This window comes from Eulemur rufifrons, chromosome 5 (genome assembly GCF_041146395.1).
Source record: "Eulemur rufifrons isolate Redbay chromosome 5, OSU_ERuf_1, whole genome shotgun sequence".
Lineage (NCBI taxonomy): Eukaryota > Metazoa > Chordata > Mammalia > Primates > Lemuridae > Eulemur > Eulemur rufifrons.
Window position 1 is genome coordinate 50,077,023 of NC_090987.1, and position 72,089 is coordinate 50,149,111.

The window sequence follows — 72,089 nt, forward strand, 5'->3', positions numbered from 1 at the left end:
TGGACCAAATCCGCTGAGCAACAGTAAGTCACATGTAAATAGTGGATTTTATAAAGCCTTAAGTGTTTATTTGTTTTTGTTTATTGTTTTGTGGGGTTTTTTTTTTTTGGTGTTTTTTTTTTCATCTTATTATGGGGGATACAGAATTTCAGGATACATACGTTGCTCATGTACTGCCTGTCCCCCCAAGTCAGAGCTCCAGGCGTGTCCGTTCCCCAGACAGTGCGCGTTGCACCCATCATGTAGGTATATATCCATCCCTTCCCCACCGCCCCCTCCCCAAGTCAGCAGCTTCTAGTGTGACCATTTCCCAAACGGTGCGCAATGCACTCATTGTGTAGGCATACCCCCATCCCCTCCCCCGCCCCCCACCTCAGTCTGATATCCAGTTGGTATCGTTCCCAGATGTGTATTTAGGTGATGATCAGGGAAACCAATTTTCTGGTGAGTACATGTGATGCTTGTTTTTCCATTCTTGGGATACTTCACTTAATATGATGGGTTCTAACTCTCTCCAGGAGAACCATAGAGATGTCGTATCTTCGTTATTTCTTATAGCTGAGTAATATTCCATGGTATACGTATACCACAGCTGACTAATCCAATCATGTATTGATGGGCATTTGGGTTGTTTCTACTGTTTTTGTTTTTTTTAAGAGACAGGATCTCATTCTGTCGCCCAGGCTGGAGTGCAGCGATCATAGCTCACAGCAACCTCAAACTCCTGCGCTCAAGCAATTCTCTTGCTTTAGCCTCCCAAGTAGCTGGGACCACAGGTTTTTGCCACCAGTCCTGGCTAATTTTTTAAAGTTTTTTGTAGAGATGTGGGTTTGTTATTGCCTAGGCTGATTTTGAACTCCTGGCCTCAAGTAATCCTCCAGCCACGGCCTCCCGAAGTGCTGGGATTACAGGCCTGAGCCTTTTAGAGATTTTTAAGAGCATTTGTAAATATCCCAATAGCCCTGATAACCCTTTGGAAGTATCTATTGCTGAAAGAGCGTTTTCTCTCAGTAGGGAGGGGCCTGCACACTTCCTTCCCCAGGGGTTAGCTGAGAATCTACAGCCTGCAGGCTCTAGCCCTACATTTGCCTGGTGGATTAGAGAATTACAAGGGACTTTAGAATTACAAACAAAACAACCCACAAACATCCTTAAGAATTCCTACATTTCTTCTTATTTAAAAACAGGAAGAGGGCCAAGCGTGGTGGCTCAAGCCTATAATCCTAGCACTCTGGGAGGCCGAGGCAGGAGGATTGTTTGAGCTCAGGAGTTCAAGACCAGCCTGAGCAAAGTGAGACCCCATCTCTACTAAAAATAGAAAGAAATTAGCTGGACAACTAAAATATATATATAGAAAAAATTAGGTGGGCATGGTGGCACATGCCTCTAGTCCCAGCTACTCGGAAGGCTGAGGCCGAAGGATCACTTGAGCCCAGGAGTTTGAGGTTGCAGTGAGTTAGGCTGACGCCACAGCACTCTAATCTGGGCAACAGAGTGAGACTCTGCCTCAAAAAAAAAAAAAAAAAAAAAAAAAACCAAGAAGAGTTGAGAGGTCTTTGGAGGTAATTGCTTTTCTTTCCCCATTCTTCTATCCCTTTGCAAGGATCCCCCCAGCAAAGCAGGGAGGGAGGAGGGGAGAGCGGAGGAAGAAGGCTTCCTCTCACACCTTCCATTCCCAGCACATCTTCCCACCCACACCGGCAAGGTGAGAGGCTGAGAAACTGTAGCTCACTTTATTCCTAGTTGTGAAACCAAATCAGCTAACTCAGCTGACTTATGCAAGGGGAAAGAGACAAGAATGGGAATACAGACTCTGAACCAGAATGCCAGCCTGCCACAGGCAGCTGGCCACTCAGGGGAGACAGAGTGGTTTTCCTGCCCCTACTGGCGGTAGGGCCCTTCCTGGCCCCCTCACCCTGCATCCTGCAGGCTGGGGCTCTACCTGCTCCATGCCCTTACAGAGCCAGCTATGTGGAGCCCACAGGTCGAGAATCCAGACCAATTAGGGGTGCTTAGCCTGTGCCTCAGTCTCCCCTTTCGCTCCTTCTTCTCTGGGGTGGGTTGGCTGGGGTAAGGGGAGGCCCAGAGTCGAGAGTATAGAACCCACCAGGGACAAGAGTGAGTTCTAGATCAGAAGTTCACAAACTATGATTGTCCTTGTTGCACCCCTGTGGCAGGCAGAATGATGTGCCCCCTCCCCCTAAGATTTCCACATCCTCACCTGCGAATATGTTATCTTATACGGCAAAAGGGACTTTGCAGATGTGATTAAGTGAAGGAGCTTGAAATTGGGAAATTATCCTGCATTCCCCCAGTGTGCCTGATACAGTCACAGCGCATTGTAAAGAGGGAGGTGGGAGGGGCAGAGTCAGAGAAGGAGATGCGACTGTGGTATGTCAACTTAAAAATCACAAGATCTATAAATTGGAAGGAGACTATTTCTTATAAAGGGTTATAGCCTGCAAGGTGGCCACTCTGACAGGCCGAGAAGCAGAGCCTCCAGCCAAAGACTAGAGACAGGCACATCGAAGGAGGAGGGGTTGGGGCAGGGATTTAAACTGGACAGGTTGGCCGAGTATACATACTCAACAGGTTATAGGAGGAGCTATGAATATTCATGAAGGGGGTCCAAATGCATGCACATTAAACAAACATGCATGTTACATACGAACAATGTTCAATTTGGGGTAGAGACTTGGTATTTAAATGTATTACAATTAGGCCCTGGAAGTGAAAAGTCCTTTTCAGGACACAAAGGCACTCGAGTATGCAACTTCTGTAAAACTGGCCAGAACTAGTCCATGGGCCGTGGTCTTCTAATCAGGAGAAAGTTACTGAGATCAGCCTCTTGTCCAATCAAAGCTGTAGTTATGGTTTGTGGAACAGGAGGGTGGGGGTCAGTGTCTGGCGGTGAAGTTGCCAATTGTTTTAATATTGTTTATTTCAAGGCCGTGCTTGTCTAGCCACTAAAGAAAAAAGAAAAACCTAGTGACAGTTACAACATCGTTTATTCTTTAAATGTAGGGGCTGGGCGCAGTGGCTCATACCTGTATTCCTAGCACTCTGGGAGGCCGAGGTGGGAGGATTGCTTGAGGACAGGAGTTCGAGACCAGCCTGAGCAAGAGCGAGACCCCATCTCTACTAAAAACAGAACAAATTAGCTGGGTGTGGTGGTGCATGCCCGTAGTCCCAACTATTCAGAAGGCTGAGGCAGGAGGACTGCTTGAGCCCAAGAGTTTGAGGTTGCTGTGAGCTAGGCTGATGCCCTGGCATGCTAGCCCGGGCAACAGAGTGAGACTCTATCTCAAAAAAATAAAATAATGTAAAAAATTGAAAAAAAAAACACAACAAGACATAAAATTTCCATCTGTAAAATTAGATGGTTAAAGAATTACTGTTAATTTTTAGAACTGTGATATTGGTCTAATAGCAGTGTTTTAAAGAGTTCTTATCTTTTAGAGATACATATCAGAATTATAGATAAAATAGTATCAGGGATTTGCTTATCTGGCATGACCTTAGGTCCTGTTTATAATTTGGCATCTTATTGTCACAGAGAGTCAGTTCTGTCAGTCTTATAATCTCTATTTTAACATTAATAGTGGTAAGTTGTTCTGTTTAAACCACAAAAGGGAGGGGGTATAAGGAGGTGTGTCTGACCTCCTGTCCCATCATGGCTGGGAACTCAGTTTTTCAGGTTTCTCTGGGGTCTTCGCCAAGAGGGGGTCCATTCAGTTGGTTGGGGACTTAGAATTTTATTTGTAGTTTGCAGGTAGAAGAGTTGGGACAAAGAGCCACAAAAAGGATGGAGGAAGGTATTGATTTGAAGATGCTAAAGCTGCTGGTCTTGAGACAGAGGGAGGGGCCACAGCCAGGGACTGCAGGTGGCCTGTTGAAGCTGGAAAGGCAAGAAGCGCATTCTCCCCAGAGCCTCCAGAAGGAGAATGGCCCTACTGACACCCTGATTTTATGACTGTGGCCCCTAGAATTGTAAGGTAATAAATTTGTGTTGTTTTAAGCCACTAAACTTGTGATAATTGGCAGCAGCAGGAAACTGATGAAACCCCTTGGCTACGGCTGGCTGAGAGTCCCCACCCACATCTGATTGAAGGTCAGGTGGATGAGCACATTTAACTAAGAAGCTCTATGGCAGTGGTCCCCAAACTTTTTGGCACCAGGAATCATTTTCATGGAAGACAATTTTTTTCACGGACTGGGGAGGGGTGAGGGGGATGGTTTCGGGATGATTCAAGCGCATTACATTTATTGTGCACTTTATTTCTATTATTATTATTACATTGTATTATATAATGAAATAATTCTACAACTCACCATAGGTCGGGGACTCCTGCTCTATGGCACCGTAAGACCCTCCCAGTCACAACGATCATAAAGGCTTCTGGTAAAATAAAATAGCCACTGCAGTGACCCCAGATTCCCAAACGGCCAGCTACAGGTCTGGAAGCCCTTGATATTCTCCTGAAGGTTCCATTTGACCTTCTGGGGACTGTCAAAGAGGATCTTTAATTTACATAAAAAATAACTGTATTTTTTTCCTTATTACCAAAGTAATACAAACAAAGACATCAGAAAATGCAGATGAGCAAAAAGAAACATCATTAACAATAAACCACACTCCATCTCACTGAGACAACCACTGCTAACACCATGCTTATCTTTCTAGACCTTTTAAAATAACTGTATACACAATTTTAAAAGTTAATCATTCTCAAAATATATACAGTACTTTAAAATTTTTACATATCATGAATATTTTCCATATCAACAATCTTCACGTGCAACACTAGTTCTCGAAGTCTGATCTGGGGACCCAGGGTGAGGGAGGGGTCTCAATATATTTGTAGGGGGTTCAAAATTATTTTTATGTTAATTCTAAGATATTATTTGCCCCTTTCACTCTCATTCTCTCACAAATATACAGCAAAATTTCCTAGAGGCTAGATAATATATGATATTGCAATGGTTTAAATACAGAAGCAGAAATAAAAATTGAGCTGACTTTTACTAAGTTTGACATTAAAGAAAACAGCAAAAGTCTAAAACCATTCCACTCTTCTCACTGTTTTGAAATACAGACTTATTTTTCATAAAATGTTATTTATGTTACCATATGATGGGTTTATTGTTATTTTTAATGAAATGAATACTTTTAAAATTTCTCAGTTTTAATTTCAAAAGTATTAATAGATGTATAATAGCACACCTAAAAAAAACTTCTTTGGAGCCCTCCATAATTTTCAAGAGTGTAAAAGGATCCTGAGAACAAAAAGTTTCAGAACCTCTGATCTACAATATCATTTTTTAATGGCCGAATCAGTCAATTGATATGCAGTTCTCTAATTCGTTTAACCAGTAAGTAATACGAAGAATAAGATCCTTATCCTTAAAGTTAAATTTGTGTACACGCTTAATTATTTCTTTAGCATAATTTCCAAGTTTGATTTTTAAAACCTGTACTTACTTATTGTACAAAAATGGACTAATAATAATCTGATCCACCCCTCAGCCAATCAGCTATTTCCATTCTTCTGTTTCCTTACAATCAACAAATGGCAGTGGAAGGCATTTAAGACACTGGCCTCAGGCTCTGACACTAGGTCATCATGTCCAAGGGGAAAGTGCCCTGTGGACCATCTTCCAGTGGGCTCCAACTTAATCACCCTGGAATCTTATTTCAAAAGCAAACAACGGCCAATAGTTAGCATGTAGGTAAAGAAAACTGAGAATTGCGCTCCATTGGCTGGATGAACCCCATTTTTCTAAAATATAGACTAAAACTAGTGCCCGAGTGGGACATGCTACCACATGCTACAGGCCTCGCCTACGTAGGCTTAGGCTTCGGGGTGGTGGCCCAAAGCCACTGGTCCCACCGTCCATCTCCCCAGGCCGTGACCCTCTGGGCAGGCTCCACGCGCCCCCTCCTCTCCATTTCCAATGCTAAGCACGCGGCCAGGCACTCACTAAGGACTCAGCAAACTTTAATTAATTGCTGAACAAGTTTGGAAGTCTCTACCCTTGGAGATCCTTATTCAGTAGGTCTGGGGCTGATCCCAGACAGCTGCATTTTTAATAAATCCTGCCTCTGAACAAGGGTCAAGGGCCAGCTCCCCTTCGGTAACGGGCTAGCCCGCCCAGCCGTCCTGCGTGCCTCAGTCTTGCATCCCTCGAACCGGCCAGTAAGAGCTCCCGCACCGGGCTGCTGCAAGCATCCCTGAGCCGATTTTTACCATACCGCACGTCCTCGGCTCAGTGACTGGCTCGGGACCAGCCTCTAACCCTGCGTAGCTGTTCTTAGCACTGCAACGTAGGGACCCAGAGCACGCGTCTCACCCGGACAGTCTGCTAGAGCCTCAGGCTGGCAGCCCAAGCGGTCGGAGCCGCAGGAGCCCAAGAGCGCAGAAGCAAATCGCCCCGGGGAGCCCGAGCCCGCCGGTGCGTACGCCTGCGGCTGGCGCGCAGTTGCGGGGGGGCGTGGCCTGCGGGGGAAAGGGGTCGGATGGGCGTGGCTCTGTGCGTGGGCGTGGCCGAGCGGGGCTTGCGTGCTGACAGCGGCGCTGGGGAGTGAGAGACGCCTCCTGGCAGGAGCTGGCGGCGGCTGGGCAGGAGCGAGGGCGGAGGGAACGGGGGGAGCGAGGAGCCTGGAGGAGGGTGTCGGAGGGGCCTGTCTCTTTAAGGTGCCCGATACTCGCGGGCACTGCGCGGAGGGAACGGCGGGAGGCGCGGCCTGGCCTGGCTCTCACAGCCGCCGCGCACGCCCCGGGCTCGGCCGACCCGCCGGGGACGAGGGGCAGCGGCCTCGCGGCACCGCGGCGCACGGTGAGCGGGAGCGGCCGGGAAAGGGTGCAGCCTCCGTGGCCCGGGAGGCGCCGGGCGCCGAGCTCGGGCCTCTGGGGGCCGGGAGAAGTCTGGGCCGGGCTAAGCGGCGGACAGAGTGGTGGTGCCCGGTGGTCTGTCCCCGGCGCGGGCGCGCAGGCCGGGTCCCCGCAAGCGGGCGGCATCTCTGCGGCCCCCTGGTTCCCAACCGCCGCTGCTGCCGGCCCTCGTCAAGCCTCATTCTCCGCGGCCCACGCCCGCCGAGCGGGGGTGATGGGTGCCCGGCCCCTGGCTCGGTGCAGCTGTGCGGAGGTTGCCGTTTCTGCTCTGCCCCGGGCGCTGTCAGTGCGCTCTCCCTTAGGGACCACAGGTCGCCTGTCTGGTCAGGATGTATGAAAAGCAATTTTGATGCGTTATTGTGTCGAGTTCCTTAGGAAGAAGCAAGCAGCCCTGATTTGGACATGGCCTTAGTTACTTGAATACTTTTTCCAGTAAGATTTTAGGAGTAAGATGAATTTGTTAAACACTTCAAAAGACGACCCTAGAAGACGGGGGCGAGGGGCGGGGAGAGGGCAGGGAATCCCCGTTTTAGTGGTTGTAGTATGAAAACTAGTTCCCGAAAAATTAGTTTTCAAATGCCTTCTTTGGCCTCCGCAAATATGCACTGGTGGCTCCAGAAATCATCCGTCTTGGTATGTGGTGTTAAATAAATTAGAAAATTGGGTTACTAACGGCCTTTAGGGAATGCTTTGTGGGCCTCGGTAACCATCGTCAGGGCTTTCTCTTTCAAAATCGAGTCACACTGGGTACAAAGCCCTTCATTCGTTTCACCCTCTTACTGCTTTTCCTTTGTTGTACTTTGCAAAACTTAGAATAAAAGTTTAGAGTGATCATAAAGGCCCCGCAAACCCACTTACATCATTAGTCATTTATTTTAATTGATTCTATTTGGGCGGGGAGTGTTTTAACTCCATGATCGTCTCTTTTTTAAAGCATATGACCATTTTGGCTGTTTAACCCCGGTCAGAGTTTGTTGGGCTGGCTTTTTTTTTTCTTTTTGAACTATAATATATCTTCATAATAACTTCGAAGAATCTTCCTTACTAGTATAATTTAAAGCGTATCTTCACAGTTTAGTAAATTACCTAGAGTTTTTATTTTTTTTTTATTATTTTTTCTCCCCCGTCAATGTCAAGATACCTAGAGTTTTTAATGCAATTAATAATTTACTGTCTCCTTTTTTATTTGCTCAGTTATCTAAAGAGTGACTCTGTAGACTCTCTTTGAACTGTTTTATTTTGCCTAGATAATAACTAGAACAATTTCCATTTAGAATTTGTTTTGATTTTAAGAATTAAAATATTAAATGTTTTTAAATTATAATACAATATTAACAGTTTTTATATTGGCTTAAAGTTAAATAATGGACCTAAAACTAAAGTTGAATAGTAGCAATGCAGTACTGAAACTAATTATTTGCTTGATATACTTCAGGTTTCTGAGGATTTAGATATATTCACTTTAACTTTCACAGTCACGGTTTCTGGGTAGTCCGAGGAATTTTAGTATTCTAGGTCCTTGAAGACATTACTGGCTTCAGTACTAATGGCTATGAAGACATGATTATATAAAATTATTTTCTGAATGCTTAAGCTTTCGTTGAGACTGATCTTTGAATGATTGCTCAAAAGTCTTTTGAAACAGTGAGTCTTGGGTTTTGTTTTTCTTTTTGTTGTTGTATTTGTTCTTACCCTAGCACTTGCCTTTGAATTAAGGCTGTGTTTTTTCTTTTTCTTTTTGTTTGTTTAGCTTCCTGGCAGTTACTGATTGTCTCTGAAGAAACATGAAGTCACACTATGTTGTTATGCTTACACTAGTCATCCTGATGTTCCTGACCTGGCTCCCTGTGTCACTGAGCTGTAACAAAGCACTCTGTGCTAGTGATGTGAGCAAATGCCTCATTCAGGTAGGAATAATAGTACTTTTATTAATATTAAGATATATTATAGAGCCCATATATAGTGTGTATATACAGAGATAGAGTGTATGTGGTATAGTGTAAGGCCTGAGGTACTGAATCGTGTCACAAGGGTCTAGATTTTTACCCTCACAGTTATCTGGCATACAAGCAAGGTCAGATTCAAGTTCAATACCAGGTATAATACCCTGCTTTATAAACATGCCATTACAAGGTGATGAGCACTCTATTCAGATGAATGAAGGAGTTCCATTATATAATCTAGTAACATAGCAAGATGCTCAAGGACTGTATTTAGAAAAAAATTTTTCTAAATTTGATTAGCATTTAGCTGATCAAATAATAGACAAATTGTACCCTAAGTATAATGTATTAGTTATCTATTGCTGTGTAACAAATTACCCCAAAATGTAGCAACTTAATGCAATAAACATATTATCTTAGGCAGTTTCTGAGCGTCTGGAATCTGGGAGCAGTTTAGCTGGGTCTCTCACAAGGTTACAGGCAAGTTGTTGGCTGGGATTGAAGAATCTGCTTCCAAGGGACTTGAAAATTATCTCTCTTCAATCATCAAGGCAAGACTTTTAATGTAGCTACCACTCTTATTTTTATGAGGAGAAAAGTGAGGCTAAATTGGCTAAATTCATATAGCTAGTAAGTGGTAGTAGAACTTGGTCTCTGTTTGACTCCAAAGCCTATGGCCTTTCCACTAAACATACTGGAAATGACTCTTCAAAAAGTTATGATGATTACTGATAAACTTCATGTCTTACATAGCTGTTCTCTCTTTTCCCATCCTATTAGATCCTCAGCAACCTTTTGCCTTTTGTGTGTCTGGCTTTATTAGCAGTTATTGTATGTGGGCAAAGAAATTAGCATTCTAAAGTATGAGTCAGCTAACTCAACTGTAATCCTCACTTGAGAGTACTTGTGTATATGTACTAGAGTGATAATTATTTGTATAGATCAGAGGCATTTTGTGCTTATTTCCGACATTTTGGTTCTCATTAATAGGTGAAATTCTAGTTGCCCCCATTTCATACTCTGATGACCCTTACTTTGCCTTTCAAACAAAAACGTTTAGCTAGAGAAGTTTGTTGTTTTTTTTAAACTTTTTTTGCTGTGGACATTTTTAAGTATAAATAGAGTATAATGAACTACCCATTACCAATTATAGCAGTCACTAACTCATGGCTACCCTGTTTCATCTGTACTTTTCTACACCATCCCCCCCAGCTCAGTTTCAAGTTCAAGCCAATCCCTGATACTATTTTATCTATAATTCTGATATGTATCTCTAAAAGATAAGAACTCTTTAAAACACTGCTATTAGACCAATATCACAGTTCTAAAAATTAACAGTAATTCTTTAACCATCTAATTTTACAGATGGAAATTTTATGTCTTTTTTTTTTTTTTTTCAATTTTTTACATTATTTTATTTTTTTGAGATAGAGTCTCACTCTGTTGCCCGGGCTAGAGTGCTGGGGCATCAGCCTAGCTCACAGCAACCTCAAACTCCTGGGCTCAAGCAATCCTCCTGCCTCAGCCTTCTGAATAGTTGGGACTACAGGCATGTGCCACCACACCCAGCTAATTTTTTCTGTTTTTAGTAGAGATGGGGTCTCGCGCTTGCTCAGGCTGGTCTCAAACTCCTGTCCTCAAGCAATCCTCCCACCTCGGCCTCCCAGAGTGCTAGAAATACAGGCATGAGCCACTGCGCCCAGCCCACATGGAAATTTTGATATGGCATGTCTGCTTAGGCTTGGGCTCACTGGAAATTTTTATCATCTACACATGAAGTCCAGCTTTGTGCTGTGGTCAGATGGAGAATCTATGCTACCTCCCAGGTTGTTTCAGTGTAGCTTCATTATTCATTATTAAAAATAAAGTCTCATAATATTTGCTATATTCGTGTTTAGGTGGAAATTCTTTTAAATACCAAAATACTATAACTTTCGTTAGTTCAAATTATTAAAAATTGTACTTTATTTAAAGTACCTTGCTTTGTAAGGAAGTGTTTAAAAGAGAAAGCAGCCTTTTTTTAATATTGGTAAACACTCCCAGAGGTTTTCTCTGTGTGTTTTGACTTTTTAATTTAAAAAATGTTAAGACTTACAAAATACTTCTGGAAAAGCAAATGGAGCTTCAACTAACTCAGATGGTGATTCTAGTAAATGAAATAAGCTAAGACTTGTATTTTTGGCCACTAATTCATGGGAGCTGACATTTCTGAGATTCCTGTTGTTCCTTCAGAGCCAGGAAACAACAAACTTTTTTCTGGAGTAGTAGATACAACTCTTCTGGTGCATAGTGGCAGAGTACTTGGGGTTAAAAATACTGAGGGTTCAAATATTGAGGATTTTCTTGTTGATTTGTTCACAAACACTTATTGGACATTGAAGTGAAATGAGATTAGTTCTCCCATTTACCTGGTTTTGTGGACTCTCCAGAGCTCTGGCAGCTTACTTCGCATTCTGAGCTTTGGTTTCTGTGTATTCCTCTTACTATGGCTGTGAACAAACCACCCCCAAAATCAGTGATTGGAAACAACCTTTATTTTGCTCATGAATCTGAATTCTGAGCAGCGCTCAGTGGGATAGCTCATCTCTGTTTCACCAGGCATTAGCAGGGGCAGCTACAAGGCTGGGGACTGGAATTACTGAAACAGCGCTACAAATAGAACCTTCTGTGATGGTGGAAAAGTTTCCATCTGCCCTGTCCAATACAGTATTGATAGAAGCCACACATGGCTGTTGAGCACTTGAAGTGTGACTAGTACGATTGAAAATATGATCTTAAAATTTTATTCAATTTTAATTTAAGTTTAAATAGGTACATGTGATTGGTGGCTACTGTATTGGACATCAAAAAACTGAAGGCTCACTGATAAGGCTAACACCTGGGCTAGGAATATTCTTTGGGTATACCTCACCTGCACCTCTCTTCCCCTTCCTGCTCTCTCTATCCCCTTCTCCTCCTTTCCTTTCACTGTGTGTGTGTGTGTGTGTGTGTGTGTGTCTGTCTGTATCTGTCTGTCTTTCTCTCTCTCTAATCTCTCTATATGAGCTCTCCAGCAGGACCACCTGGATTTAAGTGGGGAGAACATAGGCCCCACCTCTACATGGAGGAATGACAATGTCATGTTGTAAGGAGAGCATGTGGATGAGGGATAATGATGCAGCCATCTATGGAAAATACAGTCTCCCACATCTTAACTGTGAAACGAATTGGCTGGCTAGGTGAACTCAAACTTTCCTTCTAGTTACGTGTAGTTTTTTTTGTTTTTTGTTTTTCATAGAGATGGAATTTTGCTGTTGTCCAGTGTTGAACTCCTGCCCTTAAGCAATCCTCCCACCTTGGCCTCCCAAAGTGCTATGATTATACATGTGAGCCACCATGACTGGCTGTTATATGTAGTTTTAAGGAAAGAAACCAACTATTATGTGTCAGATATTCTGTTTTTAATCAGAGTAATAAATTGTTAAATTCTTAGAAGGATACATAGTGAAAAAATAAATCTCTTGACCTAATTCTCCCTACCCCTCTTTCTGTTACCCTAGGAGAACCACTTTTAATCCATTAACTGCTTCTATTTTTACTTCTGTTAGTAATTTTTAGCCATATGACTAAATAATATGATTATGCTACTATTTCTTGATTTATCAAGTTTTGATATTATATATCTGAAATTGCCTTTCTGGTCTAATAGATAATATATCTCACTTACCATCCTCTCCTCCCCCACCTGCCACAGTTGTATTACTGTTGGTTATCTCTTCAATTTCTTCAATATATTTAAGTCTTTCTGTTCCATGCTATTAACTAGAGACACTATCCCTTGATTCCTGATGTAAGAGGAGAATATTAATAGCCTCACTCTTTCCTTTTTAAATTTTATTTGTTTTCTTTTTTTAGCAACAGGGCAGAGTATAATTAAGTTCTAAGAAGAACAGTACATTTCTTTAAGGAACGTAAAAAAGGGAGGGTTTACTGGGACTCCGAACAGTCTTGGGAGATCATATGAATCTACCATTGATTGCCACACTTAACAGAAAGGAAAGAAATCAGTTTTCCTTGCATCTGTGAATACGGCCCTCAGAATTTTCTACTTTTGGCATGACTTCTGCTGGGTTGCATCAAAATCTGTGGGGAAAAGGGTGTTACTTGTACTTTTACTTTTGTATTGTCAAAGTTGATAATATCTATATTCTGCAAGGCAACATAGTGTAATGATTGAGAGCATGAACTCTGAATTTGAATCCAGTTCTGCCACTACCAGCTGTATGACTTGGACCAGTTAGTTAATCTCTCAATGCCTCAGTTTCCCCATCTATAAGATAGAGATGATAACCATGCTTACCATGTGTAGTTATTGTGAGGATTAGGTGTAAAATACTTAGAGCAGTGTCTGGCACATAAGTGCTGTATTGGTAATAACTAACCTTATTTCTCTGTTTTGTAACTATTTGAGTCTTCCATGCTTTATTTAAAGGTATATTCTAAAGTTGACTATCAATAAACCATGTTTATAATTATTGTTGACCATGTAGTCACATAGGGTACTATGATTACATTTCCTTTCTTGAATGATTTTTTTTTTTAGTTTCTAATCATCTTTCTTTATCTTACATCATCAGTCATTAACACCTTGTGTTAAGTTCTTAATCTGTTTTTTCCTCCCAAATGAGCCTTCTTTCGCAATGCTCCCAGACTTAACTGATTGCAGTGTAGGTATGATGCAAGCTGTGACATTGTGACTTACCTTTGTTACATTCCTGAGTTGGTTCCACTGTTTCTGGGATTATCCATCTTGTTCTTTTTAAAGTTTATTCCTTCATTTTGTTGTAACATGCCCTCAAGTAACCTCCTGAGAAAGACTGTATGGGAAGTAAACTTTCTGGGTCCTGCATGTCTTAAAAATTTTTCTGTTTTCATCTTACTCACTGACTGATGGTTTGCTTGAATATAGAATTCTAGTTAAATTCTTTTCCCTCAGAACTTTGAAGACATTTCCCTGTTATATACTAGCATTCTACATTGCTGGTAAGAAGTCTGATGCCAGTCTGCTTCTTGTTGTCTATAGATGATATTGTTATTTATTTCTTCTCTCTGGAAACTTAGTATCATCTCATTATCCTTGTTATTGTGAAATTTAAAACTATTGAATGTAGGTCTGAGTCTTTTCGTTTATTGTGTTTGGTACTTTGTAAGTCTTTTGAGGGGTCAATTTTGAGCTGAAGACTAGAAAATTCCCTATTTTTGTTTTGCCATAAATCCCTTGACATACTTTTTCTCTCTATATATATATGTATCTATCCCTTGACCTAATATATATATGATTACGTATGTATATCGTGTATATAAAATGTCTTCCTTCCTTTCTTTCTGAAACTCTGATTATTATAAGTCTAAGATAGATCCTCTATATGTTATATCTTTTTTAAAAAAGTTTTATTAAGATATAATCCACATACTATAACATTCAGCCATTTAAATGTACAATTCAGTGGTTTTGATATATTCTGCAGTCCCCAACCCTGGGGCCACAGAGTTCCGGCTCCCACTCCCCACCCCCAGTCCATGGAAAAATTGTATTCCATGAAACCGGTCCCTGGTGCCGAAAAGGTTGGGAACTGCTAGGTATATTGACAGATTGTGCAACCATCCCCACAATCTAATTATAGAGTATTTTCATTACCTCAGATAGAATCCCCTGTCCTTTAGTCCCTCCCCCAACCCCTAGGCAACCACTAATATACTTTCTGTCTGTCTGTATGCCTGTTTGGACTTTTAATATGAATGGAATCATACAATGTATTGCTTTTTGTGTCTGGCTTCTTTCATTGAGCATAATCTTTTCATAGTTCATCTGTGTTGTAGCGTGTATCAGTACTTCTTTTTATTTATCTTTATTTTTATTTAGAGATGGGGTCTTGCTCTGTTGCCCAGGCTGTAGTGCAGTGGCACAATCATAGCTCACTGCATCCTCAAACTTCTGGGCTCAAGCAATCCTTCTGCCTTAGCCTCCCGAATAGCTAAGACTATAGGCACGTGCCACCATGCCTGGCTAATTATTAAAATTTTTTGTAGAGACAGAGTCTCAACTACATTGCCCAGGCTGGTCTCGAACTCCTGGTTTCAAGCAATCCTTCCACCTTGGCCTTCCACAGTGCTAGGATTATAGGCGTGAGCCACTGCACCCAACTCTTATTAGAAGTTTTATTGCTAGTGGAGGAGATATGTGCCCCCCCCAACTTTGTTATCTGGATCATCTCTTTCCTTTAAGATCTTTTTTCTTTTAGTTTATATCTCTTTTATAGGCTTTCATCAAATGTGTAGTATTCCCAGTTGTTCAGAATGAGGCAATAAAAACTTGGTTGGGAGATCCATGTATTTGGACAGGACTTACAGACTGTACTCAGAGCAGAAAACAGAGTTCAGTATCAAGGGCTTCACGTGGGGCATAGCAAAGTGAATAATAAGCTACTCATTTTCCTGAAGAGAATTTTTAGTTTGTTTGTTTGTTTTGATTGGCTAGTTTTCTTGTTGTGATTGTTAGTAGATGGTTAGAAGATGTCTGGTTCTTATCTTTTTGCTGTAGTGTGGGAGTAGCCTAACTGGTCTGATAGAAACTTGAACTTCAACTCCCTCTTTTTAGCCCTGTTCTGTTCAGTTGAAGAATGGATTGACTATTAGTTTTTACCGTGCCAACAATTGTTAACTGGGGTCTTTGGACCTCCTAAGGGCTTCAGGAGATCCCCGGGGTTATATTCAAAATTGTGTAGGTACAGTTTTCTGGGAAAAGGTCCATAGCTTTCAAGAGGTTCTCGATCTCAGAGCAGTTGATGGCCCTGAAAGGGTTAAAAGTTGCTGTGGCTTTGCTTTCCATTGCAGCCTGCTGAGTTATTGAAATTCCACTTTCATATTCAACAGAATACAAGGCACAGTGACATTTTAGATAAAAAGGATAGCTCTTCTTGCAGATAGTTCTTGCAGAAGAACATGTACGGTAATGAATGTAAGGTGGGAGGGAAGTACTTTGAGAAAGACAAAGATGCAATGCCATAGAAGTTTTCAAAAAGATACTACTTCCTTCTTAGAGGAAATTTAGATATTTTTGTTGTTAATTTGGTTTAGTTTGAACAATGTCTGTAGTGTTGAAATGATGTACTGTGAGGATGAGTTAGAACATTTATTTATGTTGAGCCCTCTGCACTTTTGAAATAACTAAGTATAAAAATTTTCCCTGGAAGCTCATGGTTATGTAAATATTTTTTAGCAGCTTGGTTGCAGGACAGTGCAGTCATTCCTGCCACCCCTGCAAGTTGCTGTGCGTAAGGGTGATCCCTATATAAATATTTATTTTGTGTTTCTAACAGGAAAGAAATCTAATTTTAAACATCAAGAAAGTAAAATTGTCATCTTGATGTAATTCCTTGCTTCATATAATGAGTGGTTTCACTGTCCCTTTTCAGGGAAAAAAATTTGGTAATAGAGGATTTTGCTTTTAACAAGATCTTTACTATTTAAAATTTGGATCAGTATTATGCTCTACTCCAGAATTCTCAAGGCCTATTTTGTATTAAGACTGGGAAAACCTTGTATTGACTTGTGAGTACTTTTGGCTAGTATTTATGATCATTTTTAGGATGATATAAACATCATATTTCATGAAAGTATTCAAACTTAGGTTCAGAGAAAATTTTATGGCTAATTTTAGCACTTGTTATCTGAAGATTTATTTAGCACTTTTATTGCTGAATTGATAGTCTTTGTTTATTCTATAAATCAATTTAGTTATTAAATCTTAAATTTTCTGAAATAAGTTAGAATTTCAAAATAATTTATTTCTTATTAATAATTCTAGATTTTTACACTATATTTTGTCTTAAGTTAAAAATATAAATCGTTCAGGTAACTTCAAGGCTTCCTTTTTTTTTTTTTTTTTTTGAGACAGGGTCTCACTCTGTCACCCAGGCTAGAGTGCAGTGGCATCATCATAGCTTACTGTGGCCTCAAATTCCTGGGCTGGGCTAAGGCACTCCTTCTGCCTGAGCCTCCCACGTAGCTGGGACTACAGGTGCACACCACCATGCCCAGCTGATTTTTCTATTTTTTTGTGGAGATGGGTCTCAATATGTTGCTCAGGCTGGTCTTAAACTCCTGGCCTCAAGCCATCCTCCCGCCTTGGCCTCCCAAGGTGCTAGGATTACAGGTGTGAGCCACCGTGCCCAGCCAAGGCTTTCTTAATTACAGTAAACTACAAAATTAACTTTCCCTTCCTTTTTCTGTAATGAATGCAAATCAGATTCCACTTTGGGTTCTTGCTAGAGTAATCTTGATTTGTTACTATACCTATAATATTTTGGCTTACAATATAAAATGTTTTTTCTCTTCTGAACATTATTTTATTTTCCTATATTGTCTTTTTGGTTTTTTTTTTTTTTTTTTCTCTTCATCCTACTTCCCTGCTTTTAAAAGTTGTGGCTCTAACCCATTTTTGTCTTGTTTTGGTACATTTGACACCTCATGGAATTCTTTGAGATTAATGTCCAAATTTGTAATGAGTTAGGCCTGATGTAATTTAAAGTAAGAATAAGTCATTGTTTCCCTCCAACTGTTTAATGCAGTTGTAATAGCTGCTAAAATGTGTAAGTGGAGATTAAAGTTTATTTTCACTGGCTGTTTCACTTGTTGAATTATTGTATTAAAACAAAGATGAGGAGGCCAGGCACGGTGGCTCACGCCTATAATCCTAGCGCTCTAGGAAGCTGAAGTGGGAGGATTGCTTGAGCTCAGGAGTTTGAGGTTGCAGTGAGCTATGATAATGCCCTTGCCCTCTAGCCAGGGCACAGAATGAGACCCTGTCTCAAAAAAAAAAAAAAAAAGAAGAAGAAGATTTTATTGGGACATTGGAAATTTTCAATCATACATAAAGTAGGGAGAATAGTAAAATAACCCCCCATTTGCCCATCACTCAGTTTCAACAGTGATCACCATATATGGCCAGTCTCCTCTGTACTTACCCTCAACTCACCCAGGTGGATTATTTTAAAGAAATCCATTGGGGCACTTTTAGAGTAAGCAAGATTAACATCAGTAAGTTTTTGTTACCAGTTTAAGAAATGGGTGCCATTTGATATATTTTGGTAGTTCATGTACATACAGGAATTTGTATGCTGATTTATTTAGCCAAAAGGATAAATTCTGTTTTTAGTATTGAGTCACTCAAGTTTGTGTTATTTTCAGGGCAAAAGTTTGTGTCGTGGGCTATACCATCTGGGTGGGTACACGCCGTGATATTTGCACAACTACAGAAATGCCTTACAGTGCTCTCAGAACATATCCCCATAGTTAAGCAATGCATGACTGTATATAGAATAAGACTTTCGGCCGGGTGTGGTGGCTCACGCCTGTAATCCTAGCACTCTGGGAGGCCGAGGTGGGCGGATCGTTTGAGCTCAGGAGTTTGAGACCAGCCTGAGCAAGAGTGAGACCCCATCTCTACTAAAAATAGAAAGAAATTATATGGACAGCTAAAAATATATATAGAAAAAAATTAGCCGGGTATGGTGGTGCATGCCTGTAGTCCCAGCTACTCGGGAGGCTGAGACAGGAGGATCCCTTGAGCTCAGGAGTTTGAGGTTGCTGTGAGCTAGGCTGACGCCACGGCACTCACTCTAGCCTGGGCAACAGAGTGAGACTCTGTCTCAAAAGAAAAAAAAAAAAAAAAAAAAAAGACTTTCCATTAAAGTTGATTGAATAGTTGTATAAAATTCTCTGTCCTCTGGCATTCAAAAATTTGAAATTCTCTGCTGTATTCAAGGTTTTTCCTAATACACATGTACTAAAATACATTTCAGTAATTAGACTCTTCCTTCAAACTTTTCATCCTGCCAGATTTTCATTTCATATAAGCTTTTTAGACAGCTTGCCAAATTCTTTCTAGATACTCATGCTGGTCAATAGGGGATAGTCCAGATGTGTAAATTTCAGTTTTCCGTTTAGTATAAAACTTTGATTTTTTCCACCATAAAATTATTGAACAATGTGCTTACAAGACTTTAAGAACATCTAGCATAGTACTTCACACACAGAACGTGTATCTTATTCCATATTACCCTGGCTCTAACATGCAAGAGCAGGTGGTGGTAGAAAAAGCCTGAGTCAGAAAACCTGGTGTCAAAGCTGTGTTGTGTGAACTCAAGAGGAATTACTAAACCATTCATTCTCAACCTTTCTTCTCACAGTAGGGAACAACCACACTTTCTCTGCAACTTGCAGACTAGGGAAGCAGGGGATACAGTTCTTAACTGGCTGAAGCAACGAAAGAATTAAGTATTGCATTCCAAGTCATTGGTTTTGCAACTCCTAGCCAGTGATACCTATTTTACCTTTACAAACAATGATTAAGCTTGGGCAATAGCATTTCTAATTGTATTCAGGTACTGAGAGTGAAAGATATAATAATGCCTTTGATTAACAACCTTAAGGATTATCTAAGCTTAATTATGGGCTTATTCCCTCTAAGAAAGAATAATAACTATAATTATTTAAATGTTAAATTAATGAAAAATATTTTAAAAACAAATATCTAACCAAAACAGTAGTCACAGACCAGCCACTTACTAATTGAATGATGTGTAAATTTCAATAATTTCATTTTAAAAGTGAGGATAATAACCACCTTGATAGGGGCTTTATGGGATTCAAGATAATGCATATAAAACACTTAGCACAGTGCCTATTAGTGTTAAGTAGAACCTACTTAAGAATTTTGGGGAAATAAGTAATTGGAAGCATTGAGTTTGTCTTCATTTTGGATTTCTGTGAACTTGGTGTTTGGTTTTGATCACATATTCCATTTAACTGAGCAGTCCCCAAGTTTAGTCACAGTGAGGTTAGTAAAATATATATGTAACTCAGTCCAAAGCGAACAGTCTAATTTCATCTCTACCATGTTTTCTATTTAAGAAGTGGAAACTTTGAAACAGTAGTAAAATGGAAGCTAGCAAAGTTTTTGAAGGTGATAATAAAGAATGAGAAAGTGGACAAGGCATGGAAGGGATTAAGAATTTAAGGATTATTTCTGAATTTTGGCACATTGGATGTACCATTATGCAGCTATTATGTTGACAGATTTTTACAATAGGCAAATGCTTATTTTTTTTAGATCAGGATAGTATGTAATCATTATTTTGTTAGAAATGCATAAGAATTTACCAAAGTGGGAAGAATTTGAGTTTTTTTCTTCTACTCTAGTAGGTATTTTCCAAAGTGTTTTATAATTTAAAAAACACTTTAAAATTTTTTTTAAAGCCTTTTTGAAATCTTGACTCTACTCTTTCTGGGTATAGAAGATTGATTTATGTCCTTATAACTAAAACAGCTAAAGGTAAATTTTTGTTTTTAAGTGTCCTGAAGAAAAGATTCTGCTTGATTTAAATGGAGTAATTTTTTGTTTTGTTTCTTGCTTTTTGGAATCCTTGATTCATTGCAGAGAGTTACATTTTGAGTTGTTTTCTTCTTTTGGATTTCCAATACTTCAGTTCAAAGCGCTTTACAAATGTTTATTATATTTAGAAACATTCATCCTAACCACAGTTTGCTTGCTGTCAAAAAAATTGTACATTTCCAAGTATGTTTATGACCAAACATTATTCAATAATGTGATTTTTAAAGACATGTAGAGTGAATAGAAAAGAATGAATTACTTGATGAACTACATGTGGCTGCTATTCATAATTATTTACACGTGGAAATTCATTGTTTCAATTTGTTTCTTGACTTAAAAACAATAGTCATGAAACAAATGATTTCCATATATTTTTGCTCTGTTGATTTGCAGTGAGATTTCTGAGATCCTAAATGCCAACTAGTAAATTTTGCTATGTAGTATTTTTTCTTCGTCTTCTAACTATGTAGTATTTTTCTCCTGGAAAGTGAGAAGTGTGTTTTTGAAAATTGAAAAGGCATGAGTGCTGACCAAAAAGTTGGTTTGAGAATCTCATTTTTCTTATTTCCCGATCTTCTACAAACGGTGATGTGAGTTATGAAGAATGGCGAGTATTTGATATATTTGAAGACTGACTTACTCAAATTACTAAAATTTCTTAATTTGTGTGATTAAATTTGTTTTAAGACAAAGGTTTTTAGTCTTTTCTGTAGTAAGATAGAAAGAAAAAATATATATTAGCTAGGATATTGTTGCTTGGTTGGGATCCAGCCAGTTTAGCAGTAATTTTTTTAACCATTAAAGTCTTAATCTGGATTTTTGTCTTTTTAATAGTGCTATATTAAAAGTTTATCTTTAAGTCATTTCTCCCATGTTTCTCCTTCCTATAGCTTTTCATTTTTTATTCTATCACTAAATTATAAATCAGTAATCTACAGTACCTTATCATAACAACATGTAAAAGTGCAGCACAGGCATCTATTAAGAGGGTGTGAAGAACATATAATCTTCAGAGTTAGATAACCCAGGCACCTTCAAGCAACTTTTAATTAAGCTGTTAGTTTTAACTTTCCATTAGTTAGCATAATCTTACAGTCTCACCCACCCTTTCATTCCTGTTTAAAACACTTCACAAATCCCTAACAGGGAAAGGCATAATGAATTGCTTCAGAGACTCAGATTTCTCTAGTGGAAGCCAATAAATTTGACATTCATTTGTTAATTATTTAGTATAATATACAGTAATTAGTTTAACATGTTATCATTTGGAAGCTACATAAAAAGAGGCACTATATTCTTTGAATAAATTTGTTACTTTTCTAATTTGTTTCTCCCGAGTTAGCTTAAATAATAACGTAAATACAGGTTGAGCATCCCAAATCCAAAAATCTGAAATCCCAAATGCTCCAAAATCTGAAACTTTTTGAGCACTGATATTGCACTCTAAGGAAATGTTCATTGGAACATTTGGATTTCAGATTTTTGGATTTGGGATGCTCAACTGGTATAATGCAAATATTCCAAAATCTGAAAAAATCCAACATCCTAAACACTTCTATTCCCAAGCATTTCAAATAAGGAAGACTCAACTTGTATAAGCAAAGGTAGTAAAGGGATATTTTCTATGTATAATGTAATTAAAATTTTAAAAGTTTTATTTCTTGTAACTAAGTGGCAACCTTTTTTTTTTTTTTTTTTTTGAGATAGAGTCTCGCTCTGTTGCCTAGGCTAGAGTGAGTGCCGTGGCGTCAGCCTAGCTCACAGCAACCTGAAACTCCTGGGCTTAAGCGATCCTCCTGCCTCAGCCTCCCAAGTAGCTGGGACTACAGGCATGTGCCACCATGCCCAGCTGATTTTTTCTATATATGTTTTTAGTTGACCAGGTAATTTTTCTTTCTATTTTTGGTAGAGACGGGATCTCGCTCTTGCTCAGGCTGGTCTCGAACTCCTGAGCTCAAGCGATCCATCCGCCTCGGCCTCCCAGAGTGCTAGGATTACAGGCGTGAGCCACCGCGCCCAGCCAGTGGCAACCTTTATAAAACTAAAAAATAAAAATTATCAATATCCTTAACCTTGATGCTGTTTCTAAAAAATGTGAACTCAGAAAATGTTCTCTTGCTCCAAAGACAGGATAGACAGATTTTTATGGAGAAACAAGTCACAAGTATAGCTTTTGCAGCTCTGCTCTTCTAGATGTCCAAATAAGTTTGAGCTTGTCTGACTCAAGCATGACCAGTTTGTGATTAAGCATCTATACTTTTCGTAAGTCCCTGCCATTTTAGTCCCTTTCTTTATAACAGGCTCAGGAAAATTACCTTTAAAATTTATAAAAAAATAAAAATGGTGTCAAGAATAAATTACTATAAATGCAAATATTGTGGGAGGATTTGCTTAAAAAGTAACAATCTTAGATATAGTTATTTGGAATTTGAAGTTTAAACATCTATCATATTTCTAGGAGCTCTGCCAGTGCCGGCCTGGTGAGGGCAATTGTTCCTGCTGTAAGGAGTGCATGCTCTGTCTCGGGGCCCTTTGGGACGAATGCTGTGACTGTGTTGGTAAGTTGACATGCAGTGACATTTTTTAGCATTTCTTATCATAGAATCCTTGACTTTAAAGAATACTCATGTATTAATACGTAAACAAGTACATGTATAAAATATAGTAAGCAGATAGAACATTATACTTTCACATTTGCTTGTATTGAATAGTATGTAGATATATATATATATATTTTTCATTTGTGTAGAAAAAGATCTAGGAGAAAATTTAAAGTGCTTGTCCTGGGAAGTAGGAATGGGGGACCAAGTGACAATTTTTAATTTTTTATTTTGAAATTTTTTATCCTCTTGAATTTTTTATAAAAAGCATTTTTTAAAAAAATAAGCATGTCTCATAAACATCTGAAAAAGTCTCTAAGATGTATTCAGTTTAAAAATGTGAGGTGCAAAAGTGTGTTTATAAAATGCTATCATTTGTTGTTAGAAAGAAAACTTACATGCATAATAAGAAACACCTGTCATCCCTTCTTTGACCAGTTAATTTTTTTTTAAACCGTTTAAAACCCCAGTTCAAGTATCCGCTTTTCTCGAAAACCTTACTCATTTGACTGAGATGAGATGGTTTATGCTTCTGTCAGATGGTTTATTGCGTGCTCCTGTAATCATTCTGTAGTCTCTTTCAGTAATGTATAAACTCCTTAAGAACAGGGACAATGTCATGTTGATCTTTTTTACATTAATTTCTGTTTTTTTCCCATGGTGAGCTATATGCATATAATTTAGAAATCACATAGTACTAAAACAATCTCATCTCACTTCTTTCCAGTGCTTTGATCCGGTGCCTGCAGACCATCACTTTCAATTTTTCAGTGTTGTATTGCTTTCATGATTCTAAACGATATCCTTATACTAACCTCTTGAATCTTTGATTTTAGAAACTCTCAACTGGCTTCCTTTTGTGGTAGATGAAGATTTAGTTCTCTTGTCTTCCCAGCGTGGTTTTATCACTTCCTCTGATTGTGTTTACTTTAATAACCAGTTTAATAAATTAGTGTTATATACTAGTTTGCATAATAATGTTAAGCACTAATTTGTTAAATGAATTATCCTATTATCTTTTTGTATTTTGGGTATATTTCCTGATAGATTTCCTAATGTTTTAGCCCTCATATTCATTCTTAAAATTTTTGTACCCTTTTTTAATTTCCAAGAGCCTTTCTCCATTTGTCCTTTTGGGGGAAACATACTGTTCTTGTTTAATAAACAAGATATTTTTCTGACTTTCTGGGATTATCAGTTAGAGAGTTTTGTTGTTGCTGTTCAGGTTTTCCTTTGTACTCTTTGCACTGTTTCTGTTTTCTCAAATGTCTGGTGATCGTTAGGTACTCCAGAGCTTACTGGGAGTCCTGTGCTTGCGGACAGGGCATGGAATCAGTTTGCCTCACTAAAAGATGGTTGGAGAATGAGCTGCATTTTTCATTGAGGAGCCCCCTCTGTTTCATGTCTACAGATCTTTCCCTTTGGGGTTGTGCAGCTTTTTCCAAGAAGGGTCTCCCAGTTTCCTGCTGGGGTGGGGTGGGGTGAGGGTAGTACGCCTGGCTGCAAATGTTCCTGAGGGCTGATGTCACAATATTCAGTAAGCATACTCTCATTTACTTTCCTTGGTTTTTTTTCATTCTTATCTCCGCACTTTGCAGTTTTTGGTGTTCCCAGCCCAAGGCCTCGTTGGTTTAATTTCTCTGGAGAATAACCCTCTGATCTCCTACAGGTGTGGAAGAAGAGAGACAAGGACCTGAAGGTGTAACTACCTGCACAGTGGGCTTGCTGTGCCACACTGATGCCCCCAACTCCTGTGTCTCTCCAGGGTTGGGCTGTGAGGAGACTCTGCTTAGTTACCTTTGGCTCTTAGGTTCTTCAAAGATGGAGTTAGTGTTTCGGTTTCCTGTTTTTTCTTACTGTTCCACTGTGAATTCTGAGAGAATGGGGGCAGAAGTGTCTTTTCCTCTGTCCTCTTATCTTCATCTTGGTTTCTCTAACAGCTAGTATGTCTGGCACATAGAAGGGTCAGATGTTTTATGACTATCAGATAAATGAGTTCTTATTGAATTATTCTCCCAGGATGGACAGTTTATTTTATGCCCTTGATGGTTAGAAAATTTTTATGACATCAGCTGAAAAAAACAGAAGCTTTGAATTATTTAAGAGCATTAACTGTAAATTAACTTAATATGCACAGTGAAAGTAAAGAATAGCCATATGAATCCCTGATAGACACATACAAACATTTAATTTAAACATGGATGCCAAAATACACAAATGCTTTTTTAGCATTGCCTAAAAAAATAATGTGTGTTGTGTGTGAGTGTTTGTATGGCAATGTTTGTGTGTTTTGTGAGTGTACATGTGTTATAATATGTGTGCATGTTATGTGTTTTAACTATCACAGTATAACAGTGCTATTCAGCTTCTTCTTTCAAGGAAAGAATTCCGTATTTTTTCCACCGAGAAAGAATAATTATACCTGTTTATATCTCTACAATTTTAGAAGCAACTGGTATGCTTCTGAGCCAGTTCCCCTTTTTAAAAAAAAAAAAATGTTTACTTAAAGTAAACATAAGGGTTAATGGCCAGTTTTAAATTTTGAGTAAGTTCGTGATGTAACCTTATCTTTAGTTTAAACGCAATCTTTGTACTTTCTAGGATAAAATTTAGATATTCTAGTTCTGTTTATAAAGCAATCTTCCTTCTTGTAAGCAGCTGTCTTCCAAATTAGGCTCTTTTTGCAAACCTGCGGCTTCTCCTCCCTCCTAAGTTGAAACACTCCCCATAGTTTTCTTAGGTGGGGCACAGATCTGTGAGAAGACCCAAATTAGAATGCAGCCTTCCTTTCCTCTCTTATTCTGTGCACTTTAGCATATACTTTACCTAGCAAGCTTTCTCCTTTGGCTGCCCTATATAAGAGTCTTAGCTTCTCTTTTCTGATTTTCTCTTAAGGTAAGAGTAACTACCATAGTTCATTTTCATCCTTGCTATCCAATATATTCCTCAAATCCTGTGGACTTTGGATCCTAGATCTCCACCCATGGGCTCTTTTGTTGTTGTTGTTTTTAATGTTTTTACTTTTCCAAATGTACACAAAAATAGAACAACGAACTGCTATGTACCTACTACCTGCTTCAGCAATCATTAATGTATTTCCATACTTGTTTCATTCATCTGTCTGTATGTGTCTCTATTTCTCCCACCTTTTTGTTTTGTTGGGGTATTATAAAATAAATCATTTACTACACCCCCAAAATACTTTAGTTATACATCTCAAAAAATTAATTTTTCTTACATAACAGTATGTTATTACCATACCTGGTGTAATTAATAGTACTTCTTTAATATCTTTTAATACCCACTCAGTCCATACGCAGATTTTACCAATTGACTAAATGTTTCTTGTAGTTGTTTTACTCAAATCAAGATCAACAGAATCCACTTACTGTATTTGGCTATTAGATTTCTTAAGTTTCTTTTACTCTAAAACAGTTTCTCCTCCCCTTCTCCCCCATCTAATATTTCATTGGCTTTTTGAAGAAACTAGCCAGTTATGATGGAAAATAAACCACATCCTGGATTTGGCTGATTGCTTCCTATACTTACTTGTTACTCTGTCCTATTTCCTGTAGGCTGGAAGTTACATCTAAAGGCTTGATTAGATTCAGGCTCAACTTTGGGGAGCAGGCAGTGGTACAGTGTTGCAGTAGAAAGGCAGCTGCTGTCCAGATGTCTTGCTTTTAGTAACGCTGAGATTGGTCCATGGTTCAGGTAGCGAAAGTCCAATCCCTTCATGATAAAGGTCCCCATCAGCCTTTCACCTGGTGGTTTCACCCTTCCTTGATAACCATGGCTTGAATCAGTTATTTCATTATAAATTAAAAAATGATGATTTTCTATTTTCATCATTACTTCTGCAGTTATTAGCTGGGATTATTCTGTATGAACTTCCCCTCATCCATTAGGGCCCTTTGTTTACCTGAAATGAAGGATAAGTAAACAAAATATTTATGTAAGATAAATATTTAATTCTTTCTCTTTATCCATTTTTAGCATACTGACTTTATGCCCTAGCAAATTTCATTGGGGTTCAATACATATTGATTTGCTTTTTGATAGGTTTCTTTCTTTTCTTTTTTTAAAACATCATTATGAAATCATGGCTTTTAAAAAATACCTGGTATTTTAATTATTTGTTATCATTTTTCTTTTTGCTCAAATTTCCCCATCTTTGGTTAGAAGAAACCTCTTCAAACCTTCAAAAAGGCTCCTGAGTCCTTTTGATGTGATTTGTGTCATCTTTGTTAGCTTCCAACAAGCTGTCCCAGGCTCATCTTAAACATTCGCTGCTTCACATCTGGAGTTCGCCATTTCCCAAGGGAGCTTTGGTTCCTGTTGTGAAAAAATGGTAGTTAGGGACCACAGTCTGGTCAGTGAGGGTACTTGTTGCTACTGCTGGGTTACTTCTAGCCCTTTTTAATGGACAGAGCTAATGGCTATGCAGAAAAAATTTTGAGTTTGCATTGATATTGTAATTTTATTTTATTTTATGTTATGTTATTATTTTTTTGAGACAGAGTTTTTCTCTGTTACCCCTGCCTAGAGTGCAGTGGGGTCATCATAGTTCACAGCAACCTCAAACTCCTGGGCTCAGATTATCCTCCTGCCTCAGCTTCCTGAGTGGCTGGGACTACAGGCATGCACCACCACACCTGGCTAATGTTTTTATTTTTGTAGAGACAGTGGCTGTGTTGCCTAGGCTGGTCTCGAACTCCTGGCCTCAAGCAATCCTCCTGCCTCGGTCTCCCAAAGTGTTAGGATTACAGGTGTGAGCCAACATGCCTGGCCTAATTTTTTTGTTTTGATTATGTAAAGCATTTACATAATTACAAAGACAAATGTACATAACAATGGTAAAACAGATGGTTCACTTACATCTTTGACACCTCCACTCTATTCTCTCTCTCTCAACTATAGTTAAGGTGACCACATAATTTGTTGTTCAAACTAGAACACTTTTGAGAGTGAAACCAGAACAGTGGACTAAACCTAAACCTTAATTGACCTAAATTGTCTCAGGAAAATTGTGACATGTGGTTTCATCCTATCTATTACCATTTTTAAAACTTCAATAAGCATTTATATTTGTTATGCAAAACATTCATTCCTTACACAGAATATTATGCCCCTTGCTTTTTCTTTCCTTTTGTTTCCTTTCTTTCCTTTTTAAACTTAATTGAATGTCCTGGAGTTTCTTCCATATTAATATCATTTTTGTGGTAGCTATGTAGAACCCCATGGTAAGCTGTAACAGTTTATATACCCATTCACCCATAGAGGGACATTTAGGTTGTTTCCAATCTTTTACCATTACAGATAACACTGCAGTGAATAACCTGTGTAGTCAGTTCTCTGTAATATTGCTAAGTCTTAACAGATCATCTTCCAAGAGAGTTGTATCATTTGCATTCCCACCAATGAGTTGTAGCTCTGCAATATACCGGTTCTGCCACGTCATTTCCAAGAAATTATATTGCCAAACTTTTGTTGCTGTTGTTACCAAACTTTTGGAATTTCAAAAATCTGACAGTTAAGAAATGGTATAATTTTTATTTTCATTTCTCTTTTTACCCACTGAGGTTGAGCATCTATTCATATGTTTAAGAACTAATTATATGTACTTTTTAATGAATTGTTTATTTCTATATTTTGCCCATTTTTCTGCTTTTTTTTCTTAATTACTTAGGAGTTTTAAAAATACATGATAAGTCATAAAAATGTGTCTTAGGGCTATAGTCCCAACATCTGTGTTATAAGTATTTTTTCCCCACTTGGTAATTTGTGTTTTGAATATGCTTTGGTATTTTTCATCCAGAAAAGTTGGGGTTTTTTTATTTTAATTTTATTTTATCTTGCTTTAAGAGATGAGGTCTCTCTGTGTTGCCCAGGCTGGAATGCAGTAGCTGTTCACAGGCACAGTCCTACCACTGATCAGCACCACAATTTTGATCTGCTGCATTTCACTCCTCCTTAGACAACCTGGTGGTCCCTCACTCCCAGGAAGTCACCACACTGATGCTAAATTTAGTGAGGATACCCTATCAGCATAGCACACTACAGCCCAGAACTCGTGGATCAAATGATCATCCCGCCTCAGCCTCCCCCGAGTAGCTGGGACCACAGGCATATGCCACCAAGCCCTGCAGTCTTTTATTTTTATGTAGTTAACTTTTTCAGTGTTTTCTTTTCTTACTTTTATATTTTGAGTCTAAAAAGTAGGGGTTTTCCCCCGCACTTCCAGGTAGTACTTATATGGTTTTATTTTTATTTGTTTACATATAGCTCTCTAATACATTTAGAATTTATCCTGGTTTATATGTGAGCTATGGATCAGATTTTTTCTTTTTCAAACAACTACTACTATTTATTTAAGTATTGTTTTTAAAGTCTTAATGCTATTTATTTAAAAGTACATCTTGCCTGCCATGGCGGTGCACTCCTGTAGTCCCAGCTACACAGAAGGTTGAGGCAGGAGGATCACTTGAGCCCAAAAGTTCAAGGGCAGCCTGAGCAACATAGTGAGACCCCATCTCAAATGAATGAATGAATGAAAGAACAAACGAACATCTTTCGCCACTGATTTGAGATGCCGTGTTTTCATACGTACTTTGCTTTATTTCTAGATTTTCTGTTCTTTTTCATTGGTCTCTGTGTCTATTCATGCATCAGTACCACACTGTTTTGTTGATGGAAGTCTTATGACATGTTTTAATGTCTGGTAGGGCTAACCCCCATCATTGCTCTTCTGCCCACAGTATATTAATTTCATGCACACATATACATAACCAGGGTCAATAAGAGGATTCTTTTCTCCTCCTTTGGGATCACAAGTGTTCTTTATAAAGGACTTCCCAACCAGACCTATCTCTGAACACTGATTTTCTAAAAAGTTATAAATATATTGAACAAAAAGAACACTGACTTCATTTTTAATTAAGCTGTTTTTTCCTGAGGTTTTCTGCCCCCAAATCAGAAACCAAACCATTGACAATTAAGTTGTTATATAATTGAAATGCTCTTTTTTTTGTATTTTGGATCTGCCATTAGATTGCAGTTTTAGGATAATATGCAACAAAAACCTGAACTAAATAGCTCCCTGTTTTGATTCCATTTTTCTTTACTTATAGTTTCTGATCCTTAATTTCCATTTTATGGCTGTTGTTCTGATTTTAACATCTTCGACTAGTTTTCCTGTTCAGTAATTTAATGTAAATGGGATGGATCAATCAGTACCACATAATGATTTAAAACATTTTAGAAAAACACAAAATGATGTATGATTAAAAAATAGACTCTTTAACTACATTAAGAAATTATAACTTCAATTCATGTTTAATGTGCAATAAAAGTTGAATTCTATAACAAATGTTAAATTATAAGAAAAACTTAATAACATATGCCAATGAAGAAAAAAACATAGCAAGCATCAACTTTTTCATCTTGGACCACCTCTTTAGTATGTCATGGAAGATAAGAATTCAGTGGTATGCTGTTTGGATAACGTTGATCTGGAAATACGAGATTTTTTTCTGGTACCAAGGTCACTTGCAGTTATAGTCGATTGGAACATCATAAGCTCTAAGACCAGGCAGGGAAGCCTGCCAAGAACCTGCTTAGCAACCACAACTCTTTGGCCCTTTTTGCCACACCATTTCATAGGTCCCAGACCTCACCCTGATGAGTGGAAACAGGGAAAGGGCCAAGGAAGGTGGGTGGTGTCAGCCAATGGGTAGCACCTGCAAAACCCAGGAAGACAAGATCAGACAGCTCTGCACTTGGAATACAATGCTTAGACAAGCTCTACCGCCCAGTGGATCAAATGTTTTTTCTCTAATCCTACTCCTTATGAGGTGAATTTCTTGAACTCTGACTTTCACTTCAAGTCTACAGTTCTAATACCAGCCTTGATGGGTCTTGGCATCTTCCTCTTGGACCATCAGGCTTTTTGTTATGACTCTGCCCCTTGTATCTCAGATCAGATCCTTTGGCTCCCACACGGAATAGATTTCTGTCTTGCTTCACTCTAACAAGTTGCTTTTCTAATATTAAGGAGCAAACAGGTGCTAGGAGTTCAAGTTTTTCATTTTTTCCTTTGAAAATGCTGATAGTTTCTCATTTAAGAAAAACTATGCAAAATGTTTAGATACGTCATTATTTTTTAATTGACAAATGAAAATTGTATATATTTGTCCATTGCAACATGTTGTTTTGAAATATGTATACATTGGGGAATAGCTAAACAGAGCTAACATATGTATTACCTCACTTTTTTGTATGTGGTAAGAAGACTTCAAATCTACTTAATTAGCAATTTTCAAGAGTATAATACTGTTATTAACTATAGTTAATCAGCCCCTGATAACCATTCTACTCTCTATTTATATTAATTCAACTTTTTTAGATTGCACACATAAGTGACATCATACAGTATTTGCCTTTCTGTGCCTGGCTTATTTCATTTAACATAATGTCCTCCAAGTTCATCTGTGTTATAAATGACAGGATGTACTTTTTTTTTTAAATATCAGTATATTACAGGGGTACAAACGTTTTGGTTACATAAATTGTGTTTGTATAGTTTGCGTCAAAGTTATAGATCTGCCCATCACCCAGAGAGTGTGCATTGTACCTGTTAGGTGTGATTTTACCCATCCACTCCCCTGCCTTCCCAGGATTTCCTTCTTTTTAAAGGCTGAATAATAATCCATTTTGTGTGTGTACCATATTTTCTTTATTCATTCATCTGTTGATGGGCACTTAGGTTAATTCCATATCTTGGCTATTGTGAACAATGCTGATGTGAACATGAGAATGCAGTTACCTCTTCAGCATACTGAGGTAGTTACATTTTTAATATTTGAGAACCTCTATACTGTTTTCCATGGTGGTTATACTAATTTACATTCCTACCAATAGTGTGCAAGGGTTCCGTTTTCTCCACATCCTCTCCAACACTTGTTTTCTTTCAACTTTTTTGATGATAGTCATTCTAACAGGTGTGAGGTGATACCTCATTTGCATTTCTTTGACGATTGGTGATTTTGAGCATTTTTTCCATATACTTTTTGGCCATTTGTATGTCTTGTTTTGAGAAATATCTGTTTGCATCTTTTGCCCATTTTTTACTTGGGCTGTTTGTTTTCTTACTGTTGACTTGTTTGAATTCCCTATATTTTGGATATTAAACCCTTATCAGATGTATGGTTTGCAAATATTTTCTCCCATTCTGTGGTTGTCTCTTCACTCTGTTGATTGTGTCCTTGGCAGTGCAGAGCTTTTTGCTTTGATATAATCCCATTTGTCTATCTTTGCTTTTGTTCTCTTTGCCTTTGGATTCATAGCCAAAACATCATTGCCCAGGTCTTCAGACTTTCCTTCTATGTTTTCTTCTAGTTTTAGATACATCATGATCACTCCCCAACCCCTCCTCAAAGCCAGCCATAGTAAATGTTGAATTTGATTGAAAACAGGCCAGAATTGGTATGACAAAGTACAATGCCTTATGTGCTTTTTTGTTGGGTTTTATTTTGCTCAAGATGTTTGGTTGGTCTAGAATGTTTGTAATTCTTACCCAGTAAGTATTAACGACACCGAAGTTTGGTGTCATTTGGGCCTATTCAGAGTTCACTTTTAAAGCTAATGCATTGACAGGAAACTGATAAGAAACAAAACTGGATTTAATTTATCCATTGTGTCAAGTAGCCCAGGACCTAATCCCAAAATGAATCCCAGTCACAAATGTTTTCTACTAGTAATAGCTGCTTCTTCTTTAGAGGGAATTTTCTTCAAGGACATTCATTAAATGTCCTTTTTTGCTTGGAACCCACCAAAATCTGTTTGTTATGTAAAACATGAGTCATAGTATAATTTTCAGGAACAATTCCAATAACCTTTTTCCCTCAAAATTAGTAATGTTAGGTAATCGTTTGTTTTCTTAAATTAAGGTAATTTTTTCCTAAGTAGCCACCATGGAATAACAATCACTTAACTCTGAAGTGTTTCTCTGAGAAATTAAGTAACAATACCTTTACTCTAGATTAAAATTAAAAAAAGATTCCCTTTTGTGACACTCACTGGACCCTTAGATTGATCTAACTTTCGTGACTTTTAGAAGTGATAATTGACCCTACATTTTTAAAGTAAATTATTATTATTCAAAAGTCCCCTAAGTTGTCACAAAAGCAAGTTTGGGGATTACATTATGAATATTTAGAAGTTATTTTGTTTTTGTTTTTGCTATTTGTGTTTGACCTCAAATATGAATCCTAGTCAAAGCAAGGGACCTACTTTGATTTAAAGGATTTTTTTAAATCATTCATATGCATAATTCACCTTCCTTATCCCAAAAAGAACTTTGAGGTTGCTTGTAGTTTACTTTTTATATGTTTTCTGCCTTTTTAAAAGACATCCTAGCCTGGTAACAATGAGCACACCTAGGAATAACTGAAGATAAAATGAAAACTTCTATTTTTCTTTCTTTCTTTTTTTTTTTTTTTTTTAGACAGAGTCTCACTCTGTTGCCCGGGCAAGAGTGCTGTGTCATCAGCCTAGCTCACAGCAACCTAAACTCCTGGGCTCAAGCCATCCTCCTGCCTCAGCCTCCCGAGTAGCTAGGACTACAGGCATGCACCACTATGCCCGGCTAATTTTTTCTATATATATTCTTAGTTGTCCATATAATTTCTTTCTAGTTTTCTAGGGAGAGGTCTCACTCTTGCTCAGGCTGGTCTTGAACTCCTGAGCTCAGACATTCCTCCCACCTCGGCCTCCGAGAGTGCTAGAATTACAGGTGTGAGCCACCGTGCCTGGCCTATTTTTCTTATTCTTGATTAATAAAACAGGTAAGTTTGTTCAAAATAATAGCAACAGTGTATTTGATTGTGTGTGTGTGTGTGTGTGTGTGTGTGTGTGTATTATATATTTTTATATATGGCAGTCCCCCCTTGTCTACGGGGGATATATTCCAAGACCCACAGTGGATGCCTACATGTACTGTATTTTTCTAATAGATACAGACCTATGATAAAGTTTAATTTTTAAATTAAGCACAGTAAGAGATTAACAATGATAACTAATAGTAAAATAGAACAATTATAACAAACTGTAAAAGTTACGTGAATGTGGACGGTCTCTCCCTCCTCATCCTCACTCGCTCCTTGCTCCCTCCTTCAAAACATCTTACTATTTTCAGATTGCATTTGATTATGGGTAACAGAAACTGTGGAAAGCAAATCCATGGATAAGGGGTGACTACACGTTTGCTTACATATAAGTGAAACAAATGACAATAGTGATACATGGACAAGAGGGAAGAATTAGGATTGTTTTGTTATTATAAGGCACTCATGCTGCCCATGAAGTGATACAGTGTTATTTGAAAGTGGACTTGGATTAGTTGTAAATGTATATTGCAAATTCTAGAGCAACCACTAAAAAATGTAAAAAGAAAAATACAACTAATATGCAAAAAAAGGAGAGAAAATGGAATAAAATAAAATGCTCAATTAAAACCAAAAAGGCAGAAGAAGAGCAGAAGACAAAAATAGGAACAAAGGACAAGGGCAAGAAATAGAAAACAGTTAACAGACATGATAGATATTAATCCCGCTGTATCAGTAATCATTTTGAATGTCAATACTCTAAATGCGCCAATTAATAAAAGACAGACATTGTTAGAGTGGATCAAAAAACAATACTCAACTATATATTGTCTAACAGAAACTCACTTTAAATATAAAGACACATATAGATTAGAAGTAAATGGATGGGCCAAGCACAGTGGCTCACACCTCTGTGAGGCCAAAGCAGGAGGATCACTTCAGGCCAGGAGTTTGAGACCAGCTTGAGCAACATAGCAACACCCCGTCTCTACAAAAAAACAGAAAAATTATCTGGGTATGGTGGTGCACACCTGTATTCCTAGCTACTCAGGAGGCTGAGGTAGGAGGATCGCTGTAGCCCAGGAGTTTCAGGTTGCAGTGAGCTCTTATGATGCCCCTGTACTCCAGCCTGCTCAACAGAGCAAGACCCCACCTCAAAAAAAAAAAAAAAAATAGGCCAGGTGTGATGGCTCATGCCTGTAATCCTAGCACTAGCACTTTGGGAGGTTAAGGTGAGAGGATTGCTTGAGCTCAGGACTTTGAGACCAGCCTGAGCAAGGGTGAGACCCCATCTCTACTAAAAATGGAAAAATTAGCTGGGCATGGCACGTGCCCAGCTACTCCGGAGGCTGAGGTAACAGGATCACTTGAGCCCAGGTGTTTGAGGTTGCAGTGAACTACAGTGATGCCACCATTTACCCAGTCCAACAGAGTGAGACTCCATCTCAAAAAAAAATAAATAAATAAATAATAGTAAATGGATGGAGAAAGATATACCATGCCAACAAAAGTAAATGAGAACAGCTATATTAATTTTAGACAGAGAAGACTTCACAAGAAGAAAAGTTATCAGGGATAGAGTGTTATTACATAATGGTTAAAGGAGTCATTTCTCCAAAAAGACATAACAATTCTTAGCTTATATGCACCTAACGACAGAGTGTCAAACTATGTGAGGCAAAAACTAATAGAACTGCAAGGAGGAATAGATGAATCTACTTTTATGGTTGGAGACTTCAACCTCCCTCTTCAGAAATGAACAAATCCAGGAGGCTGAAAATTAGTAGGGACATAACTGAACTCAGCAACACCATCAACTGGATATAATGAATATCTATTGACAATTTCATCCAGCAACAGTAGAATGTATATTTGCCTCAAGCTCACATGAAACATTCACCACAATAGACCACATTCTGGCCATAAAACACATCTTAACAAATTTAGAAGACTAGAAACCGTACAATGTCCACTCTCAAGACTACAGTGGAATTAAACAAGAAATCAGTAACAGATAGTTGGAAAATCCCAAAATGTGAAGATTAAGCAACATACTTCTAAATGCATGGATACAAAGAGACATCTCAAGAGAATTTAAACATTTTTTGGACAGAATGAAAATGAAAACACAACTTACCAAAATTTGGGGGATGAAATGAAAAGAATGCTTAAGGGAAAATTATAGCATTCAATACATATATTAGAAAAGATTAAAAATCTAAAATCAATAAGATTCTACCAAAAAGCAAATTAAATCCAACGTAAGAAGAAAAGAAATAATAAAATTTCAGTAGAAATCAATGAAATTGAAAATAGGAAATCAGTAGCGACATAGCAAGACCCTGTCTCTAAAAAAAATGAAAAAAATTAGCTGGATATGGTAGCACATGCCTGTAGTCCCTACTGGAGGCTGAGGTGAGAGGATTGCTTCAGCCCAGGAATTAGAAGCTGTAGTGACCTATGATCATGCCAGTGTATTCCAGCCTGGGCGGCAGAGCAAGATCCCACCCCACCCCACCCCCCAATTTTTTGTGAAAGACACTGTTAAGAGAATGAAAAGACAAGCTATAGACTGGGAGAAAATATTTGCAAAGATATATCTGATAAAGGACTATAATCCAGAACATACAAAGAACTCTTAAAACTCAGCAATAAGGAAACAAACAACCAGATTTAAAAAAAAATGGGCCAAAGACAGTAGAGGGCTCACCAAAGAAGACAGACAAATGGCAAATAAGCATATGAAAAGATGTTCCCCACATCATATGAAACCAAGGAAATACACATTAAAGCAATGAGATACCACTACACGCCTAATAGCAGGGTCAAAATTCAGAACATTGACAACACCGAATGGTGGTGAGGATATGGAACAACAGAAGCTCTGTATTATCTCTGTATTATCATTTCAATTTTTCTGTAAAACTGTTGTAAAAAAATGCATTAAAAATAGGTTGCAGGGGGGAAAACCTATAATGGACAATGCAGTCCTATACAAAAAAAATATATCTATCCATATATCCTATTGTCAGAATAAAGAGACCTGTTTGGAAAAAAGAAAAACCTTAGGATTTTTGTTGGAAGTTCACTGAATCTGTCTATAAATTTGTGGGGAATTGATACAGTTTTAATATTAATATTGAATCTTCCTATCCATAAGCATAGTATCACTTTCTTTTTAATGCCTTTATTTCCTTAATGTCTTTTAATAAAGATTTATCATTGTCAAAAACAAAGAAATTAAATTTAGAATGTTTATTAGTGTGTGAAACAAAGAACAGTAGATTTTGTTGGTGCTGTAAAATTTTAGAAACTCAGATGAGACTATACTGTAGAGTGAATTAACCATAGACTTTTTAAACTTGGTGCTTCTTTAAAGATATCTTATCCTGAAGAAAAAAAGAGATTTTAACTTCTTAACATCATTCTATATATTTTGTGTGGCTCACTATAGAATTATGTGTAGTGAAATAATTTTTAATTCTTTAAAATTTCAGTGTAGCAGTATCTAAATTGGATTTAATGTAGTCAGGAAATATTTTATGACAATAATAATAGCTAATGCTTATATAGCATCTTTTATGTGCCAAGCACTTTCCATATGTTATTTTATTCAGTCTTTACAACAAACCTAATGAGTGTAAGGTGTTATTTTCCCTCTTCTGTTTTACACATGAGGAAACTAAGGCCAGAAAGTTTAAATGACCTCCCAAAGGCCAGACATCTAGTTTGGAGGAGAGCAAAGATTCACTCCAGTAGTCTAGCTTTAGGGTTCGTGCTCTGTGAACCATGATGTTACACAGCTTCCTGTATGGTACATGTTATTCAGCTTCTTGTGAAGATGAAGATGAAGGTGGTTGTCATTCTCAAATTATATGATAACACAGTAGTTTTCATTTGTAGCCATTATAACTTTAACTCTTAAGCTAGTAATGATGTTGGCTTTAATAAACAGTTACTTACAACTGCTGATTTTTCATGATCTCCATAAAGATAATTGGGATTGGGGACAAAGCTGTAGTTTAAATTTTCTCTTTGGATCTAGCCAGACTGCCTGAGAATTGCATACTTAGACTGCATCTTTGTGGCCCTTTATAAATTGCCTGCTGAACTATACACTTGGCTGCATGCATTGAGTCTTCATTTAGAGGCATTATATAAATATGTCAATTCGTGAGAGGACAGGTGGTGGTAGATTTTTATGTTTATCAAAACAGGTCACAGCTTTTAAAAGATTAAGGAAACCTGCTCTAGACAATGGCCTGCCCTCGGTCTTTTCAGTTTTAGTCATTTATCTGAGCGGAGTCCTGTTTGCATCTCTGCATCTTCTAATATCATCACCCAAATTCTTTCTCTCTTTTGTAAACAAAAGTAGTTGTTTTGTTTTCAGAAAAAGACAATTATAATATTGATTTCATTCTTTTTAAAACTGTACATCTCCTTTGGAGATTCTGATTTACTCCCTTTATTCATGCTGAGGAAACTAAGTGCTAGAAATGAAAATTTCTGCCTGCTCTCATACTCTTCTCAAAATGAAGTCTATTTGATCAGATGCTGTGAATCCCATCAGCTTTTCTGGGTAACAGCCACCATATTCTGCCTTAGGAATCTAGCTACAATGGCCACAGTCTCTTGCCATCTGTTCTTCTAATGGAGCTAATCTCAAACTTTTTTTAAATCTCAGGACCACTTTGCACTCTGAAAAATTCAATCTTTTGTGATCTGTTGTTATGGTTGAAATAAAGAAAGAAAATAAATAAAGAAAATCCAGCCTAGCACAGCTATGTAATTGGAAAAGAGAGGATCATTTTAGTAGCCTTCTCTGATAATTGTGTGTATTCTTTTTTGATGCTACACCACAACTGGACAAGTTCTAATTTCTTAAAGGTTAGTTACAAAGTAGAATCTGAAACTGGTTTCTGAAACTCTTCATACACTATTACATCACAATCCATTGGTCTGTCTTGAACTTTGAATAACTTTTACCCATGCATGATTTTGTAACAGTATCCATTGGCCATTATAAATTATGGCTTCACTGAATTAGGCAGATCTTCTAAATATTGATACATTTCATGACAATATTGAAAAATAACATTAGTTTTACCACAATCTCATCAGAAAAATATATAAATATTAGGAAACTGTCAAGTCATGATGGTAGATATAAATTTTCCAAAATTCTAATTTTTGCTTGAAAACTTGCATTTTTATCATCAGCAACAAATAATGTAAGTTGTGTCTTTGAAGTAACATGTTCACTTCATTCATTTTCAATAAAATATGTGTCACATATATAACTCCTCATAGTCATGGTTTATTTGGTAGTAATTTTTTCAAGTACAAACACTGTTCCAAGGAAAATGTGGCTAGTTCAGCTCACAACTCAAGTGCTTTTCCTCAAGACAAGCATTGTATGTAGCAAGTATTTGCTGCATGTTTCCCAGTTCATTACACAGAATATTAAAAAGTTGTATGTTCAAGGGTCCCCATTTAATAAAGCTAATGATTGTTACTGCTTCATTGAGCATTTTCTTAAGTGAATTGGCCTTTCCTTTTTTTCCTGTGTGTGGTGGTGAAGGATACAACGGTTTGGTACCACTGTCTTGATTCATGCTAATGCACCAAGAGTTTTACCCATCATTGCTTTTGCTTTTGCACCATCTGTGGTGCCAATGTTAGAACTGTTAAAAAAAAGGAAAGAAAGAAAGAAAGAAGAATTCTTAGTATTAATATAAAAATGATTTTGACCTTACAACCCTCTCGTAAAGGATCTTGGGGACTTCAAGGAGTTCATAGACTACACTTTGGGAACTACTGTTCAACTATTATATATTCTATCTTGACTAGCCAGAGTATTTTTTTTTTTTTTTTGTGAGACAGAGTCTCACTTTGTTGCCTGGGCCAGAGTGCTGTGTTGTCAGCCTAGCTCACAGCAACCTCAAACTCCTGGGCTCAAGCAATCCTCCCGCCTCAGCCTCCCGAGTAGCTGGGACCACAGGCATGTGCCACTATACCCGGCTAATTTTTTCTATATATTTTTAGTTGTCCAGCTAATTTCTTTCTATTTTTAGTAGAAACAGGGTCTCACTCTTGCTCAGGCTGTTTTCGGACTCCTGAGCTCAAGCAAACCATCCGTCTCGGCCTCCCAGAGTGCTAGGATTACAGGTGTGAGCCACCGTGCCCGGCCTAGCCAGAGTATTATATTAATATATTCAATATTTTAAAGAAAACTGATGAACTAATAATTTTGCATATCTAAGTAGGCTATTTAAGTTCAAGTATTGAGTTAAATTTTGGGGAAATATAGAAAAGAAAGACATCTAATGTCTACTACACATATGTATTTCTCTTTGAAATATAATTTAAAAACTAAAATTACTACTTGCATATAATACAAGAAGGTATGTATAATGAAATGTCTCCCTTCTTTATACCCCTAGTCCTTCTCCCTAAAGTTAAGTATTTATCATATGTACTTCCAGTAAAGAGGTACTTATTTTTCAAACTTTTTATTGAAATATAATATATATCCAGAAGGTATACATGATAAGTGTATGGCACAGTGCATTTTCATAAGTTTAACACACCCCATAACTAGCATCCACACTAAAAACCAGAACATTGCCAGCACCACATAATGCCCCCTTGTGCTTATTGGTATGTTTTAACATGGTTGTACTTTAAGACTCTAAGATACCTTTAAAATAACTTTATATTTACTTAGATCAAAAAGCACCTTTTATTAATATTTTTAGTCTTTTTTTTTTTTTTTTTTTTTTCATTTAGAGAAAGCTCTTATGTGAACCATACATTTCAGAGAGCTTTTGTTTCTTCCCTTTGTCAACACTGGGAAGTTCTAACTTTTGGAAAAGTTAACTATATTTGGAAATAACAAGAGCTTTTTTCCTACAAACTCTAGAAATCAGTAACTTTAGGTAACCAACAACAAATAGATTGATATAAGTGTTTTAAATACAATGGCTAAAGATACCAGTTTAAAGAATAGAGATAAGTCCTTTGTGGTTAGAGGTTAGTAAGCAAGCGAAAGAGGTGTGTGAGAGAGATAGACAGGGACCATTCCTTTCTTGGAGGCCACAGAAAGGAGTTTGGATTATGTCCTAAGAGTAACAGAAACCCGCTGGAGAGTGTGTGCTGGTGATATCTGAACTATATTTTAAGATGATCATTCTATTATGTGATCGATGGACTTGAGGCTGCAAAGAGAAGCAGCAAAGGATTAGGAGACCATTGTAGCAGTTCAAGTAAAAGATGATGGTAGATTTGATTAGGGTTATCAACAGTGGAAATGTTGGAGCTCGTATTCAGGAAATGTTTTGGAGGCAGATTGTTTGAATTGGATGTAGGATATAAGGAAAGAGAGGAATTAAGGATTGACCTCTGAGTCAAGTGGCTGAAGTGGGATGGGTTTAAAAATCATTATCACTAAGGAGGTCTAGAAATTGAAAGGCCAGGGTGATGGATGGATCTTCATTGTTAATATTGAAACTGTCAAGAATGACAGTGGATCCAGTGGTGGAAATGAGGTGGTGATATTGATATTGAAGTTGTTAGTAAATGAGAGAGAAGTAGCTGAGTATGTAAAGATAATAGCCAAAAGGAGGAGAAAGTAATGGTAACGCCCAATAATGTGTGTTTTAAAGGAGCTGGAGTTTTAGAAAAAGAATGGAAGACAAAAATTCATCAAAATATAGTGTTTCCAAGTCCAGTCAAAATTCCATGGGGGCTTGGTCTAGGGTGATAGCAGAGGAGATGAAGAGATGTGGCCTAATTGGAAAAATAATTAGAAGGTTAAACTTGACCAGATTTGGTGACACTTTGAAAGTGGGAACTGAGGGGTGGTTAACCTCTGTGTTTCTGTTTTGTGTGGCTGGATAAATTGTGAGAGGGAACCAAGGTAGAGGAAACTGACCTAAGACCCAGCTGTGTTAGGGAAGATGATTGAGACAGTTGAGTTTGAGGGGGCCTGTGAGGTTCTCAAGTGGAGATTTTCTGTAACAGGAAGTTGGATACACATATCTGGGAAGGATGGATGGGTGGATGGGTGGATGGGTAGGTTGGTAGATAGATAATGATTGATCACACTTTCTAACTCCTTCAAGTAAATGTGACTTCTGGTTCAACATTGTGGCCTAAGTTCACATATTTTCTTCCCTTCTACATAAGACCACAGTAAAATGAAATAAAGGGATACAACCTGAAATAACTCTAAAAACAAAGAGAAATACAAAGAGCAATTATAATTAGGGATTGCATTAGATATCTAAAAGGAAAGATGGAGATGCTTGCTATTTAGTAAATAGATTGGAAGAAACATCAAAACAGATTGCGTAAAAGAGTTGTGGTAGGAGTAGGAGTGACCTTCTCAGCCAAACCCCAAAGAGGCTCCAGGTTCAGCTTTGTGGCGTATAGGAATAAGAAACAGATTTGAAATGGCAGGATTATTTGAAGACCTGTCTATAGAATAGCCACTTGATTTGATAACTTCCCTCATTCTTCAGAAAAGGTTACAAATAAGCCAGGGTTTATCTCTAGGGAAAAAACTGGAGAGCTTCTCTCTAGAGAAATTGAACGGAATTAACTGAAAAGAAATAGGGCCACCAGTGTGTTGTTGATACCCAGTGAAGGCCTCCTCATTCAGGCACTGCAGGGAAGAAAGGTGTCTCCAGCCTAATGACCAGACATGCAAGAAAAATGCTCATGAACAAGTAGCTTGAAAGAAAGAACGAGGTAGAGAGCAGACCAACTGACAATGGAAGAAATCTTTAGGAAATAAATCTTTAAAAAATTGATTGTTATCTTTTAGAGAAATTTAAGAAAATATCATATCTGTATTATGAAAAATAATCAGAGCAAGAAAGCATTTGCATATTTAAAACTTCATTGGAAAAATAAATTAAGGGCTGAAAATATTGAAATGTCATAAAATATAACACAAAAAGGCAATCTAGAAAGAAAAAAAAGGAGGGAAGAAATCATCAAAGAAATAATAAAAGAAAATTTCTCAAACCTGAGGGGGAAAAAATGAGTCCTTAGTGGAAATAGCCTACAGAATGCTAAGCAAGATAAATTTTAAAAGATCTACATCTAGACACATCCTCATAAAAGTTTACAACTTCCAGGCAGGGTGCAGTGGCTCATGCCTGTAATCCTAACACTCTGGGAGGCCAAGGTGGGAGGATTGCTTGAGGCCAGGAGTTAGAGACCAGCCTGAGCAAGGGCAAGACCCTGTCACTACTAAAAATAGAAAAATTAGCCAGGCATGGTGGTGCTCGCCTGTGGTCTCTACTCAGGAGGCTGAGGCAGGAGGATTGCTTGAGCCCACGAGTTAGAGGTTGCCGTGAGCCATGATGATGCCACTGCACTCTAGCCCAAGCGACAAATCGAGACTCTGTCTCAAAAAAAAAAAAAATTTTTTTTTTTTTTACAACTGCCAAGTTAAAGAATATTCTAAAAGATTTCAGAAAGAATAACAGAGTTCGTATACAAGAAATTAAAATTACACTGCCATCAGATTTCTCATCAGTATCGCTGGGCCTTAAGTGGTGAGTGGGAAAATTATTTGGACCTGCCAAATTATTGGTGAAGAATGTGAATATAAAACAAAAACATTTTTAGGCAAGTAAGAACTCAAAGTTTACTTCTCACACATGACTTTTTAAAGGTGTATTAGAGAATCAATCAAACAAAACAGGGCAGAAAACCAAGAAAGGGGAAAACATGGGCTGAAGGAAGCAATAGCTTTAGCCAGGAGTTCTCACTGGACAGTTGCAGGGTGCTACCCGCGCAGGAGGCCTGGGACAGCGAATCCAGGCTGAAGCCGTGCACGAGGGCTCTGAGAAGAAAGGAACTGGGTTCCATAGGATATCAAGCATGTTATTGAGAAGGAGAATAGTTTTTCAAGATACGCTGAAATATTATTTTGTGGTCCACAAAAAAGAAAATTCCAAGTATAGAAATGCAAAGAAAAACAAAAGCTCAACAAGAAAATAATTGTCCATGAGAAGCTAAATGTGGAAGTTCATTTTTTATTATAAAAAGCTTCAAATGTATATAGAAGTGGAGAGAATAGTACAGTGAACCGTATATCCATCACCCAGATTCAACAGTGGTTGAGAATGTGCCACATTGGCTTTATCTATCCTTTCTTCTTTCTTTCTTTGCTGAAGTATTTAAAAGCAAACTGCAGACAGCAAATAATTTTTACGCCTCTATTCTTCAGTGTCAATCTCTAAAAATATATGGACATTTTTACTTTTCTAATTATAATGCCATTATGACACCTAACAAAGTTAACAATAATTTCTTGGGATACACTAAAATTTAGTTCATGATCAGGCTTCTCCAAATGTCTCAAAAATGTTTTTTTATAGTTGACTCGTTCAAGTTGACCCAAACAGAGTCCTTGTATTACATCTGGTGGTTGCTTTTTAAATCCAAAATGACCCTCCTTTTCTTTTTTTTCCATACCATTTGACATATTGAAGAACTGTATCAGTTGACCTCTAGAATAGCCCACATTCAGGAGTGGTCTGCTTCCTGGGATATCCTTTAATTTATTCCTCTATCCTTCTATATTTCTAGTAATTTGAAGCTAACTGCAAGAGCTTGATTAGATTCAGGTTTAATATTTCTTGGCAAGAAGACCTCTGAGGTCATGCTGTGTGAAATGTAGGATGGTTTCAATATTTTATGGAGTTCAAGGAAAAGTTCATTTTATCTCTAATAATAGTATTATTAGAGATATCCGCTCTTTAATAATGATAAACCTCAGGACGATGGTAAGATTCTTCCCAGAAGTCTTTTACTTGCTGAATTTAAACCACACATGCTTGGTAACTCCAATCAGAAATTGATCCATTGTACATAAAGAAGATGGACAACTTCCAAAAATTTCAAAAAGTTTCTTTTCCTGAGCAGCAGAACTCCTGAGCATCATTGGAGGATCAGATTTCATAGCTTACCATGCTTGAAGGAATGTGGAATTGGAAGAGTGCTTAAGGCAGGAAATGGAGGGTCAAAATCAGCATGCCTAACAAGAGAGTCTTGTGATGATCTCTTTGGATATAATCCTAATTAAAAAGAAATGATAGATGAAAATTTTATAAGGATGCCATGGAAAAATATCATCTAGCAAGCATTTATTTTATACTTACTGGTTTTAGTGTAATGTATTGAGATTTAAATGACAAATGTTTTTGGCCTAAGTTTGTTAAATGCACAACACTCTAAAAAAATTTTTTTTTTTTTTTTTGAGACAGAGTCTTGCTTTGTTGCCCGGAGTGAGTGCCATGGCGTCAGCCTAGCTCACAGCAACCTCAAACTCCTGGGCTTAAGCGATCCTACTGCCTCAGCCTCCCGAGTAGCTGGGACTACAGGCATGCGCCACCATGCCCAGCTAATTTTTTTTTCTATATATATTTTAGTTGGCCAGATAATTTCTTTCTATTTTTAGTAGAGACGGGGTCTCGCTCTTGGCTCAGGCTGGTCTCAAACTCCTGATCTCTAGCGATCCACCCGCCTCGGCCTCCCAGAGTGCTGGGATTACAGGCGTGAGCCACCGCGCCCGGCCTAAAAAAATTTTTTTATTTAATTAAATCTCTGATAATGAGCACAGAAGTTTCTTTAAAGTCTTCAGTAGATGTTGAATTTAGCTCTTCTAACCTTTGGACTCTGGTGTTTACCTTTTCATCTCTGATTCCTAATTTTTATTCATCCTGTAAACTGGCAGAAGAATATATATATCATGTATATTTGTATAATATAAGTGTTCTAAGTATTATTTGCTTTTCAATGCTACTTAAAGATTATTTATAGAATACGTTATTAGAAAGAGTAGTGGCCATGAAATCAGGAGGTGAGTCATGATCTTGACTCTAATCCTAGATTATGTAATTTCGGACAAGTCATTGAATTTACCTGAGCCTATTTCCTCTTTTATGAATAAGGGGTGAGATTTGATCACTTAATCCATGATTCTGTCATACAATTTGTTATTAAAGTTTAAGTATACTGAAAAATTTTAGGAAGAGCACACAAAATATCATTACCCTCCTCAGCACTTGCCATGTTCCTTAAACTAACAAAATGTGGAAAACACATGAGATGGTTTCTTCTCCTCTCTAAATTTATAACATACAGGAATTTATATGTTTGGTTTAATGTTTCAAACTTTCCACCTGGGGAAAAAGTGAAATTTCTTACTACATGTAATAGATGATGAACAAAAACGAAACATAATTTAGCTTTTAAAAATGCAGGCATACTTTGGAGATATCACAGGTTTGGTTCTAGACCACCACAGTAAAGCCAGTATCCTTATTAAAGTGAGTCACATGAATTTTTTTGGTTTCCCAATGCATGTGAAAATTATGTTTACACTAGACTGTGATCTATTAAGTGTGTGATAGCATTATGTCTAAAAAAACAATAATTTTAAAGTATTTTATTACTTACATTTAGCATTATAATCGAAATGCTAATGATCATCTGAGCCTTCAGCAAGTCGCATGCTGGTGGCCAACATGGTGGCCTCCATGTTGATGGCTGTTGACTGATCAATTTGTTGGTTCCTGAAGGTTGGGGTGTCTGTGGCCATTCTGTAAAATGAGATTAACAATGAAGTGTGTTGCATCAATTGACTCCTCTCATCAAAGATTTCTCTGTAGCATGGGATGCTGTTTGATAGCATTTTGCCCACAGTACTGCTTCTTTCAAAATTGGAGTCAGTCATCTCAAACCCTATGGCTGCTTTGTCAACTAAGTTTTTATATAATATTCTAAATCCTTTGTTGTCATTTCAATGGTGTTCACGGCATCTTCACCAGGAGTAGATTCCATCTCAAGAAACCACTTTCTTTGCTCATCCATAAGAAGCAACTTCTCATCCATTCAAGTTTTATCATGAGATTGCGGCAATTCAGTCACATCTTCAGGCTCCACCTCTAATTCTGATTTTCTTGCTATTTCCACCACATTTGCAGTGACCTCATCCGCTGAAGTCTTGACCCCTCAAAGTCAACCGTGAGGGTTGGAACCAACTTCTTCCAAAATCCTGTTAATGTTGATATTTTGACCTCTTCCTGTTAATCTTGAATGTTCTTAAGGCACATAGAGTGGTGACTCCTTTCCAGAAGGGTTTCAGTTTACATTGCCCAGACCCATCAGAATAATCACTATCTATAGCAGCTACAGCCTTATGAAATGTACATCTGAAATAATAAGGCTTGACAATTGAAATGACTCTTTGATCTATGGGCTGCAGAATGGATGTTATCAGGCACGAAAACAACATTCATCCCCCTGTACATCTCCATCGGAGCCCTTAGGTGACCAGGTACATTGTCAGTGAGCCATAATATTTTGAAAGAAATCTTTTCTTTCTGAGCAATAGGTCTCATAGTGTACTTAAAAAAAAATCAGTAAACTGTACTATAAACAGATGTGCTTTCACCCAGGCTTTGGTGTTCCATTGATAGAGCACAGGCAGAGTATATTTAGCATAATTCTTAAGGGCCTTAGGATTTTCAGAATGGTCAATGAGCACTGACTTCAACTTAAAGCCACCAGCTGCATTAACCCCTAACAAGAGAGTCAAACTGTCCTTTGAAGCTTTGAAACCAGGCAAAGCTACTGGCTTTGACTACTCCTCTCTGGCTAGTCCTAGGTGACATCTTTTCCCAATAGAAGGCTGTTTTATCTACGCTGAAAATCTGTTGTTTAGTGTAGCCACCTTCATCAGTAATCTTAGCTAAATCATTCTGAATAACTTTTTCTACATCTTGTGCTTTTATGTTATGGCTTCTTTCCTTAAACCTCATGAACCAAACTCAGCTAGCATCAAACTTTCCTTTTGCAGCTTCCTCACCTCTCTTAGGCTTCACAGAATTATGAAGAGAGTTAAGGTCTTGCTCTGGATTAGAGTTTGGCTTAAGGAAATGTTGTGGCTGGTTTGATCTTCTGTCCAAACCACTCAAACTTTCTCCATGTCAGCAATAAGGCTGTTTTACTTTCTTATTCACAGGAGTAGCACTTTTAATTTCCTTCAGGAACTTTCTCTTTGCATTCACAACTTGGCTGTTTGGCGCAAGAGGCCTTGCTTTCAGCCTGTCTGGGCTTTTGACATGCCTTCCTCACTAAGCTTAATTATTTCATGCTTTTGATTTAAAGTGAGATGTGTGACGCTTCCCTTCACTTGAATGTCATTGTAGGGTTAATTGGCATAGTTTCCGTATTTTTATGGGAGGCCTGAGGAGAGAGGCAGAGGGAATGACTGGCCGCTTAGTGGAGCAGTCAGAACACACATGTTTGTTAAGTTTGCTGTCTTATTTGGGTGCTGTTCATGGCACCCCCAAAAAATTATAATAGTAACATCACAGATCACTGTAACAGATACAATAATAATGAAAAAGGTTGAAATAATGGGAGAATTACCACAGTGTGACACAGAGACACAAAGTGAGCACATGCTGTTAGAAAAATGGCCATGATAGACTTGCTCAACACAGGGCTGCCACAAACTTTCAATTTGTAAAAAACACGGGATCCGGAAAGTTCAATAAAACAAGGTATGCCTGCGTGGTGTTCACAAAAGGAAGCCCAGAAGGCCCTGTTCAGTTACTACTGCTACTGAACCAACAACCTACCTGCCTTAGTTCATTTACATTGCTGTACAAGAATGCCTGAGGCTGAGCAATTAAAGAAAAGAAGTTTATTTTGGCTCACAGTTCTGCAGATTATACAAGAAGCATGGTGCCGGCATCTGCTTCTGGGGAGGACCTCAGGAAGCTTTCACTCAAGGCAGAAGGGGAGGGGAGCAGGCATCACATGGTGGGAGAGAAAGGAAGAGAGAGAGGGAAGGAGGCAGGTACCAGCCTCTTTTTATTAAGAACAATCAGTTCTTACACGAACTAATAGAGGGAGAACTCACTCATCACCGTGAGGACAGCATTGAGCATTCGTGAGCGGCCTGCCCCTCTGACCCAAACACCTCCCATTAGACCCCACCCCCAACTTCGGAAATCAAACTTCAACATGAGGTTTGGAGAGGACAAATATCCAATCTGTATCACTACCCCAAAACATAGTGGTTTAACACACAATAATAGTTTCATTAGCTCTTAGTCTGCATTTAGGGCTGGGTTTTGTGGGGGTAGCTCCTCTCTGCTCCACCTGGTGTCAGCTGGGACACCTCAAAGATTAAACAAAACTCCTTGAATTCTTTCCTGCCATTTTCTCCTTCTAAAAGTATTTTTTTAATGATTTGTTTTGAAATAATTTCAAATGTTGAGAAAATTTGCCAGATGGATAAAATGACTCCCATATTCCCTCACCCAGATTCCTTAGTTATTAACACGTTATCCTCACATTTGCTTCATTGCTCAATATGCCTTCCTCTCTCCACACACACACAGACGATCATTCATCTCTTTTTGCATCTTTAGAAAGCAGACTTTACACACAATGTCCCATCACCACTAAACAGTCCATATTTTGAAACAAGGACATCCTCTTGCACAACCAGCATGCAGCCCTCTGAATTGGGAAGCCAGCGTCAGTACCACTCTGCCATCCAATCTGCAAACCCCGTTCAGATTTCATCTACAGTATTGTGTCAACACTGACTCTTGTTCCTTTCTGGTCCAGGAGCCTATCCAGGAATATGTGATGCATTTAGTTGTCATCTCTCTGCAGGCTCATTTAGTCTGAAATAGTTCCTTAGTCTTCCCCTTGACAGTTGTAAAAACCACAGATCTTAAAAGCATTGTGTAGGATTTCTTTCAACCTTGATCCACCTTATGTTGACTTAGGACCAGACTTAAGTCACACATTCTTGGTAGCATCATCACTGAAATGACACTACATGCCTTATATCAGCTGACAAACAACGTCACCTGTCCCATCACTGGTGATGCTAACCTCGATCTCCTGACCTTATCGGTGTCTGCTAGATTTCTCCACATTAAAGTCACCATTAACCCCTTTGTAATTAACTAGCATTTTGTGGAGAGTTTTCCAATATCAATACGTTCCTCATCAAACCTTCACCCACCAGATTTAACATCCATTGATGACTCCCATCTGCATCAAACAATTCTGCGATAGGGCCAAATGGTGATTTTCTGTTTCTTGTATTCCTTCTTCATTTATCAGATGGTAAGGAATATCATTCCCGTCTCCTTCATGTATTTATCTATTTGTAGTATAAAGACTCATCGACTCCTGTTTTAGTCAAGGGTAGTAATCCATTATCATCATTATTTTAATGCTCCAATTGTCAGTTTAGCCAGTGGGAGCCCCTTCAGGTTGCCTCCTTTGTCTTTTCAACATGCCCCATCATTTTTATTTTTTTTTTTATTTCCTCTTGTTATGGGGGATACAGAATTGCAGATTACATACGTTGCTCCTGTACCACCTTTCCCCCCAAGTCAGAGCTCCAGGCGTGTCTGTTCCCCAGGTCGTGCGCATTGCACCCATCATGTAGGTATATATCCCTCCCTTCCCCACCCCCCCCTTCCCGAGTCAGCACCTTCAAGTGTTACCACTCCCCAAACGGTGCGCAATGCACTCATTGTGTAGGCATACCCCCATCCCCTCCCCCACCCCCCACCTCAGTCTGATGTCCAATTGGTGTCGTTCCCAGATTTGTATTTAGGTGATAATCAGGGAAACTAATTTTCTGGTGAGTACATGTGATGCTTGTTTTTCCATTCTTGGGATACTTCACTTAATATAATGGGTTCCAACTCTCTCCAGGAGAACCATAGAGATGTCGTATCTTCATCATTCCTTATAGCTGAGTAATATTCCATGGTATACATATACCACAGCTTACTAATCCAATCATGTATTGATGGGCATTTGGGTTGTTTCCACATCTTTGCTATTGTGAATTGTGCTGCTATAAACATTCGGGTACATGTGTCTTTGTTACAGAATGACCTTTTTTCCTTTGGGTATATGCCCAGTAATGGGATTGCTGGGTCAAATGGCAGGTCTACTTGAATCTGTTTAAGATACCTCCATAATGCTTTCCACAGGTGTTGCACTAGTTTGCAGTCCCACCAGCAGTGTATTAGTGTTCCTTCAACATGCCCCATCATTCGTTGAGCATTTCCTCACTTCCTGGCACAAAGAAAGTGTTCCTGGCTCATTTCATACTTTCTCTGACCCAGCCCTGAAATCAGCCTTTCTCCAAGGATCTTGAGTTCCTGGTAGTGGAGGATAGGTAGTTAGAAAACAAGATCTGGGCACTCGGGTGTGCTTAAAGCTACTGGGGTGGGTATCGTTACTTCTAGGCCCTTCCAGCAAAAAAAAAAAAAAAAAAAAAAAAAAAAGCTGAAGTCACATAATTTTAATGTTGGAGGTTTAACTGCAGGGCAGTAACTAACAAAATCTCATCAGAGAGAAAAATAAAAGTAAACTTACTCTCTTTCTCCCCTGTCCCCCTACCCCCCAGGTATGTGTAATCCTCGAAATTACAGTGACACACCTCCAACGTCAAAGAGCACAGTGGAGGAGCTGCATGAGCCCATCCCTTCTCTCTTCCGGGCACTCACAGAAGGAGATACTCAGTTGAATTGGAACATTGTTTCCTTCCCTGTTGCAGAAGAACTTTCACATCATGAGAATCTGGTTTCATTTTTAGAAACTGTGAACCAGCCCCACCACCAAAATGTGTCTGTTCCCAGCAATAATGTTCATGCACCTTATTCCAGTGACAAAGGTAACTGCCAACAGTTGACTTTTTCTATTCTGCCCCGTCATGTGGGTCTGTCCATGTGGTCTGTGAAACCTATGTTAAGAATATCTTTTAGAGCAGTTTTTTGGTTTTAAATTTGTAGCATCTTATATAAATTATAGGCTTAACTCCAATCCCTGAGTAGATAAGGTGGCATGTTAGCATATTATTAAAAGTCCTTCATACTCCTGGTGATAGGGGCTATACTGTATTGGAAAATAGATAACTATTCCCAATTCTAGTATTTATTTGCTTTAGGCTTTAATTATTCTTTTCATAAGATAGCAACATTGCTACCTCATTGATACACTGTTGCTCACTGTCAGGTAACACTCAGAGTGCCCATGAAGTCAGATTTTTATCATAGCATTGGTATGGAAGTGATGCCATAGTCATCAGCTAAATTTCTTTCTTAGCAAGTTAGTATTACAGACGTCTCGTTTCCAGGTATAAGTTAACCCCTAGCCAGTTCTCTGCAAATGAGTGGTGTCAGTCAGGAGAATTAAATGAGAGAATGACTTATTCCAATTGGAGAAGCATACTAAAGAACATTTATTAGCAAAGATAGGGCATATCATAATTTTGGAATGTAAAGGGCATGTAACTTTTATAAAATCTCTGATATTTTTCAATAAGAGGTACCACAAAATTTTAATATGAGATGAATTATGTATAAATAGTATAATTTATTCTCTTTTTATGTGCATGCTTATTGTGCCCTCCATTATAGTACTGCCCATGTAAAATAGTCTGAACTTTGGACATTAATAGTAAAATCAAAACAACTTTTGTTAAACGACATTTAGAGTAAGACTTTTTTTTATTTTTATTTTTTTCTGAGACGGGATCTCACTCTATTGCCCGGGCTAGAGTGCAGTGGTGTCATCATAGCTCACTGCGACCTCATACTCCTGGGCTAGGTGGAACTACAGATGTGTGCCACCACACCTGGCTAATTTTTCCATTTTTTGTAGAGACAAGGTCTCACTCTCGCTCAGGCTGGTCTTAGAGGCTTGGGATTACAGGTCTGAGAATTCTTATTTCCTTTTAGGTTAAAGTACTTTATTAAGCAAATGCTAGATTTTGGAAAACATCAGAAATATATTTGGAATGTGATAATAACATGATGTTTTACTACCATTTTCCCCATTATTAAAATGTATTAATAAATAATAAACATAATAGATATTAGATAACTTACATTTTCCTCGAAGATTATTTTAAATAAGATAATTTAATTATTTCGTGAAATAAATTAGCAGGAAGCTAATTCCTGGAAATACCAACTATCTTCAAGGCAGAGCTAAAGTTTCTCCTCCATGACACCTTCCCTGGGCATCTCTTCCCCCAGATAGAGTTGGCCACTTCCTCCTCCTGCCCGGCCTTCCCTTTATTTATTTCATGCAACTATCTTCCTAGCTAGTCATACGGGGTTAAGTGCCAGGAAAGTTTGATTGTTTCCATTTGAAGCAACTGAAACAATCAAAAGTAGTTGTCTTATTGGAAAACAGACTAGAAATCACTACTACTAATAAGAATATTTTCTAATAACTAACGCTTATTTGTGCCAAGCATTGCTAATCACTTTATATCATCTGAATTGCTTGTTTTATTTTATTGTAAATTGTCAGTATAACTTTAGAACAGTATTTTTCAAACTTCTTTTGAATGGAGAATTCTCTCTTCGTAGGAAATTCTATCAGAAATGCCTGGTTTAAAAACCATAGCTCTGGCCAGACGAGGTGGCTCACGCCTGTAATCCTAGCACTCTAGGAGGCCAAGGTGGGAGGATCGTTTGAGCTCAGGAGTTCAAAACTGGCATGAGCAAGAGTGACACCCCATCTGTACTAAAAAAAAATACAAGGAATTAGCTGTACAACTAAAAATATATAGAAAAAATTAGCTGAGCATGATGGCACATGCCTGTAGTCCCAGCTACTCGGGAGGCTGAGGCGGGAGGATGGCTTGAGCCCAGGAGTGTGAGGTTGCTGTGAGCTAGCCTGCACAACAAAGTGAGACTCTGTCTCAAATAAAAAATAAAAAATAATAAAAATAAATAAAAAGCATAGCTCTATAGCATAGCAAATTTTTTTAAGCCCAATAATTTAACCTTTGGATCAAAGTTTGAAATCTGCAAAAAAGAAGCTAAGGAAGCCCTTTGCCTTCTTTAGATGGAGTGGGAGAATCTGGCTTCCTTCTCAACATAATTAATAAATGGAGATTTTTTTCCCTATACCTCATCTTTGTCCTGTGCAGATCAGCAATAAGAGAACTATTAACAATATTAATTGATATTAACTATTAATAATATTAACTGACTGTTAGTAATATTCAACTGAGTAGCCAGGTGCAGTGGCACATACCGGTAGTCCCAGTTACTCAGGAGGCTGAGGTGGGAGGAGCACTTGAATCTAGGAGCTCGAGGCTGCAATGAGCTATGATTGCACCTGTGAATAGCTACTACACTCCAGCCTGGACAACATAGTGAGATCCCCATCTCTAAAAAAAATAATAAAAATAATATTCAACTGAGTATTAAAGCATTTCCTGTTTTTCCTCTTTCTTGCTCTGAAATCTTAAATTTTTATTTTTCAGAACACATGTGTACTGTGGTTTATTTTGATGACTGCATGTCCATTCATCAGTGTAAAATATCCTGTGAGTCCATGGGAGCATCCAAATATCGCTGGTTTCACAATGCCTGCTGCGAGTGCATTGGTCCTGAGTGTATTGACTATGGGAGTAAGACTGTCAAATGTATGAACTGCATGTTTTAAAGAAGGAAAAGAAATGCAAACCAAAGCAGTTTGGTAAAAAGAAAGGTATGAAAGTTATTCAGTAAGTCTGTTGGTTGCCTCAGAATGCCAGCAAGTTAAGAAGATGTAAAGACTTTAGAATGAGTTGCTTTTAAAGTTACAACATATCCAATAATGTGTTAAATTATGTGATCATAACTGCTCTTATTGACTTTACTGCCCACTAGCAATAAGCCCTTTCCTTTGAATACATGTAGAGCTTTGGTCATATGAGAAGCAGGTGCACAGAGCATTCCTTGAAAGGTCTGAGGTTTTCAACATAAAGCCTAATGCTGTTTTCTTCTAGCATTCCAAAAGCTTTTTGTTTTGAAAGTATTAGCAGAAGCACGTTACTGTGAGTTATGATTTCTTCATGTGCTACTCCTAGGACGCTGAGTATTTGTAGTTGCACACCATTCTTCATTGTGCCTTGTATTTATCTATTTTATCTAAATAGAGTGGATATTCAAATACATCACTCCAAGAACTCATAAAAATCACCATAAAAAGCTTAATTTTAAACCTTTTTAAGTGGGTTTTAGAAAGTAAATCCTTACTGTATTTTATCATTGAAAACTCTTATTAGTACTATCCATCTTATAATACACATGTTGATAGAGCTTTAGGGAAAGTTTCTCATTGTCTTCCATTCTCCCTGCCCAAAATGCTGACACAGGCAGTGATGAAGAATCCCTGCCACGGATTTCAGGGTACACCTTTGAAATTGCATTAAATACACCGCTAGGGTAAATAGCAAGTTACAGCATTTCTTTGACTTAAGGTACCAGCTTAAGGAGCACTCAGGGTGGGGAAGAACCACCAAATCAGACTCACAGAGAGCACCAGGGACATAGCTTGTCCCCTTGCAGGGAAATGGCGTAGCTGAGCGGTCAGGCTGTGCGGGAGGCGAGACAGAGCAGCGTTCCCAGCTCCCAGCGGGGCTGGGGAGGACTTGAAGAAGAAAATTGACAGGTATGAACAGGGAAGGGTGTAGTCTTTCATTTGTTAAGTTCATATCTGAATAATGTTCTTATTGAACAAGTATAATCATATTGTGAGGGTTGAGATTATGAAATTTCAAAATCTCTGTTCAAGATAATGTTCACTGCAAATACACTACGGAATATTTAGTCAGCTTTTTATCTAACGTTTCAATAAAGATAAGCTTAAATACTATGTGCCCTTCATAGTAATAAAATCCCAATTTTCAAGCATGAATTTAAAACAACTATTTATATTACAGAGACTCTTAACATTACACAATTACTAATTTCTCTAGTGCATATTTGAATTACAAGTAACTTTCTAGGAACACCTCTTTATACGTCTACATATTTTAGTATATAAAAATAGATGATACTCTTGGATACATTTTGTACTCATCTGAGCAGTAGTTAGTTAAAAGATCATTTGTAATATTATGATTAACTATTATAAAATGTAAAGTCTTGATACTTTTTCTGTTCTTTCAGATAATTCTAATGCATATTCAAGGTACTTTAGCCTTTTAAAAAGTTGAGATTTAGCTCATAGGTATAATTTTTTTAGTAAGGGAATGTTGGAGTATCCTTTTCTTACTTTTACTAGAATGCCTTTGTTTAAAAGTGCCTTGAAAACATAGTAGCTCCCCTTCTTCACTAATACCTATAAAGCTGAGAGTTTTCTTGAACTTTAGAGAGAGAAAGCTTTAAAGGAATCTGCAGCTAGCTGCTGTATCTCAACTTTGGTGTTTTTCAAAGTAATTTCCTATCTATGAATGGAGGAATGCTTTCGTTTTTATTGGCAACATGCTTAATGTTTTCTTAACGATGACAACAAACATTTTAAAACTACATTTATCATCTTTTTTAGGTCTTCATTATTAAATTTTAAAATGTAATATCTCTTTCTCACCCATTACATTGGGAGGATAATTTCTTAAACCACGCAGTTTGGACTGATTTTGCTTACCTCTATTTCTTCCATTAGAAATTATCCCTAAATGTAATGGTCTTTGATATTCAAATTTTACTTAATTTTTCTGATTTATGAAGGGGTTGAAAGAGTTTACCTAAAAGATTCCATTTCTAGTTTTATAATGTATTTCAGGTTTTGAATAACAATATTTTTCCAAATTGAAAGTATAACATTTGAGAAGCCAATAGCCTTGCTAAAATTTAGATACTCTATTACCATCCTATTACCATTTGCTTCTATATTGAAACTTTGGTAAAATTTGTTTTCTTTTTTAATCAAAAACTCAAGTATCTTTTTTATTACCGGATCAAAAATACACTAGATTTTAAATTGGTGAGTATTACAAAAGCCATTATAAAAGGTCCTTCCCTATAGTAAGACATGTGCTTGCTAGCAGGTTTTTCTGTTATTTTTCCCCCATAATATTTAATTATTACTAAAACTGTACTCATAATAGTGGCACCAAATCAAATGATAATTCAAATAAAATCTAGTTTTTGTTTACATAGGATGGTATAAAAGAGAGGTCTTCATTTAGAAATATGATTTCTAAAGTTTCAGAAAACAAAATTGATAAGGTATTATAACATTTGAACAATTATTTATAAATCAGAGTAGCATCAAAATGGAGAAAAGAAACTGAAACTTCTCTGAAAAATTAGATAAATAAAAATAAGCCACATTTTAAAAATTTGTTTTTATGAAAGCTGCTTTGAAGATTTTTAAAATCTATTCTGCATTCCCAGGAGTCTATGTTTATTGTATTTCACCTGATCTACAACATATAAAATTGTGTATTTTTTCTTTGTCCCTGTAAACAAAAGCTATTTTAATAAAAAATTGAAAATGAGTACCAGTCATGTGTTTTGTTAATTTCAGCATAGAGCCCCAAAATAAGTGTGACATCTCTGTCTGGTAAAGTTAGTGTTTAAGGGATCTTTTCTCTCTGGATGTCCCTACAGATTCTGTCCGAACAGGGACAGTTTGCTGTCTGCTTTTTCATAGGCTTTATTCCAACGTGGGGGAGGCTTTGAAACAAACACTTGGGCCTTAGGATGCCAACCAGCTTCACAAGAACCTTGTAGAGGTCGGAAGGAGTTACAGAAAGCTCGAGGTAGGAGAATAACCTTCCTAGGTCTCCCACGGTGATGCTCATGCTTCTTCATGATTCTCAATGCGAGGATTGAGAGCCGCAGGCTGTGCTGTCGTGGAAAAGTCCACACAGTCCACGTTTTGATAGCCTGTGAGTGGCGGATCTGGAGAGGACAGCCCGAGTGACCAAAGGGAAGATGGAGCTGAGGAATTCGAGAGTTTCAAGGAAAGAGAGAACATTTGACTAGGAAAGTTGTTCTTTTGCTGAAGGTGCCCACATGGCAGCGGGTTGTGTGGAGAGGCAGAAGAGGGCACAGGGGACGCAGGGCTGGGGGGTCACCTCGCAGCCTGCGCAGGCGGGAGCCAGCAAGACAGCAGGGCCGGGGCCCGTGCAGTCTCCGACCTGCACGCTTTGAGTTCAGTAGCCAGGCAGACACCGTCCCTGGCTCGTGGTGGTAGGAATGGCGGCTCTTCCACTTTCTAGCTTTTTCTGAGAAATAAAAAGGAAGTTTGTTTTACCTCCTCTTGTGTTAAAGTCTATGCTTGAAGCGTGGGCTCAGCACCGACTCCGAGGTTCTGCTTTTGGGAAGGAAGGTCTCTGCCCTCTCGCAGCGGCGCCGGGGGTCCCCGGGCCTGTGCTGTGACTGGCAGAATGAAGCCTGGAAAAATACGGCCACCCAGCCCCCTGCGCTCCCCCCAGCCCCACCAGTAGGGGTGACAGAAATTCCGTCCTTGGACTGAAGGAAGCCACTGGAGTCAGACACGGTCACCAGCGAAGTGTCTTTAGGCAAAACTGTGTTTCCCGCCCTCCTACCGTCACGCTGCGGCAGCGGATCTTTCTCAAACACGCGTGCGGGTGGTCGCTGCTCGCACCTCCCGCTCCAGGGGACGGCAATCCAGGGGACAGCAAGGCCCCTGTGCGTCCCTGCCTCGGAGGGGTTCGAGTTCCCCACTAGGAAGGCGGAGCAGGGCAGGCAACCTGCCTTGTTTTCTAGAAGCCTCCCTGGCTCCAGGGCATCCTGCTGGGGCAGGGGGGAGAGCGCGAGGCCTTTGAGGCCCTGAGAGGAGCAGAGAGGGGCCTGGAAGGGCGGAGCCGGCGCGGGTCTCTCACCTGGGGACCAGAGCTCGGGCCCAGCCCCCTGGTCTGCAGCTGCCGTCTCCAGGGGTTTCCACCCAGGAATAGCAGCAGCCCCGCCCTCACTGTCCAGGGCCCCTAAACTCGCCTCCAGGATTTCGCGAATCCCAGAATGGGTGACAGAGCCTCTCTCCCAGCCAACGCGGGATGGGATGGAGCTCACAGAGAAGTGCTGACCACTCCGCAGGCCTCGCAGGGCCACAGCCAGGAGCGCCAGCAGGGCAGGCCCCCGGGGGTGCTGTTTCATCAGCCTGGGACCCTGGTCTCCCGGCGCCCCCTTCCCTTCAGGGAGCCACACTGGGGCGTCCCGCAGCAGCATCTTCCCCTCGGTCATCGCCCTGCCCAGGAGGTGGCTGAGACTGAATTGCCACACTTCCACTTGGCGTCCAGGTTTCGAGTGGGCCATTTGCAGGTATTGCAAATACGCCTTTAGCCACGTGGCTTAGGGTATTTCTAGGCTGCTGACCCATGGGGGCCTTGGGGGAGACCAGGGGACCCCTTTGGCAACCTGGCAAGGAGACCGTGCATGTGGTCGATGCGAATTTTTTTGGTATCCTTGAGGGCAGTTTTTGTTTGCAGAAGAGACTATTTAGAAACTAATATTCATTTTAAAAATTAATGTTCAATTTCTTTAATTACAAAATAAAAAATTTAGTTCTTCCATAAATTTTTAAAAACAGTTTACAACAATTTCTGTCTAGCAGCCTAGCAATCCATGTATCCAACAGTCATTGTCACAGGGCCCTGATTTAGTGTTTGCTCAGTACTTAACTAATAAACTCACTACTAAGGTGGACCTGTTGCAAGTTCCAGTACTGCACATAAACTTAGGAAGATTTCAACTTAAAATCAACTCCAACTTCTCAATTACACACTTTAAGTTGGAGTTACAAGGCTGCTGTCTAATAAGCCAAATCCTACAATATTGAAATATGCCAGTTCTTAATACAAAAATACTAATAATAGGGTTTTGATTCTTTTATCCCAGATGCTCTAAATCATTCCAAGGTTGAAGAACAGGTTCCCCTTAAGCAATACAGTTGACTGAGGTTTCTTATGACCTCAGTAAAATTGGTGCCAAAGAACTTCAAAACCAACAGAAGCCGGATTAGAGGACAAGACTCAGCCGAGATTTAGCCAGACATGCCCCAAAACGCTGGTGGAGGAGGGCCTGCCCTGGGCAAATACATGTTCTTTATGGACAAGTCACTACCAAGAGGAAAAGTATGCCCAGTTTTCTTTCCAAATGGGAATCAGTTTATTCCTGTGCCCAGAGGCAGAATGAATATAAGAGAAAGGCCCAGTGGTACCTAAATGATAGCCTACCCAGGAAGAAAACATCAGATTAGGGAAAAATTGTTCTCAGGGAGTAGCCCCATAACACAAGCCCCACAGGTCCAGGTGTGTCACACATGACCTGCATCTTCCCGGCTTCTAAGTCTGTACTTCCCCACCAGGGAGATGACTGGATTGGGTTCTGCATTATCTTTGGTTTTTAAGATACGTTTTTGTCTTTTTCTCTATCCTTTGATGAAATTCTCAAGTGTGGGCATAAATGTCTCAAAGGCTGGGCACAATGGCTCATGCCTGTAATCCCAGCACTTTGGGAGGCCTAGGTAGAAGAATTGCTTGAGGCCAGAATTTGGAGACCCCTGGGCAACATAGGGAGACTCTGTCTCTGTTTTAAAAACAAACAAGCAAAAAAGTCTTCTGAACATCAGATTCAAGAACTTTGAATCTTGCATGTTTTCATGTTCCAAGGATCATACAACTGTTTTAAAATGTTATCTCAGATGGCTTTGTCTAACTAGTGGCCACAACTTTGAGGTCCTTCTATGGAAACCTTTTGCCACTGAGGATTTTCAGGGGACTGTTCTCAGGAGTCTGTCCATGGCTGACCACAGGCCACCTTTCCTGAGCTCCCATGCCATCCCTATTTGGGCCTCTCATTTTTTAATAGCTAAATATAGAGACCTGAAATAATTGTAGCTTAAACAACTAGAGTTTGTTCCCATACACGAAGTCTGAAGATACATAGACCAGGTCTGGAATGGGGGCTCCACCTTGTCACCAGGAAGTAGGATCCTTACTTCTGCGCTACTGTCCTCAAGTTTATCTCATGGTCTCAAGATGTCGCTGGAGCTCCAGCCATCATATGTGCTTTCCAGGAAGGAGATTAGTGCAAAAACCTACGTATACCTCCAAGCCAAGTCAGCCTTCGGGAAGCCCACCCAACAACTTCTGCTTATGTCTCATTGGTAACCACTAGTTGCAAGAGTGACAAGGAATTAGTAGCTGAATAAAATTAGGAATTTTGTTAGTAGGAGAGAATGAAGACAGGGAGAGCAAGAGGTGCCACACTGTCTCCCCTATGCATGGGCGCCTATAGCATCCTAAATACCTGCCACGCACGTATGTGTCACTCTGTGTTATAACTGCCTGTGGCCTGGGCTGTACACACCCTCACCAGAAGGAGGTTGTATGTCCAGCTTGAAAGCACAGAAGCAGCCCCTGGCCCAACCAGGAAAGCTCTGGTTCTAGATGGAGTTGTGGCAGGTGGAGAAAGATGAGATTTCGTGTTGATCCGAAGGGGCATGACTTAAACTGACCTAGATGAAGCTAGCTAATAGCAATTTCTGAGGGGGTTGCTTTTGAAGTGTCTATGAGGTGGATAACTTCAAACGTTTTTTTTTGTTTGTTTGTTTTTTTTTTTTTTTTGAGACAGAGTGTCGCTTTGTTGCCCAGGCTAGAGTGAGTGCCGTGGCGTCAGCCTAGCTCACAGCAACCTCAAACTCCTGAGCTCAAGCGATCCTCCTGTCTCAGCCTCCCGAGTAGCTGGGACTACAGGCATGCGCCACCATGCCCGGCTAATTTTTTTTTTTTTTTCTATATATATTTTAGTTGGCCAGATAATTTCTTTCTATTTTTAGTAGAGACGAGGTCTCGCTCATTGCTCAGGCTGGTCTCGAACTCCTGACCTTGAGCGATCCACCCGCCTCGGCCTCCCAGAGTGCTAGGATTACAGGCGTGAGCCACCGCGCCCGCCCAAACGTTTTTAACAGTGGCCTTTTAATGTATTAATAGAGTTTATCATTTAATAGTTAAATTTTTCTCTTTTGCTGAATATCTCTAGAGAAGATTGATACTCTCTGGTTTCTCTATTCTATTTGAAGGTGAAATAAATTATTTCTTTTAAGCCAAAAAGCAAATGGACACGAGTTTGTTGAAGCTTCATTGATTAGTCTGTAGTGACTTTCATTTATCCCCGAACAAGAGAGCACAGCCTTGAGATTTTTCAATATTAAAATTGTGGACCATGGACTCTTCTCTCTAGTTTCTCAAGTAGTTATGCAGGACAGAACTGTCTAGAATATTGCTGTCCAGTAGAAACATAATGCAAGTCACAAATGTGAGTCACATGTAATTTTAAATTTTCTGGTAGTTGTATTTAAAAAGTGAAAAGAAACAGACCAGGCACAGTGGATCACACCTGTAATCTTAGCACTTTGGAAGGCCACAGAGGGAGGATTGCTTGAGGCCAAGAGTTTGAGACCAGCCTGGGCAACATAGTGAGACCTCATCTCTACAAAAAATAAAAAGTCTAGCTAGGTGTGGTGGCATGCACCTATATTCCCCACTGTGGGGAGGCTGAGGCAGGAGGATTGCCTGAGCCCAGAGTTGGAGGCTGCCATGAGCTATGATCTTGCCACTGCACTCCAACTGTCACTCTGGGTGACAAGCAAGACCCTGTCTCTAAAAATAGTAAAAAGGAATGGGTAAAATTAATTTAAACAATATATTTTCTTTAACCCAATATATCCAAATGAACATGTCAATGTGTATTTCATATAAAAAATTATCATTGATATATTTTACACTTTTTTTTGTATCAAGCCTTTTAAATGTGGTATATGTTTTGCAACACATCCCAATTTGGACTAGCCACATTTCAAGTGTTCAGAAGCCACTCAATTTAGCCAGCTCAAGCAAAAGAAAAAGTGGGAAGAGGGCTGACATACCCACAGCGTTTAGGGATACCGTGGCTTCGGGATGGCCACACACAGGAAATGCAGGGCGTGGTCTGACTTGCTCGCAGCTCTGTGTACCCTGCCCTGGCACATTCCGGGAGCCCACCTCCACGCCAGGCGCAGCGCCCCCAGGAGGCAGTGCCAGCACGAGGAGGTCACCACCAGACATACAGCTCCAGTAGTCCCAGACAGGGCGCCCACTGGCCTGGGAGTCAGTCCTCCCAGATCACGTGGGCACAGTGGGCGAGCAGTGGGTCCCCACAGGAAATACAGAGATTACCAGAAAAGGGGCTTGGAGTGAAGCACGAGTGAAAACTAAGGTCTTCACTAGGTAGGTGTCAGCAAATGTGCCAGCTCTCTGAAGTGTTCTTACAGACTCACTTCTGTACAAGCCAGACTTTAGAATGACTGGAAATCCACGTGTTAAAAAATATCTAAATACCTGTATTTTTCATTTGAGGCCTGGCAGTTTTTTCCTGGCCTGACATGTTAAAAATTCGTACTAATGAATCTAGTAAATCAGTCAAGAAATATTCCTTTAGCTAAAGGATGAAAAGAACTACTATGAAGGCCAATTTGAATCTCAAGTATGTGACATATTTTCTGAAGATAAAAAAAATGTATTTTGAATTTTAATAAAGGGCATTACAAATATCCATAAACAATGACTTATGCCTCAATTGCTACTGTTGCAATATTATTTCAAGCTATTCATAAATCGTAAGAGTAATGCAGTAATAATTTGTATAGTTTTTTATTTCCTTTATGCAGATACATTCTAGGTACTAAAAACGGGCAGCTAAAATACTTAAGAACTCGACCAGATCCAATGCTTGAGCTGCAGGGAACTCAGGAAAAAAGATGACTGATTGTTCAGTCCTCAATGTGTTTAACGTTCCTTCCATTTGATGTGAGTCTAATCATGTATTATTCACTGCCTTTGGATGAAGTCCAAGATCATGTTCTGTGTTTTTTTTTTTTAACTATTTTGAATTTGCCTCTTATTTAAGTGGCTTTTCCCACTGTATTGTTGCTGAGATTTTCTTCTGGGTACTGCTAATACATTCCTCAGGTTTTGCGTTTTTTAAGAGAATAAATTAGGGTATTGGTAATTAAAGTTTTTAAATCCATGCCTACTGGTATTTGAGGAATAAAACATATATTGGTAGACTCAGTGTCTAGACTGGATTTGGGGTACAATTACTGGGAGGAAACTGGCCATTTCTGAATGTTTTGTGGGTGGGATGGTTTTACTCTGAGGACCTCTCTGCATGGGAAGTGTGTGTTGACGAGTCGGGGCTCAGGTGACGGGGGCAGTCGATGAGGCCGTGATGACCCCCCGAGACGGCTGTGTGGTGTTAGTAGCTGCAGGCTTTGCCAGAGCAGCATTCTGCTGTGTTTGGTTCCCAATGGCTAAACTTTTTATTTCTAGTTCACGCATGGTGGCCTATTTCCACACGTTTTATACTTTAGAAGTGTCAGCTCGTGTTCAGCAGGGCTTTGTGTGTGTCACTCCCAGGAGACCTGGGCTGTGGATACACACTTTCCAGGGGATTTGTGTTTGCTTCTGCAGCTACCCAGGGAGTTACCAACCCGGAAACCCTTGATGTCAATTTCTCAATTTGCAGGATTAAGTATAAATTGGTAGGATACATTCAGACTCCAGAAGAGCATGAAGGCCTGAACTTTAATGATCATGAACTTCCAGGGAGACATTTGCTCCACCCAGAGCCAGACCAACACAGTTGCTCTGTTGTCGCTTTCTCCCCTACAAAGGAGAATGATTTCCAGGCCACCCTTTTGCAAAGGATGTGGCCTTTCAAGGGTCCCAGCCTCCTGGGAGGTGAGAGAGGCCTCTAAACTGCAATCTCTGCCTCTCGTGGACCTACGCCTGTCTTCTGTCTTCTTGCCCTGGTTAAAACACAGTCCCTTGGGTACTGAGATCACGCACACCTCCAGGGCAGGGGACCAACGGTGTCAGTTTGCCTTTCAGCTTCAGCATCAGACTTTTCTTTTTTTAATCTGGGGAATTTCCTTAATTTTTCACAAGCCTAGCTGTACATTAAAAAAAAAAAAAAAAAAAAAAAACAAGATTTGGTTATATTTTGTCAGCATTTCCTGTTATTTTATCTGGAATTTTTTCCAGGCAATCTAGTCTGCCAAAATACTAGGGACATATGTCTGAACCTTTCCTTTTCAATATAAACACATACATATTAGCAATGTCAAGGATTCAGCAAAGGATGGCTGAAGGGGGCTGTCCTTTACTTTCATCTTGAAAACAACAGACAGACCAGGCGCAATGGCTCACACCTGTAATCCTGGCACTCTAGGAGGCTGAGGCGGGAGGATCACTTGAGGTCAGGAGTTCAAGACCAGCCTGAGCAAGAGTGAGACTCTGTCTCTACTAAAAATGGAAAAATTAGCTGGGCGTGGTGGTGCACCTGTAGTCCCAGCTACACGGGAGGCTGAGGCAGGAGGATCCCTTGAGCCCAGGAGTTGGAGGTTGCAGTGAGCTGTAATGATGCCACAGCATTCTACCCAGGGCAACAGAGCAATACTCTGTCTCAAAAAAAAAAAAAGAAAAGAAATAATAAAGAAAAGAAAAGAAAAGGATGGCATCAAGAATCCCATTGTGTAGTAGACATTAACTGGAGTAACTTCCTTCTCACTATGACTCTCAGTGGCCTCTTCTGTGTTGTACTAAACATGCATCCCAGTCACAGCTGATTGATCCTGGGGCCAAGATATCTGACCTGTGCCAGGACAGCTCATCTCTGTCTCAGGAATTTGAAACGTGAAGACAGTTATCCAGAAACCCGTCCTGTTAATGACACCACTCTGGAGAGAAGTTCTATCAATGGAATTCTCTTCTTCCCAGTTAGACTCCCTGGATTCTGAAATCTACCCCAGCAAGTTCCCAATTAAATGTTTTTCTTGTTTAAGAATCTACTTCTGCTGCTTGCATCCAGAAAAATAAAACACCAACTATACTAAATTGCTTAGAAAATACATTTAAAACGAGGTTAGGGATATCAAAACATGTCATAAGTGCTATAGTAATTAAACCAGTGTCGTACTGGCATGTAAACAGACATATCTATGGTATAGAAAGTCTAGAAATAGTTCCCATGTATAAAATGTGAGATGGAAGATAAAGGTGGTATTGTACACCAGTGGGGAATTATATTAATAATTAAGTAAACATGGGAACAACTGGGTAACCATCGGAAAAACAATAAAGCTGGAACCGTATCTTACACCTTTGGTACAACCGTACCAAAACAAATAAATCAGAGATTTAAATGCAAAAAGTTAAACCACAAGAGTACCCAAAAAAAGAGAATTATTTTTTAAGCTCAATGTGTGAAAGGCCTTTCTAATCACAGTGTAAAAATCTTGACAGCCAGTAAAGGAGAAGGTTGATACATTTTACTACAAAACTAAAATTAAGTTTGGGAATGAAAAACACACCATAAACAATGAAAAAAACAAATGGGAAATTGGGAAATTTTTTCCTGATACGTCAGGAAGAAAAAGAATAACAACCTGATGTTTAAAAATGGCTGAAATATATAAATGGACTATTCAGAACAGGAAACACAGCGAACATTAAACACGTAAGAAGCTCCTCTGCTCTCTCACAATCTGGGAAATGCAAATTAGAATATGAACACATAAAAACATGGAGATACCATTTTTCATCTATCAAATTGACAATCACCAAAACGTTATATAACCTCCCCCTGGGGAGGTTGTAGGAACCCAGTCACAGAGCATGGGTGGCGTGTAGGGGGAGGGGTGCATTTGGCACAGACGCATTGATCCCACTATTTCATGTCTAGCAGCCATTGTTATGGCAAAGTTTTGGACCTAAATGGCCAACCGTGGTGGCTGATTAAATTACATGCATTCTTACATTGGAACACTACGGGCTGATAGGAATCATTTCTAAATATGTTAACAGAAAAACGCAAGGTGCGGCAGTACATATCATTTTAAAAAGAAAGAGAAATGTATGTGCATATTTGCTTGTTTGCAAATAACGTATCTGGAAGGATTCACAAGAAAACAGCATTGGCGGCCTCCAGGGCGGGAAACGGCGCCGAGGGGCAGGAGTAGGAGGAGACTTCACTGTGCACCCTTCTGTGCCTTTCGATTTTGAGCCATGAAAATGTATCGCCGTTTGAAAAAGTAACTAAAATTTAAACTAAAGAGACATGAACAGAAGTATTTTTCCTGAAAAAAAAAAAAATCAAAATCAGGTAAAATGGGACCAGGTTCAATGGGAGAAAGTGGTATGAAAACAGTGACCACCCTGTGAGCAGGGCCAGGGGAGAAGGGTCCGTGGGAGCTCAAGGGAGAAGCGCCTGCCGCCGTGGGGGGCCGTATGGGGGGGGGGGAGGCTGCCAAGGAAAGGCGCCTCCCACAGTGTTGCAGCGCCTTGGTTATCCGTGCCCAGAAAATGGGTTCATACGAGTGTCTGGAACCCAGAGTTTGACACAAATGTGAACACGAGATGGGGGCAAACGCTGCCTCCCTACCTGGAAACGCCCACTGCCGCTCATCTCGTCACGTTTTGGATGGACAGTGACACAGATTCAGTTCTGAGACTCCAATAAATAGTTTCCACACAGGATCTTACATTTAAGCGGCCAGGTTTTAGGACAGGTGATCCTGTCGTCTGTGCCTTCTCCTGCCACGGATTTACTTCTTTTCCCTCGCAGGGTTCAGGATGAGACTCTGCCTCGCACTCCTCTGAGCAGCTGCGTGCCAGCGTCCTGTAATCAGAACCAGCAAGAGACTCCAAGCCTTGGTTTTAAAATGCCATGAGAATGATTTTTAAGAAGAATATATTTCTTTTTATTTATTTATTTATTTTTTTGAGACAGAGTCTCACTCTGTTGCCCAGGCTAGAGTGCTGTGGCATCAGCCTAGCTCACAACAACCTCAAACTCCTGGGCTCAAGCGATCCTCCTGCCTCAGCCTCCCGAGTAGCTGGGACTACAGGCATGCGACACCATGCCCAGCTAATTTTTTCTATGTATGTTTTTAATTGGCCAGATAATTTTTCTTTCTATTTTTAGTAGAGACGGGGTCTCGCTCTTGCTCAGGCTGGTCTTGAACCCCTGACCTCGAGCGACCCACCCGCCTCGGCCTCCCAGAGTGCTAGGATTACAGGCCTGAGCCACCGTGCCCGGCCAAGAAGAATATATTTCTAATCACACAAAACACACCAACAGCAGCTCACATGTGTCCCTACAGTCATACTCTGTGAAGCTGCTGCTTTTCACAGCTTTCCTGCGCCCACTCGCCTCCTGCCCCAGTAACAGGGCCTCCGTCACCCCCTCTACTCGGAATGTCCCTGTGGCCACCAGTTCTGGAGGATTCAGCACACTTGGCAGGCCCCGATCTCCCAGGATGGGGAGGAGGAAGCATCAGTGTACTCACTGAAACGTAACTGTCACTTTGGTAAAGCAAACCTTGTCCATCAGAGCGTTTACAAGTCTCCCTTTTGTGGGTTGCTCTGAATAGACAGACCAGGTTTCCTCCCAGGGACCTTTCTGCACAAGTACAGAACCCGGCACAAAGAGCTTGTTCCAACAGGGCCCAGAGCATGCCCCCCCTCCCCACCCCCCGGGGCCAGGGCAGGGTGCCAGGCATGTTCACGCTCCAAGGCTCCAGAAACCGCTCTGACCTCTTGAAAGAACACATTCTCTCACTGATCAGGAATCGTGAATGAAATTCAAGTGGTGCAGGTGTTCAGCAGTTCTGAAGATGAAATTCCAACGGCAGAGCCCGGCTCTGCGTGAAGGTGTGTGTCGGGGAAGGAGGGCCCTTCTGCACGTAGGTCTCCTGACATCTGTGTCTTTGTCACAGACTCTCCTACTCTTGTTCTCTCTGATTTCTAAAGAAAACGAAAAAAAAACTTCCATTGAAAGTGGGGCAAGGAGAAAATTATTTTTCATTTAATGCTTTAGTTTCCTGATGATAATGGGTACCTCAAATAGATTTTAAAAAAATAACCACCTGTGATTCACTCATTTTGCAAATTCAGATATTTGTGCTGGGAACCAGGAGCAGGGAGGGGCCAGCCTGGGGGGGGGTGGGGGCTCTCCTCTGGGTGCCGATCAGACAGCGGCGGGGAGAGCGTCCCCACCTTCTGCCAGCATGGGCCGCACCTGGCGCAGCTCCTGGGGCTCCAGCCCTCCAGGAACAACTGTACCCGGAGGAGGGGCGCGCATGGTCCCGCGGGGCACTGCTTCTTCTTCTGTCACTCGCGTCGTAGTCGTGTTCACCTGTCGTGCACGTTATCTGTGCTACCCATGGTGCTTACACCTTCAGCTCTTTCTTTATTAAGCCCCCCTCCTCCCCCCACCCCCAGCACTGAGGGGCTAAGACACAGTAGCCCAGCTGCCTTGCTAAGTGGGCCGGGGACACAGGTGTCCCGGAGCGGCTCCGCCGCGTAGCCTGTGCTGGGCACACACACAGGTGGGCCACGGACGCTCCCCTGCGGTGTCGGCACCAGACCCTGGGAGAAGGAAGCCGCTGCGGTGGGAACTTAGCTGGAAGATTCTAATTGCACAGGGTGGCCCGGGGTGGCCCTGGGGGATCCTAGGCGGGCTGAAATTGTGAAGGGAAGAAAATCTAAGTAGAAGCTGGGAGAAAGAGAAAAGATACAGAAAGGAGTGTGAGGAAGCTGGCCCGTCACAGGGGTAGAACGAAGCTGTCGCACAGGCTCCTACTGCAGAGGCCGCTAGACCTGCCTCGATCCAGAGTAACCCTGGGGCCTCGCGGTTCGTGGCTTCCCCGAAGTGAGCCTCTCCCTTCTTGGGAAATTTCTGTGAGTCTCTGTTCATCACAGCCAGAAAACCTAAGGAATGCAATGTTCTTCTTGGCCAGTTTTTTCTCTGCGTAAATGTAACGATATACTCTTTCTTACAAAACTGGGGCAGACTGAAATGCTGTGTTGTGACATACCTTTTTTAAGAAAACTTGACAAATACATTGTGAGCATCTTGTAACATCATTACAACTCTGTAAGATCTCCTTGCAAGGTACCCGAACCTCTGGGCAGCTGTCATCAGCACAGCGAGGTCCAGTGCTGGGTCCTCCTGCAAACTGTCACCCGCCTGGAGGTCAGCGCCACTGCTCCAGGCCTGCCTGGGGCGGGGGGTTCAGCTTCCCCCTGGGGCGTCTGCTGCCTCTGCAGCGGCCGGGTGAGCTGCAGCTGCCGTCCAAACAGTTTTCCAATGGCCGAAACATACTGGAACTGTCAAAAGAACACAAATTGAGCCACAAAAAAGCATGAAGCATAGCACAGTTATCTTTGTTCTGTGGCATCTTGAAAATAGCAAATCTGTCATCAGGATAAAAAACTGAAGCAGAAACTCTGAGCACTTTGGCATAACGCACGTGAAGACGGCCTTGCAGTCGAACCAGCTCCTAGCAGTGGTCCCCGTCTATTTGGGATCAGGGACAATTTTCATGGAAGACAATTTCTCCACGGACCGGGGACAGGGGGATGGTTTCAGGATGATTCAAGTGCATTACATTTATTGTGCACTTTATTTCTATTATTATTATTACATTGTGATATATAATGAAATAATTATACAACTCACTATAGGTTGGGGACCCCCATCCTAGGGCTATCAAGACCTATGGGTCTTTCAAACAACATTTTGTCACCTCATGCCTACAACTTTCATGCCCCTGTGGCTTCACATGTCTGCTCTCAAAGCATGTCGCAATGGCAGCTGCAGCCGGGAGGTGTGTCAGTGTCACTCCAGCCTTGGACCCAAGGACCCTGACGCAGGGAGCGCAGGCCCTCCGGAGCCGCGGGGCCAGGCCCTTGGTGCAGACACTGTCTGTCACTCGCACCTCCACAGCCGGGTGGTGTTCCTGAGTGCACTGGGAGCTGGCCTCTCCCCCGGCCTCCACCCTGACACTGGGATCCAGTGTCACCAGTGGATGTGGCTGACGTTGATCCTTCACTGTGTCAGAAATCCTTGCCTGGGGCAACACATTTTGAATTGGGAGTTTCCAAGAAATGTCCATTGCATTTTGAACTCTAGCTGTTCGTTCATGGTTGTCATGAAGTCTCCATTTTTTGCTTCGCATGACAACATATACGACCTCCGAGATTCAGCTTCTCCCCCAGCGAAACGAAGCTGCTGATTCCCGGGTCGCTGCCTGGCTGTGCCTGTCAGGAGGGTCACGTGCCGTGGTGCTCACAACCTCCGCCGTGGAGTTTGCCCCGGCGCTCAATCCTTGCTCCTGTCCCGTCTCCTTTCACAATTTCTCCATGGTCGTGCCCGAGACTGGAGACAGTGAAGGAATCCGAAGGTGGCACTGCTGGCATTGCTCCGTTGCGACAGGCTTTAGGCACATGGCAGGAAAGAGAGAAGGAAAGGGAAGCTGCTCCCTTCATAGTGTCCCCACTGGAGTTACCTGTTGGCCAAAAGCACTTACATGTGTCACCTCCTGGTGGTTACACAGGTCACACCCTGTCAAAGCTCATCAGGGTGAACACTTACTACCTATGCATTTTGTTGTGTGATCATTATGTCTTAACATTTTTCTTCAATAAAAATTTCAACCAGAAAGCAACACTGCCTCCGTTATTAGCATTATGATACTAGGAGTGGATGTGCCAGTTTAGGCCTTTCCCACAGACTCTCCGAGTGGCAGGGATGGTGGCCAGGGAGTGGCAGGGACGGTGGCCAGGGCCCTCTTCCCTCCCTCCCCACCCCGCAGCTGGTGGGTCCTTCTGCCTCCGTTCTTGGCACTTTCGCTCCATCCTCCTCATGGCCACACGGGTGACTTTTGTAAAATGCAAGTATTTTCATATTAGTCCTTGCTTAAAAGCAATCGTTAGTCAGTTCTGTCTCCTCCCTAGAGGGTAAAATCCAAGCTCGTCTCAGGGATGCAAGCCCTCCCGTGAGTGGCCCCTGCCACCTCCCTGGGTCTCCCCTGCCACTGCCGGACTCCGTTTCATGCTCCAGAATTACAAACTGTGTATGATTCCCCACACACCAGTGCCTCCCCTCTGCCTGAAATGCCCTTTGCAAAGTTCCTAAATTAAAAGTGGTACCGGGACAAACACATACTGTGCTCACGGGCTTCCAAAACAGTGGTCAAATTTTAAATATTCACATTAGATGGGGGCATTTACCTGGTTTTGTACTTGACCAGCTGTGCTGGCAGGAGGGAAGCCTGAGCCCGGGCCAGACCATCACTTAAGTCCCAGCTTTGCTCCTTAGTGACTGCAGAGCCTTGGGCTGGTCACTCAGGGTGTCTGAATCTCGTTTACTTTATATAAAACGAGGGGTACAAATATTTACCTCGGAGGAGGAACGTGCGAAGTGTTGGGTGTAAGGTGCCCCGTGAAGGCCGCAGCGCTGCACGGGTGCACCCTGAGCACAAGGCAACCTGCGTGCTGAGAGCAGATCAGAGCGGGTGCGTTGCGGGATCTTGGCAATGTCCCACTGGGTGGGTCTGTTTGAGAATGTCTTGAATCCTGGGAAGAATTTCCTATGGTCAGCTCTGGCATGTCAAACACACTG

At 39.9% G+C, this 72,089-nt stretch overlaps 1 protein-coding gene across 1 annotated transcript; it reads left to right on the plus strand.

Annotated features, from left to right (window-relative positions):
- Positions 1-6,651: 6,651 nt before the first annotated feature.
- Positions 6,652-55,609, plus strand: TWSG1 (twisted gastrulation BMP signaling modulator 1). The gene is made up of 5 exons (XM_069468265.1): positions 6,652-6,837; positions 8,644-8,800; positions 22,729-22,828; positions 51,233-51,499; positions 54,110-55,609. Exons 2-5 carry the CDS (start codon positions 8,678-8,680, stop codon positions 54,289-54,291), a joined length of 672 nt encoding a protein of 223 aa, XP_069324366.1. The 5' UTR covers positions 6,652-6,837; positions 8,644-8,677; the 3' UTR covers positions 54,292-55,609.
- The last annotated feature ends 16,480 nt before the right edge of the window (positions 55,610-72,089 follow it).

Coding starts and splice junctions, on each gene's coding strand:
- TWSG1 (XM_069468265.1), top strand. CDS start 8,678: ATGAAGTCACACTATGTTGTTATGCTTACACTAGTCATCCTGATGTTC. Junction 8,801..22,728: donor TGAGCAAATGCCTCATTCAG/GTAGGAATAATA, acceptor TCATATTTCTAG/GAGCTCTGCCAGTGCCGGCC. Junction 22,829..51,232: donor CGAATGCTGTGACTGTGTTG/GTAAGTTGACAT, acceptor CCTACCCCCCAG/GTATGTGTAATCCTCGAAAT.